Genomic DNA, 72,089 nt, shown 5'->3' with positions numbered 1-72,089 from the left:
AGTGAAGGTGTCGTTACAAGTGCCCACATATCTAGGTATAGAGACGGAATTGTTTTTATATAACTTTTACATTTTATGTTTTTTTAAAAACAACATAGCATATAAAACGCAACATGAAATATTATTTTGAGACAAAATTTTCTGTACACATGAATAATTCAGCTAAAAGCTGGCTTTTTAAAACTCCCTGACGGTAGCGAATGTCGTCCTCCCTCATTCCTCCCCGTCTGCCCCTGTTGCAAAGATGGAGATAAAATTCCACACTGCCTGAGCTAAGTCTCATGTAAACCTTCGGCATCTCTGATTTTTGTCTGGTATAAACTGTTTCACCTGCAAAATATGTGCTAGGTCTCTTGGAATCTCAGGCAGCTACAAAATATTTACTCTGACTGAGCTAAGTAACCAAATTATTTAATAGTTTTCTTTATGCGTGTGCGCGTGGCTACCAACACACCTCCCTGCCCCCGACTTTTAATTTGAGCTAGAAAATGAAAATAACCATTGAAAATGAGGGTGTGGAGGTGTAGCTCAGCGGACCTACTGCATCACACCCAACACTACATAACTATAGATAAGGTCAACTCGAAATTCTAAATTAAAAGATTCTTGAATTTGAAAGGGAGATGAGTCGAAAGCACTTGAGATCACCTGCCCAACTCACCAGAGCTTCAACCCCAGAATGGAAGGTTCAAGAGACGGACATAGGTACCTTTGTGTTTGTTTGTTTGTTGTCTTAATTTGTTCTGTTGTTTGCTTTTGAGGCAGGGTCTCCTTGTGTTGCCCTGGTTGACTTGGGACTCTCTCTTTCGACCAGGCTGGTTTTGAATTTATAGAGATGCACCCACTGCTTCCTGAGTGCTGGAATTAAGGACATGCATCACCCCACTTATTTTGTTGCTGTCGTTTGTTTGTTTCATGATTGTTTTTCTAGTTTTTGCATTAGCAAAAACTATTTTTAAAGGACCTGTTAATATGACTAGTTAACAGATTTTTCTTAGTGCTAAACAGCATTGTAAGCAAAAGGCATGCTGGGAAGAGTTCATCAAACTGCACAATAGGAAATGGTGAATAACCAAAAAGAGTTTGATGAATGAATTCATCCAAGAGGAAGTGAACACACCACTATTTGCATTTGCTCTATTCTTGACTTTTATATGTAAGTGGTATGTGCAAGTATGTACCTTTCAAACTATTTTATTTATCATCTGTCTATATGTCTGTCTATCTGTCATCTATCTATCTTTCTTTCTTTCTTTTGGAGACAGGGTTTCTCTGTGTAGCCGTGACTGTCCTGGACTCACTTTGTAGACCAGGTTGGCCTCGATCTCACAGCGATCCACCTGCCTCTGCCTTCCGAGTGCTGGGATTAAAGGCGTGTGCCACCATGCCCAGCATGCTGTCTATCTTTCTATCTATCGCCTATTTAATGTTTGTTTAACTTGTGTGGGTGTTTCCCCTGCATGTGTGTCTGTGCGCCAATCTCATGCAGTGCCCAGAGAAGCCAGAAGAGAGTGTTAGAGCCCCTGAGACTGGATTACAGACAACTGTGGCTCTATAGTGCTGAGAATTGAACCTGCATCCTCTAGAAGAACAGCCAGTACTCTTTTTTTTTTCTTCCTCTTCTTTAAAAAAAAAAAATCTCTTTTTAAAAAAAATTTTTAATTAAATATTTTACATATTCATTTATATTATTACACGTATATACAATAAACTACCTACAAGAAGAACCATGAAACAATCAGAAATTTACATTCACAGTGTTTTGGCTATTTGTATTTGTCAGTCTTGAAGAAAACATGTTTCCTAACTTGGTGAGTCTAAAATTCTGAATGTAAATCAATATCTATCACATCTCATCATTATCAACTTAAAAAAACATCTATCCATACATAAAACACTTTAACCCCCAAACAACTAAGCTCAATTGTAAAACTAAACTGTCTGGTCTTCAACCCCATCAGAGACTTGGAAAGGAATAAAATTAATTACCTGAGTATACAGGGCTGGAGCGATAGGTCAGCCATTAAAGGCTAGGCTCACAACCAAAAATATAAGAGCAGCCAGTACCCACCAAGCCAACTCTGCCGCCCTTTAACAGCTGGTTTTAAATTAGCATATAAAGCAATGGACTTCATTATGACTTTTCTTAAAAAAAAAAAAAGATTTATTTATTATGTATACAGTGCTCTGCATGCATGTACACCTACAGGCCAGAAGAGGGCACCAACTCACATTATAGATGGTTGTGAGCCACTATGTGGTTGCTGGGAATTGAACTCAAGACCTTTGGAAGAGCAGGCAGTGCTCTTAACCTCTGAGCCATCTCTCCAGCCCTCACTATGACTTTTCATATGTGTATGTCATTATACTTCCTTTTTTCCATTGAGCATAAGGTTTTTTATGTTTGGGAAATGGTCATGTTTTGCTTGACATATTTCCAGCTAGGGAAGGCAAAAAACATGTGACCTAGTTGCTGACAGTCACACCTGCATGGCACATGGCTTCGTAAATGATCAAGATCAGGAAACAGGCTCTGTGAAGTTGTGTTTTCTCTAGGTTAGGACAAGTAAAGACAGCTCATTTTTTCTGTGACTTACAGGTGTGTTGCCTGGTGCAAAGGGGCACTAGTTTTTGCTACAGGATAATTAACTATTTTCTGCATTCGCAGCCTCTGACGCCAGGCCAGGCGGAGCCAGTGACTAAGGGGGATCTGTCTTCTTAGGCATGTGGCGCAATTGCATGCTATTTTTGGCCACACAGACTTGCGTTTTCCTTTCTTGTCCCTATAATGAATGATTTTGTCCTTTTCTGGCTAACACAGAGGAATGAATTCCTTTCTCTGCACTGTGGTGACAACTGCTTATATCCAGTTGTGCTAGTAAATTAAAAGGGGGGTGGGGGGAAAAGTAAAGACAGTGGCCAGGCTGGGGATGTAGCTCAGCGGTCAGTACCTGCATAGCATGCATGAAACCACAGGCTTAATCTCTGGGGTGGGGGTGGGGGGTGGGGGAAGAAAGAGGGAGGGAGTAAAGGAGGGGTTTGAGGGCAAGAGAATATGCTAAGGTCAGACTTGAAGTCTTGGCTGGACTCACTGTGTCAGAGAGCAAGGGGCCCCTATACATTCTAAAACTGTGTGTTGTCATTTGTAGCTTCAAAGCTTAAAAAAGCTAAAAATTAAAACATTAAAAATCTACCAACCTTCAAGTTGCTGTATTATAGGTAACTGAATTTAAGTAGTACTTTATAGATGTGTGGAGGAAGTACATATTCTGAAAGAAAAATGGGCCTGTGAGAATTAGAGTGCAGACATCTGGCAACATTCAGATGACTCTGGGCTTATCACTATTCTCTGCCAAGTGAAACCCCTCCGATTTCTCCACATGAAGAGGCAAAAAAGTCTAGTAACACAGGACGGTCTGGTAACACAGGCAATTACCTTACAAGAACATGGCGACTCCCCTTGGTCTCTGTTCACATTGTTTCCTTGAGCACAGATGAATCCCAGAATGTCTTAGGGGTCACTAATGTTAAAAAAAATCATGAGAAGAGGGGCACAGTGGTACACACCTGTAATCGCAGCACTTGGGGAGGCAGAGGCAGACGATCTCTGTGAGTTTGAGGCCGGCCTGGTCCACAAAGGGGATCCAGGACAACCAAGGCTACACAGAGAAATCCTGTTTCTAGAAGAAACAAAAGCATAAGAATGTGACTGTTAAAAAAAATAAAATAAAATAAAAAATAAAAATTAAAAATTAAAAAAAAAAAAAGAATGTGACTGTTCAGCAATAGTGAGCATAGGTGTCTCCTCTCTCTCTCTCTCTCTCTCTCTCACTCTCTCTCTCTCTCTCTCTCTCTCTCTCACTCTCTCTCTCTCTCTCTTTCTCTCTCTCTCTCTCTCTCTCTCTCTCTCTCTCTCTCTCTCTCTCTCTCTCGGAGAACATAGGCTTATTTACAGAACAATATCCTCCTCATCAACAAAGTGTGTGTAGTTCACTTCAAAACCCCGTGTATCCCTAGGTTTATGCAGGAAAGCTCTTCAGAGTGGACATACACCTAAGTTCCTTCAGCTAAGGGACATATTCTTGTGCTTGCTCAAGCCAGAGTCACAGTTCAAGAAGAATACAGGGCAGATACAGTTTGAGACATGGTTAGCTCAGGGTCCTAGCAAAGGGTCAAGTGGAAAACAAGAGTAGTGCTGTTTATTTTCAACTGTGTCAAAAAAAAAAAAAAAAAAAAAAGGAAGCTAGGAAGTGTCTGGGCATGCTCAGATTGCATTGTAAAGCTTAAAGTTAAAAACAAAAAGGATGGTTTGAAAGGCCATGTGCCAATGGGGTTGTTTTTTGGGTTTTGGTTTTTTTTGTTTTTTGGTTTTTTTCCTGGTAAAACAGTAACTTGGACTATTGTAGCACGACTAGTTTATTCTATTAATTATAGATTACACTAATAAACAGAACATTGTGAGCTGTAAGTAGCAGGTAAATGTTCATTCCAAAGAGATAGACAGGGTTTCTCTGTGCAGCCCTGGCTGTTCTGGAACTCACTCTGTAGACCAGGCTGACCTCCTGCCTCTGCCTCCTGAGCACTGGGAATAACCCTCTGCCCACCACTGCCCAGCTTAGTTGCTTTATTCTTGTTTAGGATTATTTTCTTGAACCTCAACCCAATCCTACGAGGTCTATGCTACCTATGGCTTGGGTTATAGTGAAGGTTTTCCAGCAATGTAGTGAATATACTGTATCCTCCCTTCCTCCCTTTCTCCTTTTCCTTTGCTCTTTTCTTCCATGCTTTCTTGTTTTCCCTTTTCTGGGCTTTTAGTCAGGGCCTTGCTATTTAGCCCAGGATGGCCTTGAACTTGTAATCCCTCTGCCTTAGTCTCCTGGAACTGATACTGGAAGTGTGGGCCATGGTTGCATTGTTTTCTTCCATAATAATAAAAAGGTGTCAATTCCATCAAGTCTGTGTTCATATGGTGGCAATATGCACTCCCATGAACACTCCCCAAACACTAACCCATCCTGGGCAGAGTGTCCTCTGAACTGCCACATCATAAAGTGACTCACGTCCAGCAACATAGCCTCACATAAAATGCATATGACTCAGCTTGATTCCCAAAGATGCAGCACCAGCGCATGAGCAGAAGACACACACGTCAGGTACCTACAGGTGGAGCTACATTCTGGGGGACCCTGGCTGGGAATGGGGAAGGGGGGAAACGTGGAGCTAGATAAAAGAGACTTTCTAGACTGAGGAGGATTCTTCCAAGGCAGAGGGTTAGGAGCACGCCGTGGATTCAAGAAGAAAGTGTAAACTCATTAATAAGCTAGTCCGCAGAAATACAGAAAAGACCATGCCTGATATTGGAATAAAGAGATTTGGATGTACTCAGATCAAATACTAAATAGGTGAGAAAACCCACTAGTTTGCTCCATTGGGTGGGGGCGGGGCAGACACATCATTTATAGAAGCAATTAAAATGTGTGTGCTGTGCATAGGAAAATCAGCACCCTCAACGCATCTGCTGTCCCCTCTCCTCTCGGAGGATGCAGAATCTTTGGTGGTCCACTGGCTCTGGGAGTGGTGACCTGGGATAACAGAGACTGGATGGGCTGCCCTCAGAAGCTACACGGACAGACTTACTGTAATGAGTGCAAAGAGCAGGAAGCCTTTCATGGATCTTGGGTCCATGGGAATGCCTAGGAATAGTTAGAACATAGTACTGTCAGGGCAAGAAGGATGTTCACCTATATAACCAAAAGTATTAAAACTGAAGGCTGGAGAGATAGCTCAGTGGGTCAGAGTACTGTCTGCTCTTCCAGAGGTCCTGAGTTCAAATTTCAGGACTCACATGGTGGCTCACTACCGTTTATACTGGAATCTGATGCCCTCTTCTCACAGGCAGATGTGCAGGCAGTTAGAGCACTCAGACATAAAAATAAATAAATAAGATCTGAAAAAAATATACAGTCCAAAATGCTTTGCTCAGGAATTGGGTATCTGAAATAAATGATTCCTTAGGAGATTTGCCCTGCTTTGAGCAGTGTGTCAGCAACGACTTAGTCCCTGAATACATAACTGGAGTAAACATGTTTTGTTTTGGCACAATTCCTATGCTAGACTCTCAGATTTTAGAATATTACACCATGGAAGGGAAGGCCCAGTAGAAGCCAGCCACAAGAGTAAGTCTAATCTAGAAGTCTAAACTTCTGAAGATAATGCAAAAATTCCTAACATTCTTAAAGCATGCAACGGACATGATGGTCAAACGTATTCTACTCACTGCAGGAGAATTCCCACCAGTCTGGACAGAAAATGAACGGAACACCTGCAGGGCGACAGCGTGTACTGGCATCGCTGTTGAGCAAGCACAGTTGCAGCTATTGGCCCATGCTACGATGCGACCCCTATCCTAGAGAAGAGTAACTCTCAGGTATATATACTGTACTATCTAGCTGTTTGTGATACTCAGTTGTGATGGCAAAATAGCATAAATTGGGTCCCTTAAACAACAGTCCCAGAGACCTGAAAATCCACAATCAAGGTGTTTACTGTATCCTGCTATCCCTCTCCTTGTCCAGCAGATGGCAACCTTCTCCCTGTACTGTCCCACGACTTGCCTCTGTAAGTGCCCATCCTTCTTGGAGGTGTGTGTGTGTGTGTGTGTGTGTGTGTGTGTGTGTCTGTGTGTGTGTGTGTCTGTGTGTGTGTGTGTCTGTGTGTGTGTGTGTCTGTGTGTCTGTGTGTGTGTGTCTGTGTGTCTGTGTGTGTCTGTGTGTATGTGTGTGTATGTGTGTGTCTGTGTGTCTGTGTGTACACAACTTGCAGAAGTTGGTTTTCTCTCTCCATGTGATCCTGGCATGGAATTCAGGTTGTCAACCTCGGTGTTGGTGGCAAGCAGCTTTATGCACTCATTCATTTTGCTTGTCTTCTTCCTTTTCTCGTCAAGATATTTAAGTGTGAATGGTCTGGAGAAAAGGTCATTTGGACACACAGGAAGCAGAGAATTCTTGTTAGACTAGGGCTTAGTCTCATAAACCTCATTTTACTTTAATTATCCTTTGAAGGGCCTATGTCCAAATACAGTCCCATTCTAAGGTTCTGGTAATAAAGCTTCTATGTGAACCTTAGGCCCTGCCTCTGACTGTAGTATGGCCTGGTCTTGAGTAATATTTAGTGACCTGTTTTAGAAATCGCAGTCTGGACTATTAGAGGTTAGGACTTTATGGCAGAGACTTTCAGAAACACAACATGGATGCTGACACTAAGTTTCCCACCTGTCAAGGCGAAGAATGATCCCATGACACATCCAACCAATTTCATTATGTTGCCCAGTTTTAAAGATTAATAACCCTTGTGTTAGGATATGGGTTTCTAACTCACAGAGTGCAGCCCAAATGCCCACTCCTGAGCTTATTAGCCATTTGGTCCTGCTGGTTGAGCATTTCATACGATGCTGTGACTGATGGACAGAGACACAGGAGTGGACACACGGCCATAGACCCACCGGTCGTGCAGAACCAGAAATTGACCAGCTTTGAGAGCATGGCCAGAGTTGACAGTTCAGAAATGAGACTTTGAGATGGCAGAATGGTACAAGTGCTTTATAGTCAGCTGCTGTATATGAGCCACGTTACCAAGCAGTGGAAATTAGGGACCTTACAACCCTGCGATCTTGGACCTAAAGGAAAGACTGACCCAGCGTTCACTCAAAGAGTCTCATTAACTATAAGTTATTGTTTTGAAATTATCTGTATTGTTAACAATCAATTAAGACACTGACACTTGTTGTATTAGTTAACCTGGGGCAGGGCAGACATTAACTCTCTAAACTACTTCCCGATCTTATGCCATCTGCTTCCAATAACTTCTATCAAGCTACCTCCCATCCATAATCCCACATACTTGCTAATGTTCTTCATCTGGGCTGGATTCCCTATCCACGATGGCCATGTGCTTCTGCTCCATCTAACCCATAGCTGCCTCCTTCTTTCTCTTTTCGGGGTCTTCCTCTGGTCTCTCTTCTGATCTTTGGTCTTCCCAGGATTCCCTCTCTCTCCTTCTCGGGACCCTTAGCCACACCTCTCTCATCCTCCCTCCCCAGGTGGGATGGCTTTTTATTAATTAGCATCAAAATACATCAGACCATCCTCCAATAGTAAGGCATTGCCATCCACTGGACAGGAAGGTCAGTCACCGTGTTGGTAAGGGTGACACTCACGTGACCTATTCATGGTAAATGAACTGAGAAGTCATGGGTCACAGTGGTAAGGCTTAGGCCTCCTCCTAGATAGGTTCATGCTGTGCACTTTAGAAAGAACTAGAACCAATGGCCCTGACAACCAGATGTAGCCAGATCATAGAACAGGGAGAATACAAGGGTCAAGGGTGCTGCCAAGACACTAATTTCTACTCCCTATACACCCTATTTTACATAACTATCATCATGAAAAAGTTGAGGTGTATTTTTAATGGAATATAATTATACTATAAAATACATATGTACATATGGAAATATTATATAGTATAAAATATAACCCACATAGGATAAACTTTGTGATGACGAGGAGGTGATGAGAACTGACAGCATCCTCTAAACTTAATTGGTCTAAGGATGAGAACATTTTCACAGATAAGATCCTGCATCTATACATTTATAACTTCTGATGTTTTGTGTTTTATACTTTTGGTGCCAAGTGACACCAGAACACCAGGACCGTGTGTTTGACACCTTTGAGTAGACAATCACAGCAGAAGTTCTATGCATTGGAATGAGCTTCCGTCACACAGAAGTGACTGCAGAACTCAAACTATCCCATAATAAACCTCCACCAGCTTTACCCTTCACTCTTTGTAAGATCTAACAAGGAAAGTTAAGTTGGTGTGATGGCTGGTTTGAACTGTCATGTAGGCTCCACTTAGACTGCCTAGGAGAATCTCCCGGAGGGATTTATCAAGGTGGGATGACTTCTGAGCATGAATATCAAGGTGGGTATTTTGGGGGGTTTTTTTCTTTTGACAAATTTTTTTATTTTTTTATTTTTATTTTTATTTTTTTGGTTTTTCGAGTCAGGGTTTCTCTCTGTAGCCTTGACTGTCCTGGACTCACTTTGTAGTCCAGGATGGCCTCGAACTCACAGCGATCCGTCTGCCTCTGCCTTGCGAGTGCTGGGATTAAAGGCGTGCGCCACCACGCCTGGCTCCTTTGACAAATTTTAATGTATACCCCTGGACTAGAGCTCTCCGTCTAGACCAGGCTGGCCTCAAACTCAGAGACTTACGTGTTTCTGCTTCCTGGGAGCTGGGATTGAAGCCATGAGTTACCCTGTCGAGCAGGGATTTTCTTAGCTGGGCTAATTGAGGTGGGAGGATTCACCCTGAATGTGGGTTGCATTATTTCATGGGCCTCTGAACCGCGTAAGAGTGGGAAAATGAGCTGAGCAAGCAAACATGCATGCATTTATTCTCGCTGTTGTTGGCTGTGACTGTGACTAGTCAATTCACCCTCCTTGACTTCCCCACAATGATAGACTATGCTAATAAGCCCTTCCTCCCCTAAACTGCTTTCTGTAATGGTATTTTATCACAGCCACACAAAGAAACTTGGATATGTCGAATAGACATAATTTAGTTACATGGCTGATTTTTAGCAAATTTTGCAAAAGCATCACGCAAATGAATATGTTGCTACTTTTTTTTTTTACTAAGGACTTTAGGATGCACCTGTACAGGTCAGGGTCATCTTTTCTTATGGGTCATGTTCCTTCCCAGGATCTAAGGCGGTATCTGTACTGGGTATATAAATGGAAAGGATTGTGGGTCATAGGTAAATCTTTTCAGAAATTAAGTCTCTAGGAGAGTTGCTAACGATAGTGTAGATTGCTATTGATAGTGAAGGGTACTGGGGCATATTCCTCATATTTGGAATTTCTTCCTATTTTTGAAGGAATTTTTCACATTATGAATCCTGCTTACCCCCCACAGGACTCAGCACTTGCTGGCCAGCCTCTCTTGCAGCTATAAGGCAAGCCTTGGCCTACAGGCACACACACCCTTAGTGAGACTATTTTAGAGATGAGCTAAGCCGTGCTCTCCTCTTGCTGGTGTAGGTGGCAGCAGGAAGAGCCAGGTGTCGCATCCAGCAAGTAGAACCTGAGACAGAGACATCCCAATGCTGGCCATGCAGTCTCTGCATTTCATGACAGGCGGAAGAGGCACCAGTGCTGTCCCTTTCAGTCCAGTCTATTGTGTGGTTTCTGGCATTGCTGGAAGTTTATTTTGTGTTTGTTTCTTACCGATCTCAAGTAATGAATGCCTTATCTGCTTGAAGATTTTCTAGTTCCGGTAGAACAAGCCAGACCAGATCCTGTTGTCTGCGTCAAGGTTTGCACATGGTACTAGAACATACAAAGAGTGCTCACCCTAACTAATAATAAAGAAAAACAAATCATGCCATTTTCCATCTGCTACATTGACAAAGACTCCGAACCTCATCTGTAGGCATCGAAACAAAGAAGCTGGCTTTCTGGTTGTTGGTTAAAAAAAAAAATCAAAATGAAGCAAGTTTGATGGAAGATACTGTGGCAATATCCTTCTCAATTCAAAATACAACTACCTTTGGAAAAAGAATTAATGCTATATGCATATTTATATAGCTCACTAAATAAATTTACAATGGTTTAATTTTGAATTGGATCTAAGTTAAAGAGCATAAGAAATCAATGTAAATCCAGTCAGTTGAGACTGCTAAATAGGAATTGGACAACCACAGGGTGGGGTGATATTTAGCTGTTTAAAAAGACAAAGGTAAGTCGATGGGAGCCAGTAGGCATAGTGCCAAAGCTTTAAAAAGCCAAGTTTGACTGTACCAACCAAGGATAATGCATGCAGTAAACCTAAAACCCCTACCCAGATCTAGCCAATGGACAGCACATTCTCTGCAGTTGTGTCGAGACTGGGGACTGACTCTGACACGAACTCTGGTGCCCCATATTTGACCACTTCCCCTTGGTGGGGAGGCCTGGTGGCACTCAGAGGAAGGATCAGCAGGCTACCAGGATGAGACCTGATAGGCTGTGATCATATAGTGGGGGAGGAGGTCTCCTTCTGTCACAGACCTAGGGGAGGGGAATAGAGTGAAAGAGGGAGGGAGGGAGGAACGGGAGCATACAAGTGAGGGGAAAACAATTGAGATGTAATCTGAATAAGTTACTTAAATTTTTTAAAAAAGCCAAGTTTGTAACATGGAACATGCCATGCCACCACCCATGAGAATGAGCTAAGCACACAGGTGTGTTTATGTTGACTTGGGATGATTCTGGAGGAAAGCAGACGAGAGTCAGACTCTTCTAGTCTGGGGGTGGGAGGCTGTGTAGAGGACATGTTCTTAAGAGATGGTAATTTCCTAAAAATGTGGGTCTGTAGCTTTTAACTTTCTGTCATTCATCTATGCAACAGCTATGCCATGGAACATGGTGTGTAAACGCTGGCCAGATACGATCTCAGCATTCAGGGAGCTACGTGATGGATAATGTGGGTAATTACAGCATCCTTTGTTAAGAACCAGTTATATTAGCATTCGCTTACTGTGACAAATACTGGGGAGATATCAACTTAAAGGGAGGGAAGGTTTGTTTTGTCTCGTGGTTTCGGAACTTTTCATCCACAGCCACACAGCTCTAGTGCTTTGGCCCTGAGTGGCTGCACAACATCCTTGCCTTCAGTGACTGCCTCATGGTGGCTGGGAGGCCGAGAGGGCTACAGTCGAGGGGCTGAAGTACCAACATTTCTCTCAGAGGACCCACCCCAAACTGTGTTCCTTCCATCAGCACTCACCTCTGGGGTGTTCTGCCCCTTCCTTGTAGCATCACAATCGTGGTACCAAGTCACCAGTAGTACATGGACTTTCATGGACATTCTAGACACAAACTGTAGCATAAACAAGAACGTGAGGGCATGTGCACGACGCTGTGGGAGCCTGGAGGGGGAGGGGCAGTCAGTGATGTTTTTGGAGGAAAAGGCCATGCAGAAATAGAACTGAGAGAGGGGGCAGCAGGAGGGAGAGGAGGAGGAGTGAGAGGAAGAGGAGGAGGAGACAGTAGATGCTACCCATAGAGCAAATGTGAAAGATTGACGGTAGGAGGAGATTTCTGGGAACTCTAAGGCACAGGAGGTCAAGGCTAATTTAGACCAAGAGCTTTAGATACTTGGAAACATGTGGAAATGCATTCAGCTGCCACTAACAAAACCCAAACCGTGTATACCAACACTTGTTACTGTTATTTTATAGAATGTCTGGACGCAGGCATCTTGGGTTGACGTAGGAGTGCGATGACATTGCCGAGGATGCAGGTTTCTTCCCGCCTATCCTCCTGTTACTCATGACTGGCTCAACACCAGATGAGTCCATATTTGCCCCTACTAATCCTGACATCATGGCTGTATTCAAGGCAGGAAGAGGAGACAAATTGGGCAGGCAGGAAACAGTTTACTCCATTTGTGCTTTTCCTTTTGATAATGAGGACTGAGGTATTTTATGGTATTTCATCAGCTGCCCCACCCCACCCCCCAGCCCCGTGCACATGGCACTGATGGAGAGCAGCTGTGGTTTATCAGTTAGGCTATGTTAGATTTCCATGTAACTGTGAGACTGAGGAGCCTCAAACAGTCCGTGTAGAATTAAAAAACAATCTTAGCAGAGGTTACAGATCTAGGGTAGGAGTCATATATTGCCAAGTGGCCCTAGAACTTGTCATCAGTTCTTGACGTTCTGAGAGCCCCATGCCTATTCTTGGGTGCTCAGGTGTAGAGACATTTCCCACAAGGCAACTAGAGGAACAGCCTGAGGGCAACCCTGTTAATTTTCCATTGCCGTGGCAACACACCATCATAAGAATAACACATACAAAAAAACAAAAACAAAACCAAAAAACCCATGATCTGGCAGATTCTATATGTCCAGAGTTCAGACAGGTTCTCCTCAGTGTGTCATAGGCCTGAGGCTTTGAGACCTCTTCCCAGCTCACTGGTTGGCAGAATTCAGTTCCTGGTGGGTACAGGACTGAGGCATCCATACTGCAGAGGCAATCCCTTCCCAGAAGGTGCTCACAGTATGATTGGCTCTCAAACCCACACAAACATAAAGTCAGCTTTCTTTTCTTTCTTTATTATGTACACAGTGCTCTGCCTGCATGAATGACAGAAGAGGGCATCAGATCTCATTATAGATGGTTGTGAGCCACCATGTGGTTGCTGGGAACTGAACTCAGAACTTCTGGAAGAGCAGTCAGTGCGCTTAACCTCTGAGCCATCTCTCCAGTCCAAGGTCAGCTTTCTTTAAGATTTTCTCTCTAGTCTATTAAAAGAAGACATCAGATGTAACCTTATTATTTGACTGACCATCTCACCACATTCCCTGGCATGCCTACGCTTAAGAGGAGGGATTGGAGAAGTCATTTATGCAGGGACAAATCTTGGACGCTGGCATGGAAACTTGGTTGATTTTTCTTTATATTGTTGGCCAACTTGTTGTCTTACTAATTGTCACTGGTTAATTCTTCATACTTTATAGATACATGCTTACTATCTGATAATTTTTGCAATAATTAACGTTTTCTAACATCATTTTCGATACGTAACTCCCACTCTCATTTTTGTGTCTTCCCGGGACCCTGTTACACACAGTCTATCCACTGACAGCTTAAATGATAAAAGGAAATAGAGACGCAGATTTTATGACATTATTTTTCAAGCACAACAACAACAAACCGTATGCATAATAAAAAGAATGCATGTCCCAGATGGTTTAATCCCAGTACTCGGGAAGCAGAGGCAGGTGGATCTCTGACTTCAGGCCAACCAGGTCTTCAGAGGGATTTCCAGGACAGCCAGGGCCATAGAGATAAACCCTATCTTGAAAAACCAAACAAAGAAAACATTTGGGACATGGTGCCACATGCCTTTAATCTGGGCCCTTGGGAGGCAGAGGCAGGAAGATCTCACAGAGCGAGTTTCAGGCCAGCAAGAGTCACCTGGTATCTTAGTTAGGGTTTGTTACTACTGCTGCAAGGAAACCCCATATGACCAGAAAGCTGGGGAGGAAAGGGTTTATTCATCTCACAATTCCACATCGCTGTTCATCACCAAAGGAAGTCAGGATGGGAGCTCCAGCAGGGCAGGATCCATGGAGGGTGCTGCTTACTGGCTTGTTTGCCCTGGCTGGCTCACCCTGTTCTCTTACAGAACCCAGGACCACTAGTCCAGGGATGGCACCACCCAAAATGGGTTGGGCCCTTCCCCAATGATCACTAATTAAGAAAATGCCAGTTATTTATTTATTTATTTATTTTGGTTTTTTGAGAAAGTCTTTCTTTCTGTTAGGCTTGTCCTAGACTCGCTTTGTAGACTGGGCTGGCCTTGAACTCACAGCGACCCACCTGCCTGTGCCTCCCGAGTGTAGGGATTAAAGGCGTGCGCCACCGTGCCGGTTTAAAGCTGGATCTTAAGGAGGTTATTTTCTCAGTTGTGGTTCCTTCTCCGATGACTCTAGCTGTGTCCAGCTGACACTAAAACTAAAACCAGCCAGTGTAACTGACTTCTTGTCAGTGTGACACATAAACACATTACTATTAAGCCACAACTATTTTTTCACATTTCAAACATAACTTTAAAAGTCCCACAGTCTTTTCTTTCTTTCTCAACGCCCCCCCACCCCCCCCCCCCCAGAGATAGGGTTTCTCTATGTAGCCTTAGGTGTCCTGGACTCGCTTTGTAGACCAGGCCTCAACTTCTCTGTATGACCCCCTTCAATCCTGGACCTCCTTCAATCCTGGACCCCCTTCAATCCTGGACCCCCTTCAATCCTGGGCCTTCATCGGCCACTGAGGCTGCGCCTTCCCTAATCGCCTGGCCTGGCCTCTTACGGCAAGAAGCCTCAGGTGCTCTCCATGTCCCCTGTGTGTCTTCAAACCCAGGACCACCTGGGCAACTATTACGCATTACCAAGTCCAGCTGCCAACATGAGGCACAACCTTGGCTGCCTCTGCAGCTTAGCTTCCCTGTGCTCTCGGGATACACTGGCCGGATTTCACCTCAGGTGTGCCGGTCCCTTCTTTACACCACTAATTATTTTTTTCCCAGCTCCAGCTGAGCAGCATGGAGTATCCCAGCAAAGCAAAGGTTGCACTTCAGCAGCGCTGCTGCTGGCCTCTTGTTAATTGTTGCTGACTCCTCAGCCCCAGCTGACCAGAATGACAGACTCTTTTACCCAAAATCAGCAAACAGCCCTGATAGAGTCCTTAAAGTTTCCGCTGAACCTTCGCAAAGTAGGCCTCTGTCTTCCGCACTGCGCTCGCTCGGCTGGCTCAGTGTTCTTATCTCCCAAGCGCCTCAAGAACACCCTGCTGAGCCCCTAGCACTCCATGGCTTTTCTAGCCCAAAGTTCCAAAGTCTTTTCACAACCCTCCCCAAAACACCGCCAGGTCCCTCACGGAAATACCATGCTACGATGCTAACGACTTGTCTGAGGGCTTCTATTTCTGCAAGGAAACAGTACCTCGACCAAAAAGCAAGTGGGGTGGCCGGGCATGGTGGTGCACGCCTTTAGTCCCAGCACTCGGGAAGCAGAGGCAGGTGGATCGCTGTGAGTTGGAGGCCAACCTGGTCTACAAAGCGAGTCCAGGACAGCCAAGATAACACAGAGTGACCCTGTCTCAAAAAACAAAAACAGAAGCAAACAAAACAAAAACAACAAAAAAGCAAGTGGGGAGGAAAAGAGTGTATGAGGTTTCTGTTTCCATGTCACTTTTTTTTTTTCTTTTCTTGTTTTTGAGATGGTGTCTCTGTGTAGCCTTGGCTGGCCTGGTATAACTTTGTAGACCAGGCTGGCCTCGAACTCACAGCGATCTACCTGCCTCTGCCTCCTGAGTGCTGGCATTAGAGGCATGCGCCACCACTGCCTGGCTTTTCCATGTCACTTTTCATCACCAAAGGAAATCAAGACGGTTAGTCAAGAAGGGCAGAAACCTGGACGCAGGAGCTGATGCGCAGGCCATGGAGGGGTGCTGCTTACTGGCTTGCTCCCCATGGCTTGCTCAGCCTGTTTGCTTGTAGATCCCAGGACCACCAGCACAGGGATGGCCCCACCCACAGCGGCCTGGGTCCGCCTTCATCGGTCACTAACAAAATGCCATACAACTGGATTTTACGGAAGCATTTTCTCACTTGAGGCTCCTTCCTTTCTGACGACTTTAATTTGTGTCAAGTTGACATAAAATCAGCCGGTACACATGATGAGGTATAAAATAAAATACTAAAATAAAATGTTTTCCCTACATGAATTTTCCAGCAAGTTTTATAAAAAAAAGAGAGATAGAGAACAGAATAAACCAAGAATGTTATTTATAGAACATCCACTGGCACTATAAAGAGTTTTATCTTACTTGTGAAACAAGATAAAAAATCACAACAAACTGAGTAATAATGAAATATTTAAATTGAAATTCAAAGACAACAATAGAGTCACAAACCAACGGCAAAAAAAGCCAAAACAGAGGCCAATATCCACCATTTCACCATCAACACTCATATACCTGTAGTGACTCAAAAATGTAAGCTCTAACCATAAACAAAACTCCCATTTATTTGTATTATTATTATTATTATTATTATTATTATTATTATTATTATTTTGTTACCATGATAAGTTTGAAACAATCAAGTTACAGGCAAGTGATTGTCTTTGTTTCTTTCTTTGAGACATGGTTTCTCTTGTAGTCCTGGCTGTCCTGGACTTCCTTCGTAGACCCATCTTTCCTTGAACTCACAGAGATCCACCTGCCTCTGCCTCCCCAGTGCTGGGATTAAAGGCGTGTGACACTGCGCACGGCTGGCAAGTGGTTTTCCACCGCTCCCCTTGTCCTGAAAGGCACGTGGTTTATACACATCGGTCAAGGTGCAGACCAGTGTGCTTCCTCCCTCTTGTGTGACTCTTGGGAGCCATGCTTCCTACCACGGCTAAGGGCTGTCTCCTAGCTCACGGGATGCTTCCCTGTGTGCACGTTCCTAGCTCACGGGTTGCTCCCCTGTGTGCACGATGCAGTCTTCTGCTTCTTTTTGCTTCATTTGGCTTGATTCTTCACAGTTTCTAGAACTCTGCTGAGCCTCAAGGTTAGACAGAGCGACTGGATGCCAGTAGCCACAGAGACCTTTCTACTCACAGCTTTCCTGCTGACGGTAAAGTTCAAGGGCAAGTGTCTTGGATAGGCTTTGCACTCCACAGCTCCACAACTTCATTATGTATACAGTACATGTTCTTCATTAAAAGGCATTGGTAAACCGGGCGGTGGTGGCGCACACCTTTACTCCCAGCACTCGGGAGGCAGAGGCAGGCGGATCGCTGTGAGTTCAAGGCCAGCCTGGTCTACAAAGTGAGTCCAGGATGGCCAAGGCTACAGAGAGAAACCCTGACTCGAAAAACCATATAAAAAAAAAAAAAAAAAAAAAAGAAAGAAAGAAAAAGAAACCCTGTCTTGAAAACAACAACAACAAAAACAAAAAGAAAACCAACACATAAATAAATAAATAAAATTTAAAAAGGAATTGGTAAGAAGCTTTTTTTTTTTAAAGAAAATACTTATTATACCCAGAGATGGCAGTGGATCGTGGCAGAATTACCAGGATCACCAGATAAGTTATTTTAGAAAAAAAAATTTTTTATATTTTAGAAATATTAAGGCAAAGGTAGGCTATTCTCATTTCCAACCCGTCCTTAGATGACTTTTTAAAAATTTATTTATTTTTAATCTGTGTTTCTTAAACCTGCACATTTGTCTGTGTGAGGGAGTCTGATCCCCTGGAACTAGAGTTATAAACATTTGTAAGCTGCCATATGGGTGCTGGGAATTGAACCCTGGTCCTCTGAGAGAGCAGCCAGTGCTCTTACCCAATGTCCGTGTGCATCCACTGTGGGCCAGGATTTTCATGATTCCAGTGGGATGAAACTAAATGGACACAAGTATTTGACATCTCTCTAGGATTTGGGTGCGAGTCGTCTGTGACAAAATGCCCAACGTAGGCTAGCTTTAAGGAGTAAGAGGTATATTAGCTTACAGATTTGAAGGTTCCAAGTTGCAGATCAGGTGATCATATGTGTTTGGCCTCTGGTGAAGACAGCATGCGTATCACGGAGTGGGTGCACGTAGGAATGAAGGGTCAGACCTCTAGGCGAGGCAGGGGACTAGGTGAGACCAGGCTGAGGCTTTGCAATTATACTTTTGTGAGAAGCCAAGAGGTTGTGGGCAAACTGTACTCTGAGGGCACATACATCCTCAGTGACATAGTGAGCTCCTTCTGTGTCCTGCCTCCCAAATGGCCCACCACCTCCCCTGACCTTGGAGGACAAACATACCAATGGACCAATGGAAGATTTTCAGTGTTCAAACCATTACAAGGCCTATGGTCCAGCGCTCCTGACGTATATCCAGTTGGGGCCTAGGGATGCTTGAAAACAACTAGAAAGGGCTGTGGGTGCTTAAACTGGGTATCTTTTTACTCCTCTTTGCAGTGCTGTGGACTAGGCCCAGAGTGCTGGGATACTAGGCAGTCACTCTACTGTTAAACTAAAGCCCCCATGTCCAACTATATATCTTGGATCTCGCCAACCATGCTTCTGAGAAGAGGGTAAGATGCGCCAGAAAAGCGGGCCAACAACCATGGAGAACAATCCCCGACATGTTCCCATGAGTACCTGGTAAGCTACTTCCAACCATTTTAACACATCAACAACGAGAAAACAAATTCAAACGGAGAGATTTGTACTGTCTTGGTAAATAACACAGTATCCTTTTTTCCTTTTGAACATCACCATTGCACATTAAGACGCTTCCAGAGTAGTGAAATAGACCCCAATGGTGGGACATTCAAGTCAAGGCCAAGGCACTCCATTACTGGAACCTGTCACAGTCATTTTTGGCCTATTTCTGAGCCTTGCAGCTTCCTGCTAGGTGATTCTATCCTTGTCAGTCTCCAGAGGAGACTTCTGGTCTCCTAATGGAGGCTAATGACATGCTCTTCCAGAAAAATCATTTCAGAATTTCAAGAATCACTGGATACGGAGACACTTCGGATCTGTCCAGCAGAAACTATTAAATTGCATAGATGTGTAGATATACACCATTCAGAAATTCCCGGCACTCCTCACAAAAAGGCTTCTGGTAAAGATGAAGAAAACACCAAAACCACCACATTTCTGATTTAACCTTTAAGCAGCTTCCTAAGTCACTTAAACGGTTTTTGATCCCTGGCACAATGTTAGGTCCCAACTCAGCGAAAGGAATCTAGTCAAGAACTCCGCGTGCTAATCCTTGGCCTTCTGTACATACCGGTCAATAAGCAAGGAAGGGAGTGTGTGGAGATTACACTGATCCTGGGAGCTATAAATGAAATTATAATACCAAGATTCTCACTGGGAGCAAACCACCGGTAGCTAGCAATGGAACCAACCAAGTCCAGATCCCACTAGTAGGGTACATATTTTCCTTCTGCAAGCATTCCTGTACCTAAGACCATTTACTGAACTTAACTCAAAATATAGATTATACATGATGGGTATAAATGCCAGCTAGGCCTACATAGTGAGTTCTAGGCCCACCAGGGTTACACACACACACACACACACACACACACACACACATATGCACATACATGCATACACATACATATATACACACATATTCCAAAAGATGGTTATAATATATTTATATATCCCAATGTATATTTATAATGCATGCAATTATCTTATGTAAAATATTGCTATATATCCGAATATATACTTGTTTGTACAGTAGTACCTCAGGAATTAACTGATGCTCCCTCATATTTTATGCTTTTACATGTTTCACTCACAATTTGAACACTGTAGTTTCGGAATGTCTACTTTGAGTCAGAACAGAGATGATTTACTGCTTGGCTCTTCATTTAGGAAGGACTCAGCCTTTGCCTCAAAGTTTCTGTTATGACTAGTTCACCAGGGTTAAGGCTCACAGGGATATAAGCTTTACTTCCCCGAAGAAAAGCGGCATCATCTGGCCTGTCACATCAGCAAAGGGAGTCTTTCCGTTTCCAGAGAAAAATAAAAACATCCAATTTATCTTCAGTCAGCCATGAGAACGCAACACAGAAGAACCTTTGGATTTGCATGCAGTATATTGAGGGCCTTCTGTCCCCTAGTATTTACTGACCAGCCCACAAATTGAAAGGAGTACACAAGAAGTTTCTCTCTCTCCAGGAAACAAATCATGAGATGGCCCATGTTAACCCTCATGGCATATTGTAAAATCCTCCAGTGTTCGGACTCCACAGCTTTAAATCTTTTATTTTGCCTCTAAATGAAACAAACAAGCCTGAGGCGTCCTTACATTCAGTAACCCCCTCCCCCCCGCCACACCCCCCCCCAAAAAAAACCCCAAGCAAAAAACCCCACCTGGCCGCACATCTGAGAGATCTAGAAGATCAGATTCAAATCTTCTGCAGTGCCAGGATGGTGAGATCAATGATCTCTTTGATTGGCTACATGTTTGGCTTTGGGAATCTCTGGTTTGGGATCTGGTCAACTCTTAGTCCTATCTCCTTATTGGTTCTAGTGATAACACTTGTACTGTGGTCTCCAGACCTTAGAGTCTGGAATGCTTGTCAGTAGCCTTTGGCTCAGCAAATGATCCCTTGGAGCATTGAAGATTTGCAGGGAGTGGCAGGTATGGAAAAGCCTATTAAAATTCCCCTTTGCGATCTGCAAGCCCAGGGGTGATGAGAGTACAGGTTACAATCTGGTCACACTCTCAGACCCATCCTGAAAGGGGACTTTATTATATAGTAACAATGGGGGGGGGGTGAGGGGCACCATTTGGTACACCCCTAGGCCAACTGGTTATAGCCACGGAACAGAAACTATGTCATCTTAATTTCCTTGAAATGCGAGCTCTGATCAAACACCCCCCCCCCCTTTTTTTCCCTGGTTTTTCGAGACAGGGTTTCTCTGTGTAGCCTTGGCTATCCTGGACTCTGTAGAGCGGGCTGACCTTTGAAGTCATAGCGATCTGCCTGCCTCTGCCTCCCGAGTGTGCGCGCCACCACGCCCGGCTGAACAAACACACTTTTAAAAAAGCTTTTTCTTCTTTGCCAGTTTGACAAAATTGAAACAGCAGCCAGTGTTGGACGAATGTGCTTGTGCATCTTCGCTGCTTCAAAGGGACACACATTTTTAGGGCCGTTTATGAGAGACATCAGCGAATATCTTCATTTAAGCTTTCTTAACTTCGAAGTAACTCTTGTCAGCCAAACTTGGCTTCCCCCAGTCACAAGTTGTTCCTTGGTGTGTACAAAGCACTCTTGTTTTTTGTTTTTTGTTTTTTTGTTTTTGTTTTTTTTTTAATACCCAATTTTATCTGGACAGATCTCTCAGAGCCTTTCTCACGGCACGGTGGGTCTCAGAGTGATTCCCTTTTCATCTGGCTGCTCTCTTCAAAGAGAAAGGCGTGGGAGTGCTTGGGAGGTCGATCCCACGGCTCCCGTGCTGTTACTTTGGCAACATTCAGTACTTGAGCTAAAGAGAGTGAACAGGATCTTGCACCCTCTTAAAACACCACACCAAGGAAGCTCTACAGCATTTGTGGCCACACGTCATTTCTCAGGAAGGGAAAGGACAGTTCTAAATAGCAAGGCCAGAAACGCCTTACAGGGAAATCATTCCATCATCTGGCTGTAAAAGATACCAACCAGCCGGGTGTGGTGGTACACGCCTTTAATCCCAGGCAGAGGCAGGCTGTGAGTTCGAGGCCAGCCTGGTCAAAAAAGGGAGTCAGGGACAGCCAAGGCTACACAGAGAAACTCTGACTTGAAAAACAAACAAACAAACAAACCAAAAAAAGAGACCAACCCTTAAAAAAGTGTAACAGAGACGAGGCCAAACCATACAAACTATATCTAAATATGAAAGTGTAACAAAGGTGAACAGAGTCACCAGATGCTTAGCAAAACCAGACATATATTTCTTTCTCAACTTCATTTGCTCAAAAGGATAGCAGGCATTAGCTTTGTGTTTGGCAAGTGACTGTTGCCCCGTGATAAATGGACAGATTCTGTTGAAACAAGACTTTTTCTTTAGCTAGGGTCAGCTCGTTTTTTTGTTTTTGTTTTTGTTTTTTTTTTTTTGCTGGAAGGTGAATTTGCGATGAATTTTCTAAGACTAATTGGGAAAGGTCAGCAGAGGTCAGTTCTAAGAGGTGCTTGCAATTAAATGCTGCCCAGGTGTGGGGAAGTGGCTGCCATCTGCACAGCAGGGCTGCTCCAGGGTGCGAATTAGCCTTTGTCGATCAGGAAGTTTGGATTTTAGCTGGGCCTCCCTCCTCAATCCTGGGAAGGTCACACTGTGTAAGGCGTAGGCTGTAAGGTCTCCTAAGACTTTGCTGAGAGAGATTTAATCGTTATAAAAAATTATTTTCTGACTACAAATCTAATCATCCTTTTCAGGAAGAAAAACTCTTGCCCCACCCCTCCCACAAACTAACGGCTTAGGGTTTTCCCGGTGTTCTTGGGCTAAGAGAAGACACCTGTCTCCTGGAAAGAGCTTCTACTCAGTTTTGACAGCTTGCCAGACCACAGGAGACATTGGAGCTGAGGCAGGACTGGTGGGAGAAGCCCTAAGGGGAGTGGTTGACTCTGCATTCCTCCTGCCTTCTGTTTAACCCAAACCTGGCGATGGACAAAGGTGGGTCACTGGACCTCTTTGTTCCTCTTCCCACTGACTAAATATCCTTTCTCTGTTTTTCAATATACTTTAAAAAAAAAAGTGACCTACTGAGGGCTGGAGGCTGGGCCTCCCTTCGTGAGGCTGCCAAGGCCCAGGCTTTAACTTTGACAACTCTGAAGGCAGGAACAGCCTGTGGGTTTGCAGGCCACAAAGGACTGTATGAGTTGGCGTGTGTGTGCATGTGTGTGTGTGTGTTGCTTATTTTATGTCCAGTCCCTTTTCAACATGGCACCTGAAACTCCGGAGAGAGAATATTGCTGAATGAGTTGTTTCATTCACGTTCTTCCAATACCAACTTACAGAAGCCATATTCTTTTTGTGTGTTTGTTTTTCCAAGACAGGTTTTCTCTGTGTAGCTAGCTCGCTCAGTTATTGGAACTATATAGACCAGGCCACCCTTGAACTCACATAGGTCCACTTGCCTTTCAAGTGCTGCATTAAAGGTGTGAGCCAATACTGCCAGGCCAGAAGTCATATTCTCTCCTGAAGTGTTTTTTTCCCCATGTAATATTAACCTAGGAACATGAATATTTTATATGCACATACCAATTAAAAATTAATGGTGGCTCCCTGGAGTAAGCATGCTTCTCTTGTTCAGTAGTTTAGTCTACAGGATAGGTTGATTTTTTTTTTTTTCTCTCTCTCAAAAAGCGTCTGTCCTTTTGGGGGAATCTTTTTAATAAATCTGATTGGAATTAGTGATTATCAAACCTATATTTTAAAGGGGCCATGGCACTACAGAGATGGCTCAAGAGTTAAAAGCACTGGTTGCTCTTCTAGAAAACTAGGGTTTGATTCTCAGCACCTACATGGTGGCTCACAACTATCTGTTGCTCAAGTTCTAGGGGATCTGTTGCCTCTTTTGGCTTCTATGGGCACCAGGAACACACATGGTACATACATACACACACACATCACACACTTGCTTGCTGTTGTTACCATGCTATGGCATAGCATGTGGGAGACTGTGGTCATTTCATGAGCCTAAAGACTGGATGCTAGCCTCAGCAACACAGCTAGGTTATGTGTAAAACACAAAGAAATACCCTACCTACCCCCTCCTTGAAAAAATAACTTTTTTTTGGTAATCTGTATTGTGTCTTAATATCCCTCAATGTCTTAACGAGCCAAGGTAGGAAGACAGAAAAACTAAGGGAGCCATGGGAAGGAAAAAACCCTTTGCTTGGAGCTTCTCAGCTAGGGCTCAAGACTTCTATCACAATGACCATTTGCTGTAAGAACACAGAGACAACGTTTTCACATACACCTCAAATAAAATGGAAAAATGGCAACATGTCATTTTGTTGTTGTTGTTTTGGTTTTCGACAGGGTTTCCTCTGTGTAGGCTTGCCTGTTCTGAACTTGCTTTGCAGATCAGGCTGGCTGCCTCACAGTGATCTGCCTGCCTCTGCCTCCCTAGTGTTGGGATTAAAGGCCTGTGCCACCACGCCAGGCTAATGCTCATTTTTCATGGCTCAGCATGTAAGGCCTTTCTCTGCTTCCATGTAGAGACCTGAAGTTTTCCAGGAACCTCACATGGAGCCTCACTTACAGCAGAAGGGATGTTAATGCTTTCAGCCCATGCTTTGCCCTTATCAGATCGTAATTCCATCCAAGGTGCCACCCTATAATTTCAACTATCAAAAAAATAATAATAATAAAAATAAAAATAAAAGGGATAAAAGGAAAAACAAAGTGGGCTGGAGGGATGGCTCAAAGGTTAAGAGCACTGTTTGCTCTTCAAAAGGTCCTGAGTTCAATTCCCAGCAACCACATGATGGCTCACAACCATCTGTAATGACATCTGGGCGCTCTTCTGGTGCGTAGGTGTATGTGCAAGCCAACACTGTATGAGTAATAAATAAATAAATCTTAAAAAAAAAGAAAGAAAGAAAGAAAGAAAAAAAGTCTCTTAGTCCTCTGAGCTCCTAACTTGAGAGCCACTAAAATGGTATGCATGGTCACAGTTTAAAGACACAGCTCTGAAACTCGCAGCCATTGGCTTCGGTGTGCCTTATTCCTCGTCTTAACCTTCACATTTAAGTCTACCCTAAGAAAACAAATCCCCTTTTAAATAAACTCCGGCTGGGCTTCAACTGTCCATTCCTTCCTGCAGTTTACCTGGGTGGAAGTCCCTGAAGGACTAAGGGCAACTAAGTAAGGTGCTGATTGCCCGCATTAACGCTTACTAGGGTTATAACATAGGATCCTCTCCTGCTGAATAGGGAAACAATCTTTTTTTTTTTTCTTTTTTTTAAAGTATCTTCATTTATTTGGTAGGAGAGTAAGAAATTCCAACCTTGGGGCACTCATAGATAAGAGATAACATTGTATACATCCCACAATGTTTGACAAAGATGAATGGCCTTCAGCCGTTTACACAGTTTCCCCTTAACTTAGTTTTTGTTTCTTGAGCTCTTCGGCGCCAGGAGAACTGTTGCGGCGAGCAAACAAAAGGAGACGCACTATGGGGCCTCGGGACTCAGGAACCTTAATCCGGAGGGAACTAGCTAAACCTTCAGCGATTGGGGGGAGGTGTGCATGGCATCGGGCCAGAGAATAGTGCCCTTCGGTCTGGGCAAAAACACACCTTTGCGCATCCAAAGATGTACAGGAGCATTAAGTGTCCTGTCTTTCTCATCTGTCTCATCAAAGTAAATAAACAAATCTGTCCAATGGATGCAAAGAACTCTCTGCAGGGAGCTGCAACAAGTCCCGGGGGGTGATGGGGCTAGACATCACCTGGCTGGCTCGAAGAGCTGGGTTCCTCCCTAACCTGGGCACGTGGAGAGGATGGGGGAGGGAGAGGATGAGGCCCCCGGGTTGCACAGCACATCCGGGCGTGCCTGCGGCGGGCTGCGGGCTGCATAATTGATAGAGGGCAGGCGGAAGGCTGGGCTGGCCTCTCAGTGTGCTGGGTGCGCCTTGGGGGAGGAGGGCCTGGGAGGCCGAGCCCCTCCTACTCCGCTTTTTCTCGCGCGTCCTGTCCCCGGGACTGACAGTGGGCGCCCGGTTACTAGCGAGGGTGCACGGGGACAAACGGAGACCGACTGCAGCAAGCTGAGGGCGCAGTAGCGACCTCCCGGACCGACCCGCCCGCGCCATGCGCTCGCTCACTGGCCTGAGGGCGCTTGTGGCGCCTGGCTGTCCTCTCCTTCTTCTATGCCTTCTGGCGGCGACGCGACCTGATCCGGCAGAGAGCGACCCCGCAGGTGCCTGGGGTACAAGGACGGCCCCGGGTGGGCTGTGGGCGCACGGGAAGGGGCGCAGTGGCCGGGACCCTCCAGCCGGAGGACATCTTTTGCTGCCCACGCAAGGGGCCGCGAGGATGCGGGCGCAGGCGGCTGCGGAGCCGAGCGGAGGTGGCCTCTCATTGGCTGGGCGCGCATTACCCACAAGGAGGAAACCTGGGAGCCGGGTGGCTCCGCGTTTGCCGGGTCTAGGGGTGATTACGGTCCGCAGTTTGACTCCCCGGGAGCTGGTATTGGGAGAGGGTCGGGTTTTTCCTACGAAGTGGGCTAGTATAGTGCGTGGGTTCATGCCGCGGGGAGAGGTGGTGATGCTGGGGGCGTCTGCTACTGTGGCACGGCTGTGCGTCTACATTCCCTGAGGCCAACTCCCTTCACTAAATGCCACAGCGAAGTTCTCCTCGTATCACCTTTCCTCCTGGCAGGTGTTGGCTTTGAGGATGTTTTTAGAGCAGAGGGTAAAAAAATCACGCCACCCAGCCAACTCAAGCAAGCCCAGATAAGAAAATTATACAAGCATCTCGTCTTTACACCATAGTCTTCATAAAAACAAAACATTTTTCGAGGGCGTTGGGTTGCGTATTGAGGGCCGGTAGACAGAAGGATTTATGAAAAAACAACAACAACAACAAAACATTACCCAGAGTCAAGATCAAATTTGCCATCTGAGCTCACCTGATTAATACTTGTGCAAGCGATTTAATATAACCTGCTTTTCGGTGCAAGTTCCTGTGTGTGTGTGTGTGTGTGTGTGTGTGTGTGTGTGTGTGTGTGAAGGGTCAGCTGCCGTTTAAGTCACCACTAACTTCTCAAGCAGTTGAAAGACTGACCCACTGGAAACTAAATCTAGCTCCTCCTCTGCAGAAGGTTTTCAGCTATTGTTATAGAATATTTCCATGAGCTTACGTCAACCAGATTGGTTGAACATTACTATTAAAGAAGGAAAATGATCAATGGGGTGGTGTGCGGGGACACACACACACACAAACACACACAAACTAGGATTCTTCAAGTCTCTGGGTTTTCTTGCTCTATATCTGTTTTACATCCTAAGACTGAGAAGGCTTCCAAGCAGCTCCTCTTTCCTTCCCCCTTCCCTTCCTTCCCTCCCTACTTTCCTCCTAACCCTACCGTCTTCCTCACTTCTGCCAGTGTAAACTCTGGGTTTCCTGCATGAAAAGCAGCTCCACTTTGGAGCTACAAATGCAGCCTAAACTCTTGTTTTGAGAATTAGTGTTTTTTTTTTTTTTTTTTTTTTTTTTAGGTTAGTCCTTCTTTGAAGTTTGGTTTCACACAAGGCAGTGGAGAGCTTTAAAAAGAGGTAGGGAGGGTTAGAAAACAAGTGGGGATATAATCTGAATAAATTATAATAAAGAATGATGGTTAGAAAAAAAAAAGATTGATCCAGATCTTGCCCTGTGGGTGGGGTGGGGCTGATTCGGTTAGCATAGTAAGTCAGCCTGGGCCTTAGCAGTTACGAAAATTCTCTCTGAGTCAACACAGGCTAGAACCTGTGAAAGGACCCAGAGGCATGTTATTAGAGCTTCTGCTGCCTTCAGGCACACACACACCTGGCTGCTAAAGGGAAGAAACTAGGAAGCAGGCGAAGAAGCTGCGAATACATGTGCCAAAGCCATGTGGGACTTCCTCACAAACTCAACTCAGGAGAAAGGTATGAAACAACAGGGCATTTGGAAGGCATGGCGTCCCGATTCCCAGCACCAGATTCCCAGCACCCGCAGGGCAGCTCACAACCCCCATCTGTAACTGCAGCCCTAGGGGAGAACCTGTGTGATACTCTCCTCTTTGAGCATGGCCAGAGATGGAGGCAAAACACACGTAAAAGTAAATAGCTATATAGAAATTGATTGATAGATAAATAAATATTTAAAGCAGTCAGGTCACTACAACTCTTTCTAGATTTAGTATTAATTTGAGTGAGGATCATTATATTCTTTTTTTTTTAAAAGATTTATTATTTATTAATGCATATACATATTAATGCATGCCAGAAGAGGGCATTAGATGACATTATAGATGGTTGTGAGCCACCATGTGGTTGCTGGGAATTGAACTCAGGACCTCTGGAAGAGCAAGCAGTGCTCTTAACCTCTGAGCCATCTATCTCTCCAGCCCCATTATATTCTTTACTAAAGAATACTGCAGGGTTTCCTGGATGGTTTTGTATTTATGCTTTGAACTACTTAGAGGTAGGTGTTCTGCTGAAAGAAGATATTGTGAGTTCATTTCAAATTTAAGTTAGGTGTAAATATTCGGTGAGAGCTGCGCCCCAGCCCCTGTGCTATGCAGTGGGTAACCTGATGAGTTAGACTTTACATTATTTCCTGATTTCAAAAGAGGAAGTTGAGGCTTCGGCTAAGCGTTTGCCCCCGTCCATGTTTAGTTTACTAGTCAAGCAGAAAGTTTGGAGTTAGTCCAGTCTGGTTTCACAGCTTGCTTCCTTACACAGTTCTCTCCGAGTTAACTGCGTGTGCCCTGCAGGATTTAGAACCACTGACCAAGAGCACCTGTGTGAGTCTCTGCACGTGTGGTCAGAGCTAGAGCACACATGAAGACGAAGTCTGGGACAAGGGATAGGGAGTGAGTCAATGGCTCCTTCAAGATTTTTTTCTGAATATTTGTATTGTTATATTCTTTGTATGTGTGTACATGGGCGTGCGCTCATGCGTGGACACTAGAGAACAATTTGAGATTAGCTGTTTTTCTTCTACCTTGGTTCTGGGGATTGAACTGGGGTACTCAGGCTTATCATCAGGTCATCTCACCAGCCCTGTTTTTCTTTTTCTTTTCTTTTTTTTTTTTTCCGAGACAGGGTCTCTCTGTGTAGCCTTGGCTCTCCTAGACTCACTTTGTAGACCAGGCTGGCCTCACAGCCATCTGCCTGCCTCTGAGTCCCGAGTGCTGGGATTAAAGGCGTGCGCCACCACCGCCCGGCGGAAACAGGGATTTTTAATTTCCAAAGACGTAGCTGGAGTGCTGCCTTGATTAGTTCCTTCCCTACTAGGCCTTATGTTGCCTAGTAATAAATAGTTGTTGGAATGAATCTCATATGCCAGTGTTTGTCTGACATTGTGTTTGTAGGAAACACTAGCAGGCCTCATTTCAGGTGTTTAAATTGTTTAAATGAGCAGATTTATTATGCTCATCTCTTATTTTGTTTTTCTTTTTTTATGTTTTATAACTTATTGACATTACATCCTGATTGTTACCCCCTCACTGGGATCTTCCTGTTCCTAGTCCTCTGACAAGGGGGAACCCCCACCGTCTGACCACAGCCCATCGGGTCTCATCAGGGTAGCCTGCATCCCCTTGCTCTGTGGGCCTACACCACAGTCCGACCAAGGGGAAGTGATCAAATCTGGGGCACCAGAGTTCATGTCAGAGGCAGTTCCGCTGGCCTTGATGGTCTCCCTCTGGAGCTCCTGACTCCTCTGTGTCCCCTATCCCCCTAGTCTTCCATAGGACTCTCAGCGCTCTGCCGAGTCCAGCTGCAAGTACTAGCATCTCTTCCAAGGCCCCTCCCAGGACATCTGTGTTGGGCTCATACCCACTTATAAGTGAGCATATACCATGTGTGTCTTTCTGGGTCTGGGTTACCTCACTCAGGATGATTTTTCTGCTTCTGTCCGTTTGTCTGCAAATCTCACGATTTACTTGTTTTTGCCAGTTGAGTAGTATTCCATTGTATGAATGTACCACAGTTTTCTCTATCCCTTCTTTGGCTGAAGTACATCTGGGTTGTTTCCAGATTCTGGCTGTTACGAATAAAGCTGTATAAGCCCATCGTTTAGTTGGGATTATTTCTGATGTTTCAAAAATTTGGTCTTAATTAAAATTATGTAAATGTTTGTGAAGAATATGTTCTACTGACTTTCGCCCTGGGACTCCTCCATCACCGTAGCTCCTTTCTTTTCATGTTTTCCTGAGTGGTCCTGCAGTCAAGGGAAGAGTGGAGGTAGGAGGGACCTTTCCCTGGTGGGTGGAGCTAGAGGCACAGATATCCTAATGTGGGCGGCTTCCCAATAAGGGGACGGACCTGGGTGGGAGGTTATGCTCGGCACAGTGAAGATGCTTCTGACGAGATAAAGCTTACCCCTGGTCTCAGATCTAAGCAAGACGGACGGCATGGGCGTCCGTCCACACAGGGGCATGTAGACAGGTGATCTTTAACCACGCACCAGGGCAGACCAGCACAGAGGGGCAAGCCTCAGTGGGTGAGGAGGACAACTCTGGGCACAGATGTGGCAGCTGTGGTGGCATGTTAGCTATATACAAGGGAATTGGTCGTGGTGCAGCCACTTGCACTACTGTGCAGGGTGTAGCCTGACTTTCAAAAGAGGAAGTTGCGGCTTTAGTTCAGCAATAAGGAAATCTATCAAGGAAAACAAGATGCAGCTTTTCCATTAGGGATGAAAAAAGTAAAGATGGGCAGTGGACGGAAACACTGTGATGTTATCAGTGTGAATTCATGACTATAAATCTGTCGCATATGTATAAATATATTACGTAATGTAGATATTGTATTGTACACGTGTGTTCCATGTTATAAGGTTTGTGTGTGTTTGAGTTTGCATGCACATATTGGTAGCTCGGTCCGCTAATTTCTAAACGTAATGCCTATGTGTTGGCTTCAGGCACTATTCTTTTTAATACTGTCAGAGAAATGGAAGATTTCAGAACTGGGGCGGAGAAGTGTGTAGTAAGCCTGGGACATCCTGTGCCAGAACACAATAAGATACTCAGAGAGTGATGAGTCTGTAAGAGTCAGGAGCCAATTTAAGGGGTTCACACAGAACAGACTGGGGAAAAACTGAACATCTGCGTTGATAATAGTGATGATAATTAGTTAAGGGAGTTGTTGGATGTCTTGGCTTATGGTCCGCTTGTATTAGTTTCCTGAGTACTGTATTAATGGATTATAATTAAATGACACAGGGATTCGTGGGTCCAGACTGATAAAAATTAATTAACTTAGGGGATTGTTTCCTGAAGCACAAAGTATTTCATAGTTTTAAAGTAATTTCCTACCAAAAAAAAAAAAATATCTTACAAGTTCCAAACGCAGAGAGTAACTGTGACAATACTGTAACCAATCAAGTTGAAATTTGTCACTATTCTCTTGTAAGGTTTTTTTTTATCTATCCCCCACCCCTACCTCCGCTGTGTATCTCAGTGACGTTGCTGCTGAGAGTGCCTGTCCCAAATCTACTCACATCACAGCAGACCTCCATATTCCTGAGGGTCATGGTGGGTGAAGTAAGCTCTGGCCAGACCAGAGCCATTACAGTGAAGGAGGGAGACCACGGCGATGTGCAGTTCCCAGTTGGCCTTTCCGCAGAAATATACACCAGAAACCAAGCAGGGTGTGGCGTGAGTGGGCAGTGTAGAATGCCAGCTTCCTGGTTTCCGAGCATCCTGGGATGGCGTGGGATGTCTCCTTTGCAGGAAACACTCAGTAATGCCTTAGAGAGGTTTGATTTGTCTTATCAGCAGTGTAACCTCCCCCCTCCCCCGCCTCCCCCCCCCCATAGATTGGGGAAGGCACCGGGGAGGGTCGTCAGTTCTTGACACTTTATATAAACCTGGGATTGTTTGAAGTGAATGCTTGGTTTGTCAAAAGCATCCCACTAAAACAGTAGTTTGGTAGCATGTGTGTGTACCTGTGTGGGATTATATGTAGTGTTAGGTGCTGGTGGAGGAGAGGGGTGCCTTGTATTTCATGGAGCTTGACATGCACTTGGTGTGGGTGCTAAACACTGAGCCCAGTCCTCCGAGGGAGCAGTAAGTGATCTTAGCTGCCCCTCCAGCTCCTGGTACCACATTCTAAAGAACGTCCTGAAACAGAAATAGTTAGATGTGTACCGAGGTGGGCTGGCTTGCTTGCTAACCCCACCCCCTGCCACCCCTTTGCCCCCCCCCCCCATCCCTCACCCCCTTGCTTTCCTAATTTGTAATTCCTTGAAGTTGCTTTTGTGCTGCCGGCTTCTCATATTTCACAATAATAAGAACAACCTCGTGACTCAGCAACTTAGCACACAGATACTAAAATGGAAGGAAAAGGAAAAACAAAATTCCTTTACAACATTTTGTTAAAAATAAACTCCTTGCCAGGCAGTGGTGGCCTACGCCTTTAATCCCAGCACTCTGGAGGCAGAGGCAGGTGGCTGGATCTCTGAGTTCTAGGCCAGCCTGGTCTATGGGATGAGTTCCAGCATAGCCAGGGCTATACAAGGATACACTGTTTGGAAAACCCAAAAACAAAAGAATCAAACAAAACCAAACAATACCATGTTAAGATATTATCATTGCTCAGGTATAACAATATTTCTGTAATGTCATAAGAAGGAGAGACGTTATCTTTAAAGATGCTGTTGTTTGTTTTATTGGATACGGGTTTTTTTTTTTTTTTTTTTTTTTTTCAAAGTTACCGAGCTTAGCATATCTAATGTATCCATGCTAATCCAATACAGAGGCTTCTCTGCTTTTGTTTTGGTGTGTGTGTGTGTGAGTGTGTATGTGTGGGAGGGTTTTATATATCTGTGGTTGGCCTCAGACTCACTGTGTAGCCAAGGATGACATTAGGACCAGCATGGTGGCGCATACCTTTAGCCCAAGCACTCAGGAGGCAGAGGCAGGCAGATTGCTGTGAGTTCAAGGCCAGCCTAGTCTACAAAGTAAGTCCAGGAAAACACACACACACACACACACACACACACACACACACAAAAAGAAAAAGGATTATCACTAGTATATCTTACCAGTTCCTAAGTTGTAGTGTTTTTATAATTTATATTTACAGTATTGTAGTTCAGCATGTTAAAATGAAGATTATTAAAATTAATCTTAAGTATGTATACTGACAGTAATAAATGTATAGATGAGACAAAGAGTAATCTATTTATTTCAGTAATACATCTTTTTTGCAGTGCTGTGGTTTGGACAGAGGTCTTGTGCGTGCTAGACAAATCCTCTATGACTGAGTTAATGCCGTTTTAATAAAAAAGTATTAAATCCAACATATTAAAGTGTACCGAGGAGGCTCTAGAGTGGTGGGTCTGCAGTTTAGAAAGTGTACTGTTCCTGCCGAGGAACTAGTTTTGTTCCTAGCGCCCACCTGGCAGCTAGTGACCGCTCAGTGGGGCCTGGTGCTCTCTTCCGGCCTTCATAGGCGCCTGCATGCATGCGACCCACACACTCAAAAAGACACACAGACATACAAATACAGTTTCAAAAAATTCAGAGAAGATGCCATGAAAAGATACTGGAGAGAATATTCTCTTAAAGTTCTTCCTCCTCCTCTTCGCCTCTTCCTTCATTTTGGATTTTCGAAACAGGGTCTCTCTGTATCCCTGGCTGTCCTGGACTCCCTTTGTAAACCAGGCTGGCCTTGAATTTACAGAGATCCCTCTGCCTCTGCCTCCCCAGTACTGGGATTAAAGGCGTGCGCCACCACGCCCTGTTTAAATTCCTTTAGTGCCTGGAGCCTAAACAGTTTTGTACACACTTAGGACTACTGCTGACAAACATCCTAGCCCTCTTTTAATCTATTATTTTGAGCGACAGTTTCACTGAGTTGCCCAGGTAGGCCTTGTAATTCTCTTGCCTCAGCCTTGTGAGTAACTGCAAAGATGACAGGCCTGTACCAGCTGGGCTGGTTTAGAGGAAACAGTTAATTTTGTAGGAGATGCACTTTTATTTATTTCCTTACTTAAAAAATTATTTATTTATTTATTAATTATGTATGCAGTGGTCTGTCTGCATGCACACCTGCAGGCCAGAAGAGGGAATCAGATCACATTATAGATGGTTGTAAACCACCAAGTGGTTGCTGGGAATTGAACTCAGGACCTCCAGAAGAGCAGCCAGTGCTTTTAACTTCTGAGCCATTTCTCCAGCCCCTTATTTCCTTACTTAAATCAAAGCAAATCTTATAGCCTTGCATCATCTTCTATCATTTTTTTCCCTTCTTACATCCTTTCCAGTTCACTTTTTCTTTTTTTTTTTTAGATTTATTTATTTATTATTATGTATACAGTGCTCTGGCTGCGTTACACCTGCAGGCCAGAAGAGGGCATCAGATCACATTATAGATGGTTGTGAGCCACCATGTAGTTTCTGGGAATTGAACTCAGGACTTCTGGAAGAGCAAACAGTGCTGTTAACCTCTGAGCCATCTCTCTCCAGCCCCCTCCTGTTATCTTCTTTTAAAAAAAGCATAAAGTTAAGTATGTGAAAACTCAACAGTTTTAGAACCATAACATTTATTTCATTTGATAGTGACCCCACCATAAATTATAAACCCCTCTAGCAAGGTCTTCTTTAATATGTAATATGTAAAAACAACCATGTAACTGGAAACTATTTTTCACATCACACTAACAATAGTTCTTTGAAGCTGTATCTTCAGGCACTGTCTCCTACTGAGGCGGGGGCGGGGGTGGGATGGAGAAAATTCCTCTAATCTTTGGACCAAGCAGGAGTTGCTGATCTTTCATGTTAGTGTTTTGCTACTACCTATAAGAGAAAGCCAGGTGGAAAATGTCCAGAAGTGATTAAGAAAAGGGTGATTGTGATGCCTTGAAGAAGGCATGTTTTGGACTTGGCACCGCCACTCGGTGTTTGTGCAACTTTGTCTAGTACCCGCCCCTTTTCCCTAAGAATTGAGATTTGTTGTAGAGACACTGTCATCAAGGCACTGAGCTGTGTGGGCCACATTTTGATACTTCAGGTCACAAGCCACTGATCCAAGTTGGCCTGGGACGTGAAATTCCTACGTCTTCAATTTTTATTTCTTTTTGTGATTCTGCCTAATCCACATCTGCCTGAGTCTTCCCTGCCAACTTCTCTTTGCACACACGCGTGCTTGCTAAATCAGCCCCGCACTGCCGGCTCTCCTCGTAGGAGCAGTGAGGTTTACAGTGTTGCTTTTTTTTTTTTTATTACAGAATATTTTGTCCAAACACAACTCACTTTTACTATTCTACCGTCTCCTCCCCTGCTTTTATACCTTTGCATTGTTCATGCTGCTCCTTAAAGGAATTCTTTGGAAGTATTCTTCAGCGGAAAGTAGGACCTGATAAACATGGATACTTTAGCTGCCTGGGGTGCCACATGCCTTAATCTCAGCACTCAGGAGGCAGAAAAGGTGGATCTTGGAGTTCAAGGCCAGCCTGGGGTACAGAGTGAATTCCAGGACTGTTTTTTAAATAGTCATCTAGTCTTGGTGAGGATGTCTGAAATGTAACCACAGAGAATTTGTCTTACAGATTCAGCTTTTACAAGTCTGCCTGTTCGAGAAGAAATGATGGCAAAATACTCAAACCTTTCCTTGGAGAGCCATAATATATCACTGACAAGTAAGTGGGTCATCACGCTGAATGCTAAGATAAAATTTAAAAGGTGTTAAGCTAAGTCCTTGCTTTGGTCTTTCCCACCTTTGGTTTCAATATTTGAAATGATTGTAGGACAGTTTCAATCTGATTATTACATTAGTAGCTAGTATTTTACTTTCTCTCTTTCTTTTGGTCAGCTTTTGACTATTTCCCCAGTCTTTTGAACTATTTCTCTGCTTCGTTTCATGTGACTAGACAGTGTGTGGGACAAATTTTCCAAGCCAATGCCAGTGAAATGTGTGTGCTGAGGGTTTGGTTTTTATTGTTGTTGTTTTATTTTGTTGTTTGTTTTGTTCGTGTCCGTGTCCGTGTGTGTGTGTGTGTGTCAGTGTGTGTCCCCGTGTGTGTGTGTGTGTGTGTATGTGTGTGTGTGTCTGTGTCCCCGTGTGTGTGTGTGTGTCCATGTGTGTGTGTCTGTGTCCCCGTGTGTGTGTGTCCATGTGTGTGTCTGTGTCCCCGTGTGTGTGTGTGTCAGTGTGTGTCCCCGTGTGTGTGTGTGTGTGTGTCAGTGTGTCCCCGTGTGTGTGTGTCTGTGTCCCCGTGTGTGTGTGTGTCCATGTGTGTGTGTCTGTGTCCCCGTGTGTGTGTGTGTGTGTCCATGTGTGTGTCTGTGTCCCCGTGTGTGTGTGTGTGTCAGTGTGTGTCCCCGTGTGTGTGTGTGTGTGTGTGTCAGTGTGTCCCCGTGTGTGTGTGTGTCTGTGTCCCCGTGTGTGTGTGTGTGTCAGTTGTGTCCCCGTGTGTGTGTCAGTGTGTCCCCGTGTGTGTGTGTGTATGTGTGTGTGTGTCTGTGTTCCCGTGTGTGTGTGTGTGTCAGTGTGTGTCCCCGTGTGTGTGTGTGTGTATGTGTGTTTTAATAGAACATTTTTAAAAAATCTGTGCAGCTCGTGTTTATTCCCAGATGTTTTCGTTTCATAATTTGGAATTTATTCTTGTAAAAAATCAATTCCATCTTCCTGTGTTGTTCCTTGATCTCTTTTGTGCGTGTTCTAGTTGTTGGTTGCCTCTGAGATGATCCCATTATTCAAGAGGGATACGGGGGAGAATTCTTCAGCCCCTCTGGCAGAGTGGACTGCAAGACACAAGTTTGACTCAGCACAGCCTGGTGCCAGGAAATCAAGATTAGTGCTCAGGGCAACAACAAGAAATATTTTAACTAATACTGTGCTAGGTATTTACCTAAGCTACAGAAGGCTTAACTCTTAGCTGCTCTTTATTCTAATAGCTCAACTGAAACCAGATTCCTGCTCTTGATGAAAGGGACAGTTGTTCCTGGTTATTCATTGTTTATTTGTCGCCTTGCTTTGGGCACACGTCACTCTGGCTGTTCCCTTCCTTGTAGCCCCTGCACTTGACTTTGTTCAAGTCTGAACATCTGAAGAACTGGCGCCTGGGCCTGATGGTGACTTGTGTACTCAGTGTGTTTGTGCGTTTTCCCCTCTTGAAGTTCTTGCTAGCCCGGCCTGTCTTCCCCATAACAAGGAAAGCCTTGTTTGACATTGAGACACTTGAAGGTTTTGAGTTTGTAGCTTTTCTTCTGTTGGGACAGCTCTTATGAAATAAAGCCTTTATAAAGGTCTGAATTGGTGTTTACTTGAGAAGAGCAAAAAACTGACATTAGTTTTGGAACACTGACCCTTGGAGCTGTGGTTGCATTTCATGTAGGCGTCTTGCTTCGGTTGCCGTCCTGTGAGAAAATTCTCCTGTTAGGAGCTACAGTGTTTGGTACATGAAATTGAAATTTGAACCACAGGCATTAGTGTACTTCCTGCACTTATTTATTTATTTATTTTAAAGAATGTGTCTTATGAGAACTGGCGGATCTTAGGCCTCACTTGCCACACTTCCCAAGCGCTGGCGTGAGAGGTGTGGGCCGGCATCCCCAACTCCTGGCCAGCCTTTGCATTTTCCATGAATGATCCGTTTTGCCAATAATGATCACAACATGACCCTTGTTTGAAAATAGTACTCATGGCATCTCCCTCTCGCTGCTCTCTGTTTTCTCTTCCCTTCTGGCCGTTTTGGAAATTGACATTTTTGTTAGCTTAATGTCTTTTTGTAGAGTCGACCGTAATGCCTAAGTTACAAATCCTGGGTCAGAATGACAAGTTTGGCTTAGAAAGGGAAACCGTGTGGGCCCTGTGCCTGGGAAAAAGAAAAAAACAAAACAAAACAAAACAAAACAAAAAAACCCAAAACAACAAAAAAAGTGGCCTTTGTTTAAAACAGAACAACAACAGAGAAATGGTTTACTTTTTTAACAACAACAACAAAATGTTTTTATTTGCTTCAGAAAGCTATTGTGTTGACTGTGTGCCATGTGTATTTTCTTTTTTTTTTTTTTTTCCTCTTAGTAGAATTTACCCTTCATAGAAAGCAATTCTTTGAGGTGAGCACTGTTTTTTTGTTTTGTTTTGTTTTGTTTTTTGTTGTTTTCGAGACAGGGTTTCTCTGTGTAGTCTTGGCTGTCCTGGACTCAACTTTTTAGTCCAGGCTGGCCTCGAACTCATAGCAATCCGCCTGCCTCTGCCTCACAAGTGCTGGCATTAAAGGCGTGCGCCACCATGTGTACTTGAAAACAGACACACAAAGAGATCTCGTGAACTGACCAATTCCAAGTGGGAACTGGGTTGGAACCCAGGCAGTTTGGCACCAGAGTGTCAAATAACTTTCTAATCCCAAATTATTCATTTCTTTTAGCAGTATCAGTAAAACAACTATGCCTGTTTTAAGGTGGATAATATAGTAGCTTTAAAGTAATATATTCAAAATCTGTTAGTATAAGGTCATATTAAATACTTTAACCCCAACTAGGTTAATTTTTGAGCCCGTATTTCCTGAATGGTGGGTGTATGGAAATATAATTGATATTACTAAGAAAGGAAAAAAAAAAAATCTCTTTTTCTCTCTGTCATTGGCTTTTAGAAGCTGTCTTTTGATAATGGACAATGTGGCTGTCATTGCTTGTATTTCTCTAATTAGAATGTGTCCATATTGTTGCTCGCAGTGGTTTGTTTTTTTTTTTCCCTTCTGCAAACTGTACTTAGTGTATCAGTGTTGTAGTTTAAACAATGAGATGAAAATCAAAACATCAGCTGGCCACCCTCTTGGTCAGCCCGGCGAAGCGGCCAGGTGAGCTTTTACACATTGTTGACCCAAGCCATATTGTGTTTACCAGCTGACCTGGCAAGGTCCCCAGGAGGGAAGGAGGACGCTTAAGCAGAAGTTGAGGTGCACATGTGCTAAGTCAGTTGCTGTACGGTTTGCTGATGTCACTGGAGATGAGGAAATGCAGCCTTGTTGCCTAGGCGCTGGCAGGCAGGCCCTCTCAGGTCGTGGAGTCAGGTGCCTGAGCAGGTGAAGGAGAGATGGAGGGCTTGCGTGTGGACCGCTGGCCACAGGGAAGATCCTAGAATCCTTTGTGGCTGGAAGCTGTTAATAATATTTTCAGGATCTGGTCTTCACATATTACATAAAGACTTGTCATGTACAGAGAAGGAAAATGTGAGTGAACACTGACATACACAGTGAGTGAAAGCGGAAACAGGGCACAGCTCCACGACAGCGCCGTACACAGGACAGCCTCCAACAGGGCCCTCAGCAGCAGAAAGGTTACCGTGGTTGACTGTGTAGTTCTTTGTCACCTGTGGAAGTCTGTTTAGGGGGTGTAGGATGTGTAGTGACGTCTTAGGTCTTTATGTAGAAATGTGAGGCCACATGTTCAGGGGGGACAAGTTGGTCGTCTCTGTCTTCGCTCTTGGAACTACAGTGGGGTACCTGAGGCTGGCCGCTCCTGAAGAGAAGAGGTTTGTTTAGTTAACAGCTTCAAAGTTTAAAGCCCAAGCCACTTCCAAGTCTCCAGTCAACGCCCACGGGGGATGGTAAAGCCGCACAGGAGGAAGCATTGCTGTGTGTTCAGTATAGAGGGGGAGAGAGCTCTGTGCATCCAGGCTGCCTAGTTTGACTTCTCATAAGAAGCCAAGAGACCCCTAATGCCATTGCAGGCCCCTCAGTGATCTGAGGACCACACCTTTTTTTTTTTTTGACAGGGTTTTTCTGTAGCCTTGGCTGTCCTGGACTGCTTTGTAGACCAGGCTGGCCTCGAACTCATGCCTGTCTCTGCCTCCTGAGTGCTGGGCTAGGTTGTTTCCTTGAGTTCAGGCCAGTCTTTAGACGGAAGGTACTACATCCAGATACACAGCTGTGACCATGCTCAGGGCAGGAGTGGTAACCGGAAGCCTCAGAAAGCCCATTCTTCCTGGGTGCCACACAGGGCAGGGTTTGACCTAAAGGAAAAAATAGCGCCTGACAAGTTCGCTTCTCCACTTTAGCTGTGTTCACTGTTCAGAGCCCAAGGCCCCTACCGCTTTCAGTTAAAAAGAATAAAATACAGCCGGGCGATGGTGGCGCACACCTTTAATCTCAGCACTCAGGAGGCAGAGGCGGGCGGATCTCTGTGAGTTCGAGGCGAGCCTGGTCTACAAAGCGAGTCTAGGATAGTCAGGGCTACACAGAGAAACCCTGTCTCGAAAAACCAAAACCAAACCAAAACAAAACAAAAGGAGCCCTCCAAAGTCCCCAGATTATTCCTGGACCTCAGAGAGGTTTGGGGTACAAATTTATAATCGTTGCCCTATTGAGTGAGGCTCCCCCAGGCTCTGAAATAACACGGAAAGGAGCCTCTTCCACAGGAAAGCAGCGAGGAACACTACAAGAAGGCTGCGTCCTCCATCCACTGCGGCTGCGCAGTGGATGCTGAGAGTGACCGAAGGCACACCGCCGAGAGTTCTGAAGCCCCCTCTGACATGCCCCACCAAGGAGAAGTAGGCTGAGCCGCTGTAGTCCCACACTACCGAAATACTGTGTGTAGACCCAAAATGTGAGGAAGCATGCTTTTTGTCTTTTCCGCACCGCTTCTTAGTGATCTGGCCATAGCACACGTATGCTGCCATCTTGTCTCTTTACTTGAATGGAGTCAGCCAGGATATTTTCCTCTTAGCTTGCTCGTGTACGATTTTCTGTTATAAATTACGTAACAATAAACACTCTACGGATAACTCCCATGGGGCAGCCCTGGATGCTTTCCATGGTGCGCACTGTGAAGCAGAATTGCTGAGCTAGAGACTATGTACCCTTTCCGTAGATAGCGTGTGTGCAATCGCCCTCCAGAACACCTGAGTGGCTTGTTCTTTCCCACATCCGTGTCTGAGCACAGCTTCTCCTGTGGCTTCACTAAGGCAAGATCCTATCAGACTCTTTGAACGTGTTGTTTTTTTTTTTTTAGCGGTGTTAAAGTCGAAGCACTGTTTTTATTGCCATTTTGAATTTGGACATAGTTTTGTTCATACACACGTGTGTTTGCTTATTAATATCCTTTACTAATTTTGCTACTTGTTTTTTAAAACTGGTGGGGAAAAAAGGTAGTTTAAAAAACATCAGTTTTGTGTATGCTTTTTATAAAAGTTAAAAATTATTTTTTCTCATTGCACAGTTTTCATGTGTATGTGTGCACTAACACATGTGCTTGTGGAAGCCTGAAGTAGGCATTAACTGGCTTCCTTAAATTTTCTCCACCTTATTATTATTTATTTGTTGTTGTTGTTTATTTTTATTTTTTATTTTTTTCTTGAGACTAGGCCTAGGCTAGCAGAAGGAGGCATTTAGCCTCCCAGATAACAACAACTAAGCCAGGAGAATAAAATTACTATTACCTACAACCCCTTTACCCCCGCCAAAAGTTCTAGAATCACAGAAATTTTAATATATTCCAGAAACCAAGGCCATTTCTACACTCTTAAAACCGTAGATATGTCACGGTTGTTTTTACAAAACTTTTAAGAGGGCAGAGACACGTTGTCTTTGTGCAGTATTAGGGAAGTTGAAATGTTGTTTCTTGAGCTCAGTTTCTTGGTTAACCACAAGAGATTTTCAGGGGAGGGTTAGAATTTCCTGTGCAGTTTTTATGGCTCTGATTCTGCGACAGGAAGGAAAGCAACCAGCAAAAGAAAAAAGGTCCTAGAGAACAGTGGAGTAACAGGTGCTGAGGGTGCCTTGGAAAGGCCGTGTGGTGTGGAAAGCCTATGCTGTGTGGAAAGGCGATGCTGTGTGGAAAGGCTATGCTGCGCTTTACACCATGAAAGAGCATTTAGTTGAGAACGTGAGTGCTATAAATATGTTCATCTGACAGTTAGCTATCACCCCGCCCGCTTTGGTAAGTTTCAGTTGACTTTTGTTAATTCGTTTGAAATCATGTTTTTTTTTAACAGTTGGAAAGGTGAAGGAGTTGATGTCATTTTCATAAGAACTTCGAATCTTTCAGAGTTTGTACTGTTGGCGAGGGGAGAATCTGGGCTTAGCCACCGGTATATTTGAGGTTCAGCGTGGCCTGTATCTGCAGATGACGCAGTCCTAGCCTGCCTTTGTCTTAGTACCGCCCTTGGGCTTTTACTACATCCTGCACTGAGATGGCGAGAAAGCGTTTACTGAGCGCTGCTCCAGTGTAGCATTAGTGCTTTCTGTAGACTTCATTTATGTCGGCCCATTTTGATAAAGAAGGGCACAGTGCAAGGAAACTGGGGGGCGATGCTCAGGCCTTGCAGCCTAGGGGAGGTACAAGGACCTGGGTCTCCAGCAATGCACGTACGCACACGCACGCACGCACGCACACGCACGCATGCACATACATGCGCACACACATGCACACAGACGCACACACACACACACACACACACACACAAAGCGGGACTACCGATGGAGTAATTGGAAGGTCTTGGTGTGCCTGGCATATGTTAAAGTTTACTGAGAATGTGACACAAAGAAAGGGGATTTCAGAGAACAAAAGACCTTGGCAATATCTGATGTTTTCTGGGCAACCGATAACTTAAATATGGGCTTTGGTGGGCCAAGAAATGGCTCGGGAGTTAGGAGCACTTGCTGGTTCAATTCCCAGCACCTACATGGCAGCTTACAGCACTCTGTAACTCCAGTTCCAGGGGACCCAGCACCAGCTCTGGCTTTAGAGTTGTACCAGGCACATAGGCAGCACACATGCAGGTGAAACACTTACACAAACACACACACACACACACACACACACACACACACACACACAGAAAAATTTAAAAATGTGAGCTTTGAAAAAAATCATTAAGTTAAGCAACTTAGCTATTGAACTTTAAAAAAAATAATTTAGTGCACGTATGTGTATCTACCATGTTGTGCATGTTTGGAGGCCAGAGGACAGTTTGTGGGCGTCTAGGCGTCTACCATGTGTGTTGGAAAGTGGGCCTGGGATATCAGGCTTAGTGGTGAGCACCTTTACTTGCTGAGCTCAGCTGACTTGTGGCTATTTTTAATATAAGAAAGAACATTTTATGTGACATAGTGGGTTAGATTGACGGAATGCATTGTATCAAAATGACAATATAGGAAGAAAAAAAACAGAATTAGCTAACTTTTGAAGAAATTGACTACGAGGTAATTTTTTTTCTGAGGGAACTCAATTTTAAGAGTACTCAGGGCTAAATGTGAGAAAAATGTATAGAAACAATAATCTTGAGACAAAATATAGTTGACCTTGAAATACTTCCTCACTACCAGCCTCTACCGTAATTCTGGTGTGTAGGTGGTTCTTAGCAGATATGCAGGAACGTAAAAATTCCTTCAATTTTACTTACTCAATCTCTCCCCCCGCCCCCCATATATAATTTGACCATTTCAAGGCCTTTCAGTACCAGGAAGGCTTCAGTTCAGCAATTTTGCAGCCAAATAGCAGTTACTTCTTGAGTCTTTTCACAAAGCAGGTCACTGGCTACAGTTCCCCATTTGCAAGCTTTGCACCTTGTACCGCTTAAGGAAGCACCTTGTGGCATTTTAAATATAGTTGCCTGTCATAAGGCATGTGCTCACCGAAGTTCTGTCTACTTTGCTTATGTCTTGCCTCTGCAATCCTTAAGAATGAACTAGAAGTCTGGGGAAATGTGTTTATACAAAAAGAGCCCCCTCTCGTGAGCCCAGCACCACCCATATCTCTTCAGAGACACAATCCTTGTTCTGATATTTGTGTAGAAGCTTGTTTCTCTGTATTGCTTTATTTCTTAAGCACAGTATTACATCACCAAATACTGTATTTTGCCTTTTGTTTTGTTTTGAAGACAGGGTTTTTCTGTGTAGCACTGGCTGTCCTGGAACTCACACAATCTCTAGCTTTAAAAAAAAACAAAACAACATTTTGTTTATTTTTAAAGTGTTTGTCACCCCCAGGTTTCTGAAACTTGTTGCTTCTCCTCCACCCCATCCCCCCTTTTTAAAAAACTTATCAACAGGAAAGAACCAGATTCTTCATCCTGCAGAATTTCTCTAAAATGTAGAGTCTGTTGACTGTTTTCTTGGGCTACCATTTAACAGGCTCCTTCTGCCACTACTTCCTGTAATTGGAAATTAGATTTAAGCTGTCTCAGAGTCTTTTCTGCATCCTGTCCAGCTTCCTCGCAGGAGCTGAGTTGGGTGGTGGATGGGCAGCCGCTCTTACACCAGGGGTGTCCTAGGTCTGTGTCTGACATGGCTGATGCAGACAGAGTGCCTTATCTGGTGTTCAGTAGGTGTGTAATTTCCTACTTAATGATTTGCTGAGAATCCATAAGGAGAAGGGTTTGTTTTCCTTTCATTTGGTTAGCCAGGGGCATAATTGGAAGCAGGATGCGTGTGTTTGATATTTTCACTAGAGCTCTCACACTGGTAAAGAGTATCTATCTGAGTTGCATTCGCTGACTGGCTACACTGCAGGAACTCTTCTTCCCTATGGCTAAATACAGCTTGTCTTGGTCTGAGATCTTGACTTTTCAGTTAGACTTCGAATGAGCAGGACTAGTTTAGGGTCCTATTCATCTTGTCTTTGTAGCCAGATTTATGGGCAGGAAGGATCTTCGCCTTCTTAGGCTCCTGCAATTAAACCAACAAAGGACAGATTGCCAAAGAAAGAGATAGGTTTAATTGTAGTAGCCACCGGAAAGAAGTGACAAAGGAACAATTAGGATTTCTATTATGTGTAATCTTTTTTTAAGATTAGAAACATTAGGGGCAGGAGAGATGGCTCAGAGGTTAAAAGCATTGGCTGCTCTTCCAAAGGTCTTGAGTTCAATTTCCAGCAACCACATGGTGGCTCACAAACACCTGTAATGAGATCTGGTGCCCTCTTCTGGTGTGCAGGCATACATGTGGGCAAAATACTATACAAAATTAAATCTTTTTAAAAAAAGATTAGAAACATTAATTGATACCACAATCATCAACTTACCATGTTCAATGACATTTCAGTGTGTATACACTGTCAATCTAAAACAACAATTCTGCTTTAAAGAGAATTCTTTTCTTTTGAGACATTTATGAGAGACCATGGTGGCCCAGAAAACAGACTGAAGCTACCCCAAATAAAGTATTCCATAGTAGAAGAAGTTACGTAAACTTCTGTGGTCATAAAACAACAGACAGCCATGAGCCAATGCATTTTCTGTGCACATTGGTAGAGCCATTAGCTAGGGGCTGTGTCTGAGTAGGGTGGGCATTGTCACTAGAAATCTCATATTACTGTGTATTCTTAGCCTTTAAGTTGGTGGAGACTAGCAGTGGTGGGTCAAGATATGCTGTACATCTAAGATTTTTTTTTTTTTCTCCTAGAAGTCACAGAGCCGTCAGGTTAAATGCAGTGGTGGACAGTGTGTGGTTACCAAAGGAATTAAAGATAGCTCCAAATAAATTTGAGTTTTGATTTGTTAAGACTGTCTGCGCAAATGCACAGATTAGGTTATAGTCAGCAAAAGTCAGCTGGCTTAGATGTTCTTCGTCAACACGGATATGTAGTGTAAGGTAATGAAATTACAGTAGTCTACAAAGCCATCTCTTCAAACACACGTTTTGGGAGCATTCAAAAATCTGCTAGTTGTTCTGTGGTGCACAGTTAACTTGGTTCTCATCCTGACCCGGAGAACATTAGAACACCTATCTGTGCCCTATACCTGTTAACAGTCCTCTGCTCTTCCCTCTCAACCTACCCTCCTCGGCCTCTGATAATACCATTATTTTGTGTTGTTGAGTTCTTTTTGTCAATTTGACACAAACTGGAGTCACCAGAGAGGAGGGAATTCTGGCTGAATTGCCTCCTTTGGGTTGGCCTGTAGGTATATCTGTGGGGCCTTCTCTTCATGGGTCATTGATATGGGTGCTGCTACCCCTGGGCAGGCACTAGGGCTTTCATAGCACAACAGGATGAGCAAGCCAGAGGGCGCATGCAAGCCACTAAGCAGCATCCCTCTGTGGTCTTTGCTGTAGTTGCTGCCTGGCTGCCTGCCTTCGCCTCCTTTGGTGTTGAATGTACAATTATAAAACTCCTGCTCCTCCTAGGCTGCTTCTGGTCAGCAAGCTTTATCAGAGCAACAGAAAACAGGCTACTGTTCTGCTCTGTTCTTGTATAAAATCAACTTAAAAAAAAATCTTAACACAAATAAGCTGTTTCAATCTAAGTCTGCATTTAAATTCTTTCTTTTTTTTTTTTTTCTTTTTTAGTTTTTCGAGACAGGGTTTCTCTGTGTAGCCCTGGCTGTCCTGGACTCACTTTGTAGACCAGGCTGGCCTCGAAGTCACAGAGATTCACCTGCCTCTGCCTCCCGAGTGCTAGGATTAAAGGCTTGCGCCACCATGCCCGACTGCATTTAAATTCTTATGGTTGGTAATTTCTTCAGTGTTTATGTGTCTTAACATTTTAATAGCTGAAGGAGAGGGAGAGAAAGGCCATTTATAGAAAAGGAAAATGACCTTCGGGGAGGGTGGATGGATCACCTGCAGGAGAAACAATAGGACCGTGTTGGCTCAGCATGGTGTAACAATTCCTCATCGCTTTCTGCTCATTTCCCTGCGGAGGGACTTTCGACCATCAAGTCGCTCTGAGTGGTTGGGGAGACTCAAGTGCTTTCTGCTCAAAATAAACTTTGCATTTTATTAAATTCTAGACCACTTCAAGAGTATGTGTATGTGTGCATATTCAGACGTCCATATTTTTTCATTAGCATTTTATAACTTTCTTTCTGTGATTAAATATATTGGAGCAAGAGCTTAAAGGAGGAAGGAGGCAGTTTGCCTCAGTTACGAGAGGTTTCGGTGCATGGTTCTCTGGCTCCGCTGTTTCTAGGTCAGTGAGTGAGGCAAAACATCACGACAGAAGAATATCGTGGAATGAGTTTGCTCATCTCTTTGTAGTCAGTAACATTTGTACCACTATGGCACTGCTGGTTGATATATCTTGTCTGGCCAGTTGTAATTTTAGCTAGCTGCTTTCACAGCTAGGCCAGACAGATTTCTTTCTTCCCCCAGGAGCTTGCATAGCATCTTCAGCCCTATGGAAGCTAGCCAGTAGGGGAAAGCTTCTAGGTCAGTCCCAGCTTGATGTTTTTTTTCCTCCCTCACATTCAATGACTCAAACATATGTCTTTAGCAACAGGGTTTTACTGTGAGGTTCTGGACTGAGAGCAGTGGCATTGGTATGTCCTATTTGAAGGTCTATGTGACCTCACTGGCCAGCAACTCCCATAGAGGTAACACCTGTTCCTGACATGGACCAACAGCCTCTTAACCAGAGAAAAGTCATTTCTACCAACATCAGGAATAAACCAAGGACATCCACTCCCCCTCTCCTGTTCAACGTAGTACTTGATGTCACGGGAAAGAGATAAGCGACACAAAAAAGAAAGGAAGGATCCAAAGTATCTTTATTTGCAGATGATATGAGTCTCAAACATAAAGGAATAGACAGCCTCTGCCAGAAAACTACACTTGGTTAACACGTTCAGCAATGTATCAGGGTACAGAATTAAAACAACAAACACACAAACACCCCAGTAGTCCATCTATATGTTGACAAGAAAAGTCTTGGGGGGAATAATATCATTAACATTGACCTAAAAAAGTTAAAGTATCCTGGAATAAATCTAACCATGGAAACGAACAACCAGTACAATGAAAATTTGAAGGCACTGAGGGAAGAAATCGAAGAAGATGCCAGGAAATAGAACGACTTCCCACACTCATGGTTTAGTAGGATGAAGATGGCCGTCCTAACCAAAAGCAGTCTCACAGAGTCAATGTAACCGCCTTCAAAGTTCTAATGCAATTAATTATCCACAGAAACTGAAAAACAAAAAAACCTTAAATTTTATATGGCAACTCAAAAGACCCAGTATAAGTCAGAACACTTCTCTGTGGTTTATGAAGACGGAGAGTGACAGAAGGTAGAAAGAGCATCAGTTGAGCCTTCAAATCTTCCTGTAACTGCCAAGGCCACATGCCTACTGGACAGAGTTACAGCAGCGTTTCGGGGTGGTCAGTGTGCGCCCTAGCGTTCGGAGCATGCTTCTCAGTAGATCTTTCCTCTGTGTCCTTCAACTACTGAGAATTACAGGAGACAGGTAGGACAGCCTTAGGCTCTCACGATTCTGTTGAAGTTGCAAGAAGACTTTTCTTCAGCTTTGCCTATAAAGGGGAGAGTAAGGAAGAGAACCAGATCTGTGTTACAGAAGACTTGTTCTTCAAACAAATGAAGGGAGTTAAGGATCCGTCAGACCCTAGAGCACTGTTGATCATTTAAATGGTTTGTATACATGTTAGTTATAGTGTGTGTGTGTGTTTCTGTGTCTGTGTCTGTGTGTGTGTGTGTGTGTGTGTTGAGTTTGTCTACAAATGTAAGGTTCGTAACATAATTCCCTGTTCTTCTGTGATGAGCAGAACAGTCCAGTGCCCCAGTAGAAAAAAACATCACTTTGGAAAAGCCTTCTGACCTGGAACTCACGTGTCAGTTCACAAAAGCTGATGATTTGAATTCAGGGAATGTGACCTGGAAAAAAGATGATGAACTCCTTAATGATACTGGTGTTTTCAATACAACGAAAGTGGGAAACACCTTGTACAGCCAGTACAGGTATGTACATAATAAGGGTATACCCCGCCCGCCAGTCGGCTAACTACACATCTTTCCACCCATTAAGCTTTTCTCCCTTTGCAACCATTTAAATGCTAATATTCTAATGTTCATGTGTACAGAATTGTTTGTTTTAAATTTGTGATTAACGGCTGTCTTCATTTTTATTATGTATTTTTGAGAAATAAGCTTGTTTTAATAACTCTACCTTTCCCTAGGTTCATCGTTTTTAATAGCAAACAACTGGGAAGTTATTCTTGTTTCTTTGGAGAAAAGGTCAGAGGAACATTTAGTATCAAAGGTCAGTATTTATAACTTCAGAATTATGTTCGTAGCGTCTCATGTCTTCAGGATTTTAAGTAATTACTTTAGTAATAAATGCAGACCAGATGAAAGAAAATCATTTGCTTTTCATTGAGTCCCAAGTCCCTTGACCATAGTCTTGCCTTTCCCTACCCACCCCTTTTTTATCTCTTAGTTTAAAATACAGATTTTAGTTTAGTTAAAAAGGCCAGCTGCCACGGTTTTCATATATCCTATAAATACCTTAAATTTACTTATTAATTAATTTATAAATAAATTTATAAATCAATTAATTAATTAATCAGCTTCCAGCTTTGAGAATAGTCATCTAGGTTGTAAGTCCCTACATTCTTGGATGGAGGCGTGATCGCCTATCAGTGGCTTCCGTGGCTTATGTACCTCTGTGATGCCCAGTGGTGCCTGCGCTTTGTGTCGTCAAGTATCCGTCATGTGTCTCCCAGGCACAGAGATGCCACTTGTGACCTGCATCGTTGGGTGATTTCACCATCAGTGTTCTTTGTAAGCCCAGCGGTGTAGTCCTCCACAGACCTTGGTTGTGTGTCAGACGCTGCCTGACTGGATTCTGAAAGCATGGATGCTGTACCCCGGCTCATCCATAGCAGGATGGCATGCCTCCCCACGATGTGACTTCTTACTGGGCCACTCCCACATCCTTCAATTTAAAAAAAATTTTTTTATTCCAACTTGGAAATTATAATACATCCTTGTAGTGGTATCCTTTTGTCTTTCCAGCTGCAGCAATTGGCATCATGCTCGGATTTCATTATGTGTACTCTGTCTAGTCCTTTCCTCTGCTTCCTGACTTGCCTTCAGCCACAACAGTCATGATGTCCTTTCCTGCTCCCCCTTCCTTCTTAACTTCATTTATTTATTTTTATTTTTCATACTTTTCCATCCCTTTATCCCCCCTTCTCTCCTATTCTTCCTTTTATTTTCCTTCCTATTCCTTATACCTTGCTACCTCCTCCCCACCCCACCCCACTTTCTCTCTTTTCCTTCCAATGAACAAAGGAAAAAAATGTAGACATTTCCACTATGTAAATTAAGGTTGTCTTTTCTAGTTTTGTGGGAAATGACATTGGTAATGTGATAAGGGTTGTGTTGAGTCTGCAGACTATTTTAGTCATGAAGCCACTTTCAGAACTTTAATTCTGCTGGTCCATGAGCACATGGATCATCTCCCATCACCTAGGGTTTTCTTCAGTGAAGGCAAGTTTCTTCAGTTGTTTCAGTGTAAAGGTCTTTCACCTTCTTGGGTTACTTTTAGTTTATTTATTTATTGTTGTTGTTGTTTTTTACTGCTATTGTGAGTGAGATTGTTGTGTTGATTTATTATCAGAATATGGAAAGCTACTAATTTTGTATAGATTTTTGTGTCTGCTCTTTTGTTCAAAGTATTGATCAGGTTTAAGAATTTTCTAGTGGAGTTCAGAGTCTTTTAAAAGTCTTACCCTCCACCTTTTTTTTAAAGGATTTGTTTATTTATTATTTATATAGTATACTGCCTGCGTGTGAGCCAGAAGAGGGCACAGGGTCTCATTATAGATGGTTGTGAGGTACCACGTGGTTGCTGGCAATTGAACTCAGGACCTTTGGAAGAACAACCAGTGCTCTTAACCTTTAAGCCATCTCTCCAGCCCTTATCCTCCAACTTGTATCCCTTTTATTTCTTTCTCTTGTGTTGCTTTTCTACCAAGTCTTCCAGTTCTATACCGAATGAGAAAGTGAACACCATTGAGCCAGCTCCAATTTTTAGTGGGGGTGCTTTTGAGTTTTTCCCATTTAGAACACTGAGAGGCTTTAGAATAATAAAGGATTGCCATATATATTATTTTCATTACTTTGAGGGATGTATCCTGTATTCCTTGTTTCTTCATGGTTCTTATCACTGAAGGGGTGGGCCAAAACAAAACAAAACAAAACAAAACAAAACAAAAACCAGGGAAGTGGAATATTTATAATCTTAAAACAGAAGAAACTATTTTGGCGTTGGTGAAAGCGCCTAGCAAGAGAGTAGGTGGGAGAGGTCAAGACAGAACAAAGCAACCAAGCAAAACAATTAAAAAAAAACCCCTAGAGTGTAAACACACACACACACACACACACACACACACACACTAAAGATATTAGATATTGTGTATTGAACGGTGGAGTTTTGATAAGCCCAGTCTTGTGTGTGTCTGTTGTAGGCACCCATAACTTCTGTGATTTTTATGAGTATAAATTGTCATGTCTAGAAGGCAGCATTTTACAGCATTCCTTCGCATTCTCTGGCTTTTACATTCTTTCCACTCTCCTTTTTTCAAGGGTGTTCGAGAGTCTTGGAGGGGTTGAAACAGAAACATAGAGAGTTGGGAACACAAAATCACTTTTTTTCAGTCTTTGACCAGTGAGGAGTCTCGGCATTAACCACTGTTCATTGTGAAAAGAAACCCCTCTACCAAGGCTGAGAACAGCATTGATAGCTATGTGGGCATAAATGTAGATTTTTGGGACACAATTTGAAGATATGTGTGTTTACTACTGCAATTAAAGGTTCCCCCCAGGGCCTCTGACTCCCAGCCTCAGGGTAATTATCTATCTATATCTATCTATATCTATCTATCTATCTATCTATCTATCTAATCTATCTATCCCTATTTTTGAGACAGGGTCTCCTGTAGCCCAGACTGTTCTCAGACTTTTATGTACCCAAGGATTATGTTTAACTTTAGATCTTTCTGCCTTGGCTTCCCAGGTGATAACAGACATGTGCAAACACTTACCTCCATTACAAATTTTAATCATATCTTTCAGGGCGGCAAAAATCTACTGCATATTTACTTTTAAAATTTGCTTGAAGCAGTTTAATTCAACTCATTTGTTTTTAATGCCCACTTAACATTAATGTAACTTTTAAGTATGATCTATCTGTGAAGATATTTATAAAATTAATAATTTAGGTTGTTCTGGAGAGCCCTTGCTAAGCATAATCTTTCTCTGTAATTCATTTAAAATAGATTATTGCTTGGAGAAATAGAATTTTGTTTGAGTAAAATTTAAAGATATTTTACAGCAATTTGTTTTATAGTTATTATTTTATTAGGTCTATTAGGCTTATGTAACAATGTATATTTTTATAAATATTATTGGCCTGGGTTGCTTATGGTTTTCCCTAGGGAGAATGATCTTTGTTTATCAGTATTCCAAATGAATATGGGCAAGAAGCTAGTTTTATCCTCTGCTGTAAATTGAGCAAGATTGCTCTTTTTCTATTTCTCCATTTTGTTTTTTTGTTTTGTTTTGTTTTCTTTTTTCTTTCTTTCTTTCTTTCTTTCTTTCTTTTTTTTTTTTTTTTGCAGTAAACTGCATGAGTCAAGCCCAGCTCATGAGCATACGCCCTGGGGACAATTTGCCCAGCTTCTGTTTTTAGGGGGGCTGACCATTGCATTCCTGTGACATGCTGCTGATGAATAGGATGGAAAGATTGTCTTATGCTGACTCTGTGGCTGGCTGTGGATGCCAGCCTGAGTGAGCAGCAGAGCAGCAGGATGGCTGCTCTAATACGCAGGAAACCATATGCCAACCACGAATGATGGCGTGCCTGTTAACTAGCGGTGGGCCAAGTATCTTGAGAGAAAGAGAAAGCACCTGTAATGTTCGCATATATGTATGTAATCTCATAATAAGCTGAGCAGTGGTGATGCACCCCAGCACTCAAGAAGCAGAGGCAGGTGGATCTGTGAGTTCAAGGCCAGCCTGGCCTACAGAGCAAGTTCTGGGACAGCTAGGACTATACAGAGAAACCCTGACTCAAAAACCAAAACCAAGTCTCCTAGTAGAAAAGTGCAAAAGTATCAATGGTGAGAATTCAATAAGACACAGTGTGTCTTGAGCCTGGCTGTGGGCTCGATCACCATCTGTCCTCCCTGAGAACTTTCCTGGTCACCCACAGTTGTATTAGCTGCCTTTGCTGCGTGCAATAATGTGTAACTGCTCTCGAGATAGGCATGACCTTGGGGGCCAGTGCTCGAGTTTGTCAGTGTGCAGTTACGGAGCTTTATTTTGGTAACTTTGGGAGAGCTGTTGCTTTTCACTGGGTAGACTCAAACCCATGTTTCTAGATAGTACTTTGAGTTAGAAGTGTCCCCCCTTCCAGCCCTGAGACTCCCACATGTCCCACTTTGTTCAAACACTAAGATGGTGCGTTAGAGTGATGTCACTCTGTCCGCGTATCAGTACATGTTTGTAGACATGCGTAGTGGCCCAGAACAAACGGATCCCCAGTATAGTTTAAAAAAAAAAATCTACATCAGAAGTGGTAGCTTCATACCTTTAACCTAAGCACTCTGGAGGCAGAGGCAGGTGGGTCTCTTCAAGCTAGCCAAGGGCAGCTAGGGTTAGCCCAGTGAGCCCCTATCTCAAATTTATATATATATAAATAAAACGTAATATATATTACATATAATAGCATTATGTTTTATTATTATATTGTATAAATAAATAAATAAATAAATTAAAAAAAAAAAAAAACCAGTTCCATACTGTTGTTGGTAGTCCTGCCGAGCAGAGAAGATTTGATAGGAAGCTGGACAGCTTTAGAAAAGGCTTGTTAGCTAGGGATGGTGGTGCACACATTTAATCCCAGCACTCTGGGAGGCAGAGGCAGGCAGATCTCTGTGATTTCAAGGCTGGCTTTGTCTACAAAGGAATCCTGGACAACTAAGGCTACACAGAGAAACTCTCAAAAAAACCAAACAACCAACCCCTCAAAACCAAGAAAAAATAAAAACCTCTAAATCTCTGCTTGATCTGTGGCACTTTTGCCTAAGAGACAGTCGAGACACAGAGACAGAGGGGAGAGTAAGAGATGGTTCAACTTCTCTTGTCTGCATTACCATCCGATGGCACTTATTTGGACTTCAGACTTGTAAGCCGAAATAAAACCCTTTCCTCCCCGCTTTGCCTTTGGTCATGGTGTTTTATCACAGCAACGGAAACCCTAACTCACACACGGGCCAAGTTTGGGTCTAGAAGATCAAGAACCCGGGAGAGCAGAAACTGTGGCCCAGACTTGTGCTTGGCTTGAGAATGTGCCCTACAGAAACAGTGCCAACCTAACGGTGAGCTGAGCCTGCCACGAGAAGTCAGTGAACTAGGGCTTTAAAAGCTCCCATTCTAGCTGGGCATGGTGGCTCAGGCCTTTGATCCCAGCACTTGGGAGGCAGAGGCAGGCAGATCCCTGTGAGTTCGAGGCCAGTCTGGTCTACAAAGTGAGTCCAGGACAGCCAAGGCTACACAGAGAAACCCTGTCTTGGCAAACAAAAAGTTCCCTTTCTGCTTTTCCATTTGTGCCTTGAGAGGCCCCTCCATTTTACGTTTGGAGGGGACCTCATGGCTTCAGAAAAGGATGGCCAAGTTCTGATCCATGCCTGAGCTATAGATCTCTAATAGGCACCTCTTCCAAAATAATGACGAGCCCTCTCCGCCCTGGAGGGAACCATGAGGCACCATACCTCACTCCAATTACAGCGAGCACCTCACCAAGTTCTGCATACTCTGTGAAGGAGCCTAGTGAGGAGGTTGTGTGCAGCTGGGAGGGCGAAGGTGCTTCGTCAGGGTATCTGGGAATGGCTCAGCTCCCCACTTTCCAGTCTTTCCTCCCCATGACAAAACCACACAGATAGGGAAACACGCATAGAAAGGGAGCCAAGTCATGTGATTGCTGGCCAGCCAGGAATACAAGCCTTGCTTATATTGTAGCAAATCTTGGGAAGACTTGACAGCATGGGCAGCTAGGGTGTACTAACTTTGATCAAAGTAGATTAATCTGCTCTCTACAGCCTGAACTCAGCATAAGGTTTGTGATGATGGAGAGGAAAGTGCTTTCATCTGGTTGGGGGCAGGGAACAGGGGTGGTAATTTATGTCTCCAAATCCCCAGTTCTAGGAAACAGACCAGCCAGTGCGCTGTTACATGAGCAAGTATTGTCAGTTCCAAACTGTGGCTAGAAACAGGGGTGCTGAAGGAAAGAAAGCAATCCACGGAGAGTCTCAACAGAGAAGAGACCTCAGTCGGCAGCCCAGCCCGGTCTTAGGCGGCTCCCACCATCAAATTTTAGTGAAGAACTTGACCCTGCCGTAAGAAAACTAAATCAGAATAGAACATTCTGGGGTTCCGTTTAATTGAGCCTTTAATGTTTCCACATTTGGTCGTTTCCTTTTCCTAACAACTTAAAGTGCACTTGTTACATTAGTGCCCAGACAGATGGTCTGTTTTCCCCTGGATCTGGGAATTGCTTCTCGTTTTCTCGTAGGGTTAGTTTCCTCCATTTCGGAGTCCTGTGGATTTACACGAGTTCTGAGGGGGTAGCTGGAGACCGCGGATGTTGGACTAAGCATGTAGGAGTAGCCAGCTTGGTGTGAGAGATGGTGTGAGAGATGGTGTGAGAGATGTCTCTTCACCGTACTCATTTTCATTTAAATTCATTTAGATTGAAATTGTTTTCTTAAGTTTTTAGTTTTTGGCTTTATCAAATTACTGCCTGCACCTTCCCCTGTAATTTCTCATTATAAAAGCACATATTGTTCTTGGTTTTTGTTTTTTGTTTTGGTTCTTTGGTTTTGGTTTTTCGAGACAGGGTGTCTCTGTGTAACCTTGGCTGTTCAGGACGCTCGTTGTAGACCAGGCTGGCCTCAAACTCACAGCTATCTACCTGCCTCTGCCTCCTGAGTGCTGGGATTGAAAGCGTGCACCCCCACAGCTAAAGGGGATTGTTTCCTCTTTACTCTTAAGCTTTGTAATGCGTGGCATGACCATTTCATGTATCCTTCCCGCCCCCGCATGCTTCAGAGGTCCAGAGGGAAGATTGCTTTGCTCTTTTAACCAGTCGCGTTTCTTGTTACTGGTAAGGGCCTCGCTCGGCATCCTGCCTTCGATAGTCATCGTTTCTGTTGAACTGCAGCAAGCGCGCAGAGCCTTCTCCGCACTTGGCCGTGTGGCCTCAACAGTAGTACGGTGTGTCACATGGCTCCCGTGTGCAGTTGGCGCCTGTGTGATTATCTGGGTGGACCAGGGCGCTCACCAGGGTCTGGAGCTAACGCTCCCTCGCTCTTCTCCTTTCCGTGTCGCTCTTCTTTATTCATCTCTCGTTGTCGGCTCCTTTTCCAGGCGGTCTGCGTGGCTCACAGGGAGAAGACTCAGTTTAACGCCCTCTCTGTTCCTGGGTGACTTCAGACATCTGCACAGTTCTCTCGTCTTTCTCCCGTAGAGCTTGTCCCTCCTCTGCCCCAGAAGGCTGGCTGGCCTAAAAGCCGCACGGCATGGTACTTGCCCTTTTCACTACAGATACAGGGCGCACAGCCACTAATTTCAGGGAAGTATGATAAGGGAGCCGTATCAGGGCGTAACCCCAATAAAAGCTGGAACTCTGTGACAGTTATCATGTACCACGCACTCTCCATTTGATGAGCTCTTGTTTAGCCCTTTACAACAAATTGGAGGAGTATAATGTTCTGCTCATGAGATCCCTGTGTGTATCACAGTGGTCATATATGCCACATATTTATTTCCTGGCCCTAAATCGTATCTTCATCACATTGTTATTTGAGAGCTGACCCCTTCCAACATTTATGTATGCCTGACCTTTGAAGATAATCATTAGGATCTACGGCTTAGCAGGTGTCAGAAAGGTGTGTGCGTGTGAGTTAGTTAGTGAAAGGAGCGCTAAGCTCTACCATTAGGGCCAGCCTACCATTTTCTTCTGGGGTGGATAACCAGAATCCACTTTAGTCTGGTTAAATAGACTCACCTCTAATCATGTCCCGTAGCAGTGTCATGCAGTGCTTACCTCCATGCAGTGCCTAACAAGTTGTTTACATCTTTGGTCTCTGTAAACTGTAGATCATTTAGTCTAGTCAAACCCTGTTTTCTGTGGTCAGGAACCAGTGTCTTAGTTACTTTCTGTCACTGTAATGAAACACCGTGCCCAAGGCAACTTAGGTACGAAAGAGTTTATTTGGGCTGATGTCCCATGTCCCATGTCCAAAGGTTTAGGATGTCGTCATGGCAAGGAGTGTGGGAGGTGAGCAGCAGGCATGGTGGCTGGAGCACATGCTAAGGGCTCACATCTTCATCCTCAGGCAGGAAGCAGGAAAAGCAAACTCAAAGGTCGTAAGTCTTAAAGCTCTTCAGCGACAGACTGCCTTTAGCAAGGCCACACCCTAAGCCTCCCCAAACTGTCACCAACTGGGGACCATATATTCACATGCCAGAGACTATGGAAGACCCTTATTTTCCAAACCATCCCAGCCACTGATTCAGAGAACGTCCTGCTTGTCATTATTTGACTATTGAAGCGCTTATGTCTTCGCAGGTGGCGTCCTTCACCTTTCCTGCCTCTTTACTATTGATCGGCCCTCATTACATGCCGCTGATCAGCAGGCAGCCCGGGAGGGGAGGACGAGGATGATATGTATACTTGTATCAAAACCAATAATTTGGGTTCATTTTAAACAGTGAGAAACAGAAGGCTTGCCTCTGTCCCTGGTACATTACTCAGCTAGGGACAGAACCCACCAAAAGAAACTCCGTTGTGGATCCTAGTCTGGTTACTAATGTCATAACATCTCTTTCAGTTGTTACCCATTTCCACCCCTTCCCATTGGTTATGTAAACAGAAAATTCAAGAACCCTTGGGTAGCTTATTTAATCTAGAGACTGTAGCAGTTGAGAATCTTTCTAATCTCTGCACTGCAAGTTAAAATTATCTATAAATTTTAACACCACAATACGACATTTAGACATTGTAGTTTTATCTATGTTGTTTTCTTGCTGTTTATATCCTCATAAACAGAAAATAAAAAATTTTAAATTTTAAAATTAGAAAAAAATAATAAAATCAATGAAGGTAACCTTTATGCTCCATCTACACAGTGCGAATGATGAGGGCTGAATTCACATCCTGCTTTTTTGTGGAAGCTTGTGTCTGTATGTTGGAGTTTCTTTAAGGGAATTGTTTCCTGTCTTTAAGTATTACTTATTTTTTCCTGATTGTGTTTTCCTTAACATTGTTGCTAATTGTATGTGCTTCAAATGTTCCTGAGTTAAGACATTTGCCATCATTAACGTTAGTCTATGTCCTTTTAACATGATAATGTAAATATTTCTAAGTCTCATTTGCTTCTTAAGCTTTTCTTTTTTTTCCCCGCTTGACAGTGCCGGGATGCAGTGGAGCCGCACACCAGGCAAGCCCTCTCCCTGGAGCCACATCCTCGTTTTCTCTCAGTTGTCCCTTTGTTCCTGTGTGTTATCATTTTCTCTGACTCTGCTGGCTTTAAAAAAAAAAAAGTGCATCAATTAAGAATTTTTTTTTTTTTTTAGCCTGAAGATGTTGCCTTTTTACTGACCCTGACATTGAAGGCACTGTTCCAGCATGGTAGTCCACTGGAAAAAAGAACAGCCTCGAAAACAGCAAGCTTCTGTTTTAGCTCAACCTTTTGATAGTTTGGAACGGTTATAATTTTCGTTACTAGGGACAGTTCTATTGGAGTTAGCCAACCGCTGCTGTTAGCACTACAGCTGATGGTCTCCTAAAGGCTACAGGTTGGCTTCTTTTTAGGTACAATCAAAACTGCATGGAGAAAACAATGCTTTAGTAAGAAAACGGAGGGAAGGAAATGTCCTTTTAAAATCAGTACATTTCTTTTATTTAAACAGTTCCAGTAATACGCATTAATTTTTTTTCCCTCAGTACCCAAAGTTCATGGGAAAAACAAGCCGTTGATCACTTACGTGGGAGATTCTACCGTGCTGAAGTGTGAATGTCAGGGTTGCCTGCCTTTAAATTGGACGTGGTACATAAGTAATGGAAGTGTTCAGGTAAGGTTAGAATGGTCGACATGCTTGCCATTTAAGCTCCAGGACCAGAGAGAATTTGGATCCCCTGTACCCATGTAAAAATAAGGGCATCACTGTAATCCAAGTATGAGGGAGAGGGGAGACAGGGAAACCCCTGCTTACTGCACAGACTCAGGGAGAGACTTCCCCTCAATAGCAAAATGGACAGCAATTGAGAAAGGCCCTTGATACTTACCAGTGGCTTCCACATACACATACACTCCACACAGATGTGCTTATTCACCCACACAGACACGTATAGACACGTGCAAACATAAAAGATCCTTTTTTCTCCGGTGTCAACAAAACAAAACAACAAACCTTTTTTTTTTTTTAATTAATTAACACAACCCTTTTTATCTTATACATAAGATTGCAGCTGACACAAAATTCTTAGGAAAACTAACATTTCTGTTTTAATGTGTAATTACCAAGAAAGCACAGTGACAAATAAATGGAGTTGTCATTGGATATTCTCTGCGTATTACATTTTGTGCGAATTACTTCTTAGTGTTTGACTAGCTCATACTTATTATTATTTTTAGGTTTTACAGTTCACTTAAATTCTTTGAAAGAAGACCACAGTTCATTTTCAGGATGGGCATGGTGGTGTGTGTCTATATTCCCAGTAACAAGGACACTTAAGACAGGAGGATCATCACATGTTGAGCCTGGACCAAAGAAATGGTGCCATGTAAAACCAGGCTAGCCAAAGCTGCATAGAGCAAGGCTCTGCTACAAATCAAAGTTAAACACTTTTGCCTGGTGTAGGGGCATATGCCCTGTAACCCAGACCTCTGGGAAGGTGAAGCAAGGTCATCACTATGTTTTCAGGCCCATGTGCAGAGTGTTTGATGGTATCCCACACAATATAATGAGCCAAAACCCCAAACATTTTTAGTTGACCAAGTTAGAAATGATTTTGTCACAAAAGCCTCACTTCTTGGCAGTTTCTAGGGAAACAGAAAACAGCTTCCCGGTCTCCTCTTCCAGCTTGTCCCCTGACATAGCTGACACAGGATGTATTGTAGTGTCACCACTTGAAATAAAAATGAATGGAAATTGTTGACTCTGTTTCTTAGCAATTAAACTTTATTATGCAACCCAACTAGCTTATAAAAGAAGGAAAAAGGTTAAAGGGACGAAAGAGTGAACCTTCCGGTAGCCGTTCCACGGGACGGATCCTTAGGTGTCTCTCTGGCCGGCGTGCTGATCCAGCTTGTCCGCTGCTCCTGCACGCTCTCCCTGCAGCCGACTTTGTTTTTTTCTCCCTTCCCCAACTCCCTCAGTCACGTGGGAAGGACCGGCTCCTTCTCCCGGTGAGGGTCTATTAGAAAGACAATAGACCAGGTGGGGTTCCCAGGTCTGCTTCCTGAATTCCAAAACCAGGATGGCTCCACTCAGTCTGTCACAAGGTATTCATGGGGTGCCCAAGGGTAAAAGCCCGCCAAGACTGCCCCCACCTGTGACAAAGCTTACTCCTTCCCACAGGAAATTTGGTCACTGAAACTTAGGTCTTAGTGTTGGTTGTGTCATTGGCCCTTTGGGGGCCATTTCAGACACTGGAAAGGACTGCATTTCAAGGCTTCTATGTCTAAGACAATTGACTTCATCAAGCTGATGTGATGAAAACAAGAGGATCCATTGAGCAAATTCTCGCTGGCTTCCTGTCCCCTCCCAGACAGCCTCAAAGGGCTAGAAACTCAGTGCTCTAGGGCTGCCCTTATTTTGCCGTCATGCTAATGAGTATTCAAAGTAAACTCCTATTGAAGAGAAGCTGACATTCTATATGGAACACATGAAATTGAACAGATCCTTCAATGAGGTATTAAATTTCCCCAGACAGAAACTTGACGCTGTGGAGGGCCTGGGAAGGAGGCAGGTCCAGTTCTGTGATAATACTGCTTTAATGTTTTATGAGAACAACACTCAGTCATACAGGAGTCAGCTTAAACAACGAATCCTCTGCGTTCAGTCTTACTGATGATTAGGACAGATACCTGCAAACGCGTTTGAAGCATAAATTGTAAAAAGAGATACCAGCTGCAGTATTTGGAAAAGGTAGCCTAAATAGTGCATGCGTTCATAAGAGCGGGCAAACTGGAGCCCACATCAACATCCTCAGAAGCCGTACAAGTCCTTTTCTGCATCCTTGTGCCTTTTTGGGTCTGCCGTATGAATCATTATCTTCTTCCTGTGTTGCTGAGCCTGGTCATGACCAGCTGTGCCGCAGGGGCAGCGAAGGGCTGACGGCTCAACATTTTACACCAAGTCCCATTTCAAAATGTAAGTCGGGGTCTGTATCAGAATTAGATCTGAAGTTCTTTCAAATTCAGTCCTTTGATTTCTGGTCTCTTGATTCATATGGCAGTTTTTGTCACGGACATCCCAGGCTGTGCTCTCTGCCTTCCTGTGTACAAAGAGATGGGTCACGGATCCCCACCTCCCCCGCAGCTACATTTGCAGAGAATTCTTCCTTGGATAACCTCTTGACAACATCTGTATGCAGATTAGGATTTATTGAACCCTTGCAATTGAGTGACAGAGCGGTAAAAGCACCAAATGTCCTGAGAATAAAATTTAATTTAAATAGATTAAGTATAACAGCTTCCGAGTATGACTTTGTGAGCCCGAGGAAAACCCGGCAGATCTCAGAAGTCAGTTCTACCTGAAAGAGAAAGAAGCTGGGGCACAGGAGGAAGGAACAAGGTCCGAGACACCACAGAGAACTGACCCCTGAAGGTCCTACTTACCGTTCATTAACTGAGATGCCTGGGAGATATCAACTCCAGTTACAGTGCAGGGCGCGCTATTATTAGGTCAGTGATCTACCCTCAGAGGAATGGCCAGAATAAAATATTTAGAGGTATATCGGTCCCTTTTGTGCTTCTCTGTTTATGGAGAGTCGTATCTGAGAATGAAAACCCAAGATGACCAGAAAAATGGTCTTGAATTTTCACCTACTATTTACTAATGATGACCTACACACACACACACACACACACACAGACATACACACACACACGCACACACGCACGTGCACACACACACACACACAGACACACACGAAGGCTCAGATATTCAGGACTACATCCCGACAGCTAAATAGAATTTTTTTTCCCTTGCTTCCTGCTAGAATGAGCAGCCGCCTGCTATGCCTTTAGAGGTCTGTTTTATATAACGTCTCATACATTTTAATATGCCCCTTTCCAGTAAGTGGTTTTGTTGGCAACCTTCTCTCAGCTTTGTTCAGAATTGGATCACGTGGGAAATGCCTCTCCTTGCGCTATGTGAGGATGTTAATGTCCCCTTGCATTAGGTTCCTGTTGATGTTCACATGGACGATAAGTACATTATAAGTGAATCCCATGCTAACCAGACAAAGCTCAGGATAAAGCATCTTCTGGAGGAAGACGGAGGAGCCTACTGGTGCCGCGCGGCCTTCCAGTTAGGGGAGAGTGACGAACAGATGGAGCTGGTCGTGCTGAGCTTCATGGTGCCCCTCAAGCCATTTCTGGCGATAATCGCTGAGGTCATTCTCCTAGTGGCCATCATTCTGCTTTGTGAAGTGTACACAAAAAAGAAAAAGAATGACCCGGGTAAGATGTCCTACTTCTGCGATTACGTCATTGCTTGATTATGATAGGCATTGCGGCTTACCCATCATAGGCACCTGTAAGCTGTGGGGAAGGCCTGGGGAGACGGCTCAGTGGGTCAAAGCATTGGTTGAACAGGTGTAAGAACCTGAGTTGACATCTCCAGTGTTCATGGAAAAAACAACAGATGCATGGTGTGCGCGTCTTTTTGTTTGTTTTTCAAGACAGGGTTTCTCTGTGTAGCCCTAGCTGTCCTGGACTCGCTTTGTAGGCCAGGCTGGCCTCGAACTCACAGAGATCCGCCTGCCTCTGCCTCCTGAGTGCTGGGGATTAAAGGCGTGCGCCACCATGCCCGGCTAAAAAGTCTTTAATGGCATCATAATTGTGAGGGGAAAAAAAAAATTCCCAGGTTCTCAACAGTTCATCATCAGAGATTCAGGTAAAGTCTGTCAGTCATTCTGTTAAGAGGGAGCAGAGGGAGGCACAGCTACTGGCGGTGGTGTGTCTCCCCTTTCCATGGAAAAGTGTTGTTAGGGAACAGGCTGAATTGAACATGTAAAGACAGCACCACCGCATGCTCAGTCATCGTTTCTTTTCTGTTTGTTGTCATACAGATGATGGGAAAGAATTTGAACAAATTGAACAACTGTAAGTATTATTCTTTGCACTTGGATAACACGCTGATAAACATGAAGCTACATAAAATGTTTGCAGCTAGGCATAAGAAAAACCACAGGAATATGCTGCTCTCTGTGCACATCTGTACACATCTGTGTGATGATGAAGTTTGGTACCCAGAGTCCACACCCTCCATCACTTACTGCTCTGTGCTACTGTTTTTTTTTTTTTGTTTTGTTTTTTTTTTTGTGCTACTGTTTTTTGTCTCTGCAAAATGTGTTCGTTGTGCAGCATGTGTTCATCATGCTGTGGCTACATACATTTGTTGAATATGTAATAATGTATGTGTGTAAATGGTTAGGACAGGCTTTGGTTGGAAGTTACCAGAAATGACTATTGACTCTTTACCTTGGTTGTTATTTTGATCACTGACAAAAACTTTCTTAAGAACACAAAGTTTGGGCTGGAGAGATGGCTCAGAGGATAAGAGCACTAATTGCTCTTCCAGAGGTCATGAGTTCAATTCCCAGCAACCACATGGTGGCTCACAGCCATCTAGAATGAGATCTGGTGCGCTCTTCTGATCTGCAGGCAAATATTGCATACATAATAAATAAAACCTTAAAAAAAAAAAGAACACAAGGTTCTTGAGACTAGAGAGATGGCTTAGTGGCTAAGAGCACTTGATGCTCTTCCAGAGGACATGGGTTCATTTCTTGTCACCTACATGGCAGCTCATAACAGTCTATAACAACAGTTTCAGAAGGCCTTCCAGAGCATGTGCATAACAGTGGTATACACATAGATGCAGGCGGAATGTCCATATGAAGAAAAACAAACCAATGCTCTGGCCTCATTAGATCCTCAAAATCCAGAACCACATAGGTTGGGACTAGGCATCTGGATTCTCTGAAATCATCTTCCGGTAGCTCTGGTTCTGTCACATGGAAAGTCACTGGCCTAGGATGTTATGAGATTTACCTTGGAGAAGATTCCAGTTTTGTTCTCTTACAGTTCTCTCTCTCTCTCTTTTTTTTTTTTTTTTTTTTTTTTTTTTTGGTTTTTCGAGACAGGTTTTCTCTATGTAGCCTTGGCTGTCCTGGACTCACTTTGTAGACCAGACTGGCCTCAAACTCACAGCGATCCGCCTGCCTCTGCCTCCCGAGTGCTGGGATTAAAGGCATGCGCCACCACGCCCGGCTCTTACAGTTCTCTTAAGAGTAGAACGTGAGGTTAGTTGGGGATAAAATGGCCAAGGATCTGCTTTGCTTTGGCCTTGGTGGCCTTGGTCCTCCAAACATTAGAGAATTAAGGTGCCCAAGTCAGGGGATGAAATCTGAGGACAGCCAGTGGCTGTGAAGCAAGGTTAGAGAGCAGACTAAGATAGCTGAGAGGTACCCATGAAAGGGAGGCCACCCGTCTGTTACCAATGTGAGGGGATGCTGGAAGTTGTTTTTCTAGCAGCCCCGAGGGCCATGGCCTGTGAGCCTGGGTCACATGAAAGAGCAAGAGGGATTCGGGGTATCGTGCTTTGCAAACTCGTAGCAGTATTTAAAGAGGCATTTTAACTCAGTTCATACATAGTAGGTAAAATGAACCAAGACGTGTGCTTCCAGGTGAAGGGCATGAAGTTGTAAGTTGAACTTTAGATCTCCCCGATTCCATTTGTTGGCCCTCTTTCATGTGTTTTTTCTAAAGTCATAGGAAGTGTAACAGCCATCCATGTATGTGAAGATGATTCTGCCGTGCTGTGTTGCATCTCTTCCTCCAGCTGCCCTCATGCCCAGTGTCTCTGACCGCTCCTGTGTAGTCAATAGGGCACGGATCTGCATCCTAATTGCTAGGCTGACAGAATGAGTTACCAGTTCCATGTACTATAATTTCTATTCCATAGCTTACCCCACTTAATGCCCCCCTCAAACATCTTAAAAGCAATGCCAACGTGATTCAATTTTCAATATTAAAAAAAAAAAGGACTTTCTTTTTATTTTAAATTGGAATAACACACATTATGTTTTCCTTTTTTTTTTTTTTTTTTTTTTTAATTACATCGCAGCTATCACTTGAAAATGCCTTACTTTTAGCCACCAGCTAACAAGGGTATTTTATACTCATTTAGATAAACCCTTGCTATGGTTCATTTTTGATACCCTAGTTAATTTTGGTACGAACTATTTTTTTTCACAAAAATTTTTCATATGTTATACATTTGATATATTTGACATACACCCTTTATGTGTTTTTAGTATGTGTTTTGGTTTCTTGGTGAAAGAATGATTTAAAAAATAAATATATAATATCAAAAGCAGTGACTTCTCTCAAGGAACTCAATGAGTACTAAACTCCTTTAATTGGTTCATTCTCCCACGAGCCGGCACGTCTACACTTCAGTTGGGACATCCATGGTTAGGTGGCTGGCTCCACCGGGCGATCGTAACAGCTCTGTGAGCGTAAGCCTGCCCACAGCGTCTCCACTGGTATCCACTGTGCTCAGTGGTTTTCTCCTGTTGTCATGCTTACAAACCTCAAGCTCGCCCTCATAGTCTGGTTCTGAGGCAGGGGGCCACGTGCAGCTTGTAGTGTAGGGCAACAGCCATCAAATTATGGCGTCTACCACACACAAACTGGCAACGCTCCTGATTGTTAACCTGCACGTTTCAGAGCAATGTCAGTTGGTTATGTACTTGCCCGTGGGCCCTACACTCGCTTGGGAAGAATCGGGTGCCTCTCTGTGTAGACCAAGCTATCTTTGTTCCCACGCCTGTGGCGGCAGGTCCACCCTAAGCAACGGGATAAAGAAAATCAGCCATTATGAGCAGAACACTGTTGGGAAGAATGAACTCGGTCTGCACTGACATCTTAGAGTTTACATTGAACTATGGAAGCACGTACTGCATTGAGTTGATTTTACGCATTGTGAACATCTGGCGTTTCCTTTTTGTTTTTGACACAGGAAATCAGATGATAGCAACGGTATAGAAAACAATGTCCCCAGGCATAGAAAAAATGTAAGTTACTTCTAAATTATAGTAAAAGGTGAAATTCAATATACTGGGCTATTAAACATTATCCTTTTTTGGTAAGATTCATAAAAGACCAAGTTCACTGTGTACTTGAATATAATAGTAGAAAATATGGACTTATAAAAAAATAACAGTATCCTTTTCTGCTGGACAATACGTGTTCTCCCGTCTCAGCCTCCTGAGTGCGGGGATTACAAGCTATATGGCACCATACCACCTTTATTTCATGGTCTCTTTTTATTTATATAAATATGTATGTCTTGTTTCCTTGGGCTTCTTTTAAAGGTTTCATGTAATTTTTAAATTCTTATCTCAGACTTTTGGTATTCGATTTCATTCCCATACATTTCCATATAGTCAATGTGATAAATTCATCCATCACAGCTAACTTCCCTGATTGATTTGTAATTGTCTTAGTTTATCAGTGTTGGAACCTGCTTTGCCAGGAGCTCAATTTCCAACACTTGTCTGCTCTGCCAAAATGATAGTAAGTTTTTATAGGATAACATGACAGTAACCGTTTCATTCTTTTCTCTCCTTAACTCAGGAATCTGCGGAACAGTGAATACGTAAGGGAACATTTCTCCTTGGGAGCATGTACAAAGAATTTCTATCCCGACTTTCTTTTAAGAACATGAATTTTAGATTTTTTAAAAGAAAACCACCCTCAACGTGCACAGCAGTAGTTTTATAAACAATATAGGCCATCTCTTGCCTAAAGATGTATTTTCATTTTGTAATTGTTTTTCATTAAAGCAAGGAAAATTGTTTCAGATGTATTCTGTGGGCTGCAACCTAGATAATAAATGCTACCCTGGCCTGGGAGATCAGGGGCACAAAACAGACACCAACAAAATAGGTTAATAATCCACAAATAAATATCAGTATAAAGATCTCTTCATTACCAAAGAATTTGTTAAAGAGAAATCTTTTGCCAGTTGTCTTGAAAGTGAAAGTGCTTTCCCCAGTCGTGCCTAATTACCTATAGAAGTTAATTACCTCTAGAAATGTTTATAGCAGCTTTCACGTGACATGCACCCTTCTGCAGTATCGAATGCCTTTTCTCTAGGACATAGAAGCTGTTCTCTTGATAATGGTGGCTACTCTGCAGACACTACACTAAGAAGATACACTTCCGCTCCATAAACAATGGTGTGCTGCCTGCCGCATAGGCAGCACAGGCCCAGAGCTTTGCGGCTTCTCACACTTGTTACTGCTTTTCCAACTCTAAGCCGGAGTGCTTTTTGGTCTTAAGTAGGACATTTCCGTGTTCTTCAACACAGGGCTTGGACTTCCTCGGTCTTCTTGGTATGTATGTGTCAGAGTGCAGATCCATGTGGCCACCGCCCAGCACCGCTAACCCCGTGCCTTTGTGCTTCATGGATTCTGCATTCTGTTCCTTGCCATCTGGTTTCTGGTACCATAGCTGGCTTAATGTTAAAAAAAAAAAAAGCGTTATGTGTGCTTCCCAATAGTAATCCCTTTGACTAATAGGAGTGCTAGTGTACTATTTTTTTATGTTGCTGCAAATGCCTTAGACCCAACTTCAAAGACGTGACGGAGATGTTTTATAAATTCACTAGAACCAAATCAGCTCAACTTTGAATGGGCGTGGAAAGTTGTCAGTGACTTTAAATGAAATAAAAAAGCCGTGCCTTGGATAGGAGGTTGGGTGTTCCTTGTGTTGCCGGGGTTTTGCGGCACCCTGTTTCAGAGGAACAAGGCTAAGGACAATGAGAAAGAGGGACCAACCTGGGATGGTAATTTAAAAAACAAAAACCCATGGTTCTTAGTGATTGAGGGATTGGAGGCTAGGTAAAAGAATCCACAGTGGACACCATCGAGGTGTATGCCTCGTGTGTTAGTGAAGAAAAGTGTCAGATTTCTGGTAGGAAATTTATGTAACACCTTGTCTGATGCTTACCAGCACTTACTGGCAAGAATAATATATGGAAAACCGTCATGGCAGCTGCTTACTGTTTTGTTGGTGAAACAAGATTCAGTTACTTTCTAAGAGGACATTTTAACTGCACATGTGGATTTTATTGAGCTAGAATGCTCCTCTTGGTGGGAGATTTCTATTCTTTTCTCAGTCTCATTTAGCCACACATTTGTTTTGCCTTAATTCATGCTTAATTTGGTAAGGTCATCGTGGTGATCTTTCGAATTCAGAGAGTTAAGTCCAACTCAACGGTGTAACTGATCGGATACATCCAAAACCCAAAGGAGTAAGTTTTCTTGCAGGATTCATCCATTGACTTTGCCACTGCTGACTAACTACGTTTAACTAGGTTTCATTTAAAAAAAAAAAAAAGCTACCCAGAGGTAAAATAATCTGAAATACTTAATGTGCTATTTATTCTCTTAAACAAAGATAAGTTACCTCAGGAACTTTAAGTAGAAAAGTCCTCAAATATTTTAAGTTGGATTTTAGCCTTTCCGAGTCTCTCTGGAGCACTTCTGGAAAAGTTACTCCATGACGGCTAGATTAAGATGGAATGTTTGTATTAACTCGCTTCTCTGGGATGATAAGTGGGCTGTCTAAGAAGCGACTGTAAGCTGAGTGCAAACAACAGAGGCCGAAGCAGGAGAGCTGCCCAGAGTTTAGACACCTGGGAAATTCTATTAATCTTTCCAGTTGATGTCGTTTTCAACATAATAATTACATTTAATGATGCCATAAAATTTACAGATAATCTTAAATCCAGTTTACACTAAAATATGTGTCCCCTTTGTAATCTGCTTTTTCCCTAGCTAGCTATTCAAGTTGACACCTGGAATTGTTACCATCTTTTCCTCTTTGCTTCCTTGGCTGGGAGTCCCTGTTCCTTTGACCTTCACTGGCCCTCTCAGTGCCTATCCCCCCTCACCTTCACCAGCTGTAGGGTTCTCTGCCATGGCCCCGTCACCTGGCTCCCCATTTTCCACGGCGTTCCAAGTGTTGTTAAACACAAAGATCTCTCCTCGTTAGACTGTCAGGTTTCTGGCCAGACCGTAATGCAGTTCACCTTTGAGCCTTTTCTTAGTGCTGCACTTCACCCGGTCTCTAATCTGCCTCCAGTGTCTACAGTTAGCCCAGAAACTGTCTCAGGCTTTCCCCGCGTCCCACACACTCGAGTAGCCGTCAGCCTGCGAAGGCTCCGTGCCGCGTGCTCGCGTCATTCCGTTTCTCTGTGGTTGGTCTCCTGTCTGGATTCTGGCTTTTAGTTCTGCGCCCCATATTTACTACAGGGAGAGGGTTACAAGTGTTGTCAGATGTATTTTGAGTAGCGTGAAGAATCATCTGTATCTATTTTTAGGAAACTAATTTTATTTGTGACAATGAGGATTGCAAAAGAAAATTGTTAGAAAAACGTCCCTCAGCTGTTGTATGCAGTACATCACACTTACTCTGATGGGTTTTTAATTCCTGTTACCCTTCAAGTCCTATGGTCGGTGTGTACATTAACCTAATTTTTACCTTTTATTTAATAATGTAAATTGGCTTTAATTATACAGGATTGTTAGTGATTATATTCCTTTTTATGGCACAGTTCAGAGCTGGCCTTTGTGCTCACTCCACTAAAATACCTGTTCCATCTCCCGAAGTTTTGTGCCTTTGAACATCTCAGAATTTAATATTAACAGCAGCATGTTACAAAAGGTTTATGATTAAAATTTGATCATCAAAAGCATACACTGATCAAAAGGAAAAAAAGAAAAAGAACCCTGTCATTTCTCTATTTGCTCTGAATCTAGACAGTTGCTGACAAGTTCTGTTTACCAATCACGTTCCTCATTTTACTATCTTAGGTAGTCAGTCATAGCACAAAATCATAATCTTACCGTGGTTGTAGGGACCCACTCTTTGCTGTTCCTGTGTCCCCACACGTGCTGGGGAATTAACACTTACCACTTTTTTTCCCTGGTTTTATTTGTAAGTAGTGAAAATGACCATAAAAGTTATTATCCAGACACTGAAAATGGAAGGAGAGCTATGTATGACTTCACTGAGGCTTGTGCAAAGCAAGACCTCTAGTCTCCCATTTAGCCCGTGGGAGGAGCTGGCTACTCTGTGGGTGTTCTGTCACAGCGCAGCAGCAAACTGGAGCAATTGGCGGAAATTAACTTTCAGGGAAATAGGCAATTTTAGGTAATGCAGGGAAATCACCGATCTCAGTAAATGCCAGGTGAGTGCCTATAATGGCGTCATTTACTCAGCTTTATTACTTTAAGTATCTTGGTGTGCCCAAGGTTTGCTGGCACTCAGGTCAGATGTGCAGGATGCAGAAGAAGCTGGCGAAGACCGTCCTGCCTTTGCTGCTGTGTGGATGGTCTGGCCAGTTCCTTGGCTTGTGTGTGGTAGTAGCTGTGTTTTTGTGAAGCCAGTGAGTTGAGAGTGGCAGATTATGCCTTTATTATAAAGTCTGCCTGCGAAATAATTGAAAATAGTATGGACGGAGGTGCTTTTAATCCTGTGAATGATTTATAGCCTGCATTTCTTTTCCCTTTGCACCTCAGTGGGAGCAGGGATGGAAACCTGTTTAGAGTATTCTTCTTTAAAATCTATGTATTATTTTTGTCTTCTGCGTCTTATGTTTTAAGCCATTTCAAAGATAATCATAAAAATATTATATCTACTACATAATTGATGTAATGCTACTCAACATTGCCAAAAGAATAGTTGCTTATATTTTCTACCTTTTAAAGTAGATATTTGATCATAAATGTTTACTTTCACTTAAGTTAAGGACCATTGATTATATATTTGAAATAGCTGTGTTTTTACCTGTGTGTTTATAGTCTCATCACTCACCTTCTGTGTTCTGTAAATAGCAACACAGGAACATTGTAAAAAACGCTCATGTTGCATATAGATTTCATATACAATAAGTCAAATAAAATGTGCTCTGTGGGTTAGAACTTTAAGAATTGGGGAATGTATTTTTTGAAATTTTCACTTTAAGAAGGATTAATTCCTTTTGTGTGTTTGTGTTTCTGCTGGTCTGTGGAGGCCAGGAAAGGGCATAGGACCTCTAAGCTGGAGTTACAGGCAGCTGTGAGCTGTCAGCCTGGGCTCTGGGAACTCAGTTCTAGCGCTCTGCCAGCTACAGTGAGCACTCTACCCAGTCCGCTCCTTCTGTAGCCCAGCTCCCTCTCTCCCTCCCTCCCTTCCTCCCTCCCTTCCTTCCTTCCCTTCTTTCTTTCTCTCCTTGTTTTTATTTATTTTCTTTGATTTTTGGAGAGTTAAGTTTTTCTCTGTAGCCCTGGCTGTCCTGGAGCTCTCTTTGTAGACCTGACTGGACTCGAACTCACAGAGATCCTCCTGCCTCTGCCTCTGCCTCCTGAGTGCTGGGATAAACAGTTCATGCCACTACTGCCCAGCCATTTTTTTTTTTTTTCATTTTTAATGATTTAAAGGTAAAGTCACTAGACCATAGAAAACATTTTTCCCTTGTGTATATTAAAAATTTTAAAGTTTTATTAAGCAGCTCATTGTCCTCAAGCCAAACACACAAAAAAGCTTTAGCTGTGTCTCTGTTTTAACACATTAAAATCAGCCAGAAAGCAATTTTCAAAACACTAAAATATGTTTTGAAAGTTTAAATTACGCCGGGCGTGGTGGCGCACGCCTATAATCCCAGCACTCGGGAGGCAGAGGCAGATGGATCGCTGTGAGTTCGAGGCCAGCCTGGCCTACAAAGTGGGTCCAGGATAGCCAAGGCTACATAGAGAAACCCTGTCTCGAAAAACCAAAAAAAAAAAAAAAAAAAAAAGAAAGTTTAAATTACAACTATAACAAATGCTGTTTTAAAAAAGACTATTTAAAATGAAACTGGTACATAGATAACACTCCCTTGTTTTCCTGGGTGATTTCAGCTTTTTGTTACCATTTATAGATTGATTGAGCAAAAATTGTTAAAAATGCTTCAGGTTTTAAAAAACTAAAGTATTAAAACATGTTTGTCTAATATTATAAAAGAGATTCATTATTTCAAATAGGACAGATTAATGAACCCAGTAATCACAGAAAAAGTTAAACTATTAAGCAAGACAGTGGATTATTTGATTTTTCATTTAATCTTTATGAAAGTATCAAAATAGCTAACAAAAGAAGCTAGCATGTGAGGCCAATTTATAGGAAGTAATTTAATGATTGATTTTTAAAACTATTCGTTGGTGGTTAACTTGGAGACAAACAGAATACACACTTTTTTTTTTTTTTTTTTTTTTTTTTATTCTTGAAATTGCA

At 43.4% G+C, this 72,089-nt stretch overlaps 1 protein-coding gene across 1 annotated transcript; it reads left to right on the top strand.

Annotated features, from left to right (window-relative positions):
- Positions 1 to 25,771: 25,771 nt before the first annotated feature.
- On the top strand, positions 25,772 to 62,906 carry Emb (embigin). Its single transcript, XM_051172388.1, has 7 exons — positions 25,772 to 26,010; positions 35,334 to 35,423; positions 48,228 to 48,420; positions 48,639 to 48,721; positions 58,475 to 58,602; positions 61,940 to 62,219; positions 62,831 to 62,906. The coding sequence occupies exons 1-7, from the start codon at positions 25,902 to 25,904 to the stop codon at positions 62,866 to 62,868; spliced, it is 921 nt and encodes a 306-aa protein (XP_051028345.1). The 5' UTR covers positions 25,772 to 25,901; the 3' UTR covers positions 62,869 to 62,906.
- The last annotated feature ends 9,183 nt before the right edge of the window (positions 62,907 to 72,089 follow it).

This window comes from Acomys russatus, chromosome 30 (genome assembly GCF_903995435.1).
Source record: "Acomys russatus chromosome 30, mAcoRus1.1, whole genome shotgun sequence".
Classification (NCBI taxonomy): domain Eukaryota; kingdom Metazoa; phylum Chordata; class Mammalia; order Rodentia; family Muridae; genus Acomys; species Acomys russatus.
This window is presented reverse-complemented; position numbering and strand designations above follow the sequence as displayed.

Bases quoted from the DNA above. Each gene is read 5' to 3' on its own strand.
- Emb (XM_051172388.1), top strand. From the start codon at position 25,902: ATGCGCTCGCTCACTGGCCTGAGGGCGCTTGTGGCGCCTGGCTGTCCT. The intron at 26,011-35,333 runs GTGCCTGGGGTA...TTTGTCTTACAG, and splicing joins GGCAGAGAGCGACCCCGCAG to ATTCAGCTTTTACAAGTCTG. The intron at 48,421-48,638 runs GTATGTACATAA...ACCTTTCCCTAG, and splicing joins ACCTTGTACAGCCAGTACAG to GTTCATCGTTTTTAATAGCA.